We start from the raw sequence: 72,089 nt of genomic DNA on the forward strand, positions 1-72,089 counted from the left end.
CTCCCTGAGACGGCGGGACGCGGCGAGGCTGTGAGTCGGTGTGTGAGCACACACACAAACTCCCAGCCAGGCTGCGGGTGTGTGTGTGTGTGTGTTCGGGCTGGGTTTCGCTGTGTTTTGCTGTCTCGCAGACGGCCACTGGGTTCACAGGGAGGGAGGGGGGGGGCAGGAGCTCCAACAAGCCGTTTAGGACAGAGAGTGAATACACATACTAGACAGAGATTCTGTGAGAAACCAATGTGAGTTTGGAACATTGAACAATGTAAATATATTCTAGTAGACCTCAACAATGGAATTATGATCAGTAGAAATGGCCATGACATGGGACCTTGAATTCAAACCCCAATGAGTCAGACCAACATTTGAACACTTACATCGTTATAATCGTTAAATTCCAAGAGAGATTAATATCTTCTCCCAAAAAAACACCATCGGCCAATGACAACATGATTATGCTTCATGGGTGTACTTTTATGCAGATGGAGATCCATTTGCAGACTGAAGAAATGAAGGTACAATAGGTGCAATATATTCAAACTTTCTACATATAAATCAATGAAACCGAGATATTGTGCATTTCAATTTACTTGATTTTGTAAAATGCAGTTCCCCTCAGTGCCCAAGATGCCTCTAATTTCTGTGGATGCAGCTACGCCATTAAAAAAAAGCAATTCATCAGCGAGTATTTCCTCCACTTCTCACCAAAATCGTGATTATCTTTGAATCCACTGTTAATCACACTAACTATACATCCCTTTCTCTCCTCTGCCTTTAGAAATCCCACCCAAAAAACACTCCTGGTGCTGTGCCATCTCTGCAATAAAAGGAAACACTTAAGCTGCCTACGTTTCCCACAGTCCTCAGCTGCTGGCAGGCAGAGAAGACTGTAATTTGCCTGTCTAATTACCAAGCTATTTAAAGTGGCGTGTGTGTGTGTGTGTGTGTGTGTGTGTGTGTGTGTGTGTGTGTGTGTGTGTGTGTGTGAGTGTAGATGTGGGGGTGGACACAAGGCACCACTGCCCGTGTACAATATGCACACACACTGAAAACGCCTTGAGCTTCACATGAGAGACACACACACACACACACACACACGATGAGGAGCTACAATAAAGCTGTCAGAGTCGGTAGCAGCTCGGGGGAAAAGAGAGCAGAAAAAGAGAGGATTGAGAGATAAATGAAGAGCAGACAAAAGGAGAGTTGAATAATTCATGGATGTTTCTTTTTCTGCAGAGCTTTTCTTTGTCATCTCTCTCTCTCTCTCTCTCTCTCTCTCTCTCTCTCTCTCTCTCTCTCTCTCTCTCACAACACTTTGTATTGACTTAACACGGTGTGAAAAGGCTGTTTCTGCTGCATGTTCTGCAAGATGCATCGTGCTTTTAATTATCAAAGGTCATAGTCAGAAACAACAGGAACATTAATGGGATGATTCTCTATTTGTTCTCTTGTGTTAATACATGGAAGGTTATTCATTCACAGTCAATCAACTGCGCCACAATAAGATTTGATTTGCCGTCATTTTAAGATTGTTGAACCCAAGATCACGTTAACTTAACACGTGTTCAAGAAGGCAGCTATAGTTCGAATACTGTAGGTGGAAAACCATGACATTTGGTACAGGATCAATTTGAATAACTAAAAACGGTGGTTAAATATATGTTTGCAAATTGACTGTGAATAATATATGGAGTATATCCTTACTTAGTACTCTGCACAATAAAATAACTACATTATTTCTGTGGTTTCACTTCTTTTGCAAAGACAATTTATAGACGCGTTACAGTAATGCCAATGCATTGCTCACATACTCTTTAAACTTGCATATTTATTTGTAATCGTTGAACTAAATGTTTAAATGTTTTCAAACTGTTTTTAAGCTATAATTGTTATCTTGCTTTAAGCTGCGCATAATCTTAACCCCCAAACATGAGACAGGAGATACGGAGAAATAAAGCTTTCATAATTCTCTCTTTTTGTTTGGCTTTTCAATGACCCTAAAGAAACATTCAGTACAAGCAGTTTTTAATCAAATCACAACAGATTTGATATTGTATACTTATACCTATAAATAGTTATAAAAAGGTATTCCTATTATTCTTGCCGGGGCGTAAGTAGAGTATTTCCTTCAATATTAAAACTTCTGATCCTCTCACTGGTTTTGAGGTGTGTGTGTGTGTGTGTGTGTGTGTGTGTGTGTGTGTGTGTGTATATATGCGTGTATATGTACGTGTGTGTGTATGTGTCACTCAGCTAAATAAAGCCGTGGAGTGTCAGGCTCAGCATCTCTGCCTGTTCATTGTGCTGCAGGGAGAACAACAGTATAGCAACCTACTGGTGATGCACCGTGTCAGCAAACACATAACAATAGATTGTCTGGTGTCACTCACTCACACAGACACACACAAACACACACACTCACACACACACACACCATGTAAACATCACTTCACGGGACATTACATTGACTTACATGCATTTCCTGGAGACACATGCCTAACCCTTAACCTTACCCTAACCAAGTCTTCACCCTCATCCCCTCATGGGTACTCCAATGTGTCCCCATAAGGGAGGCGAGTCCCCACACGTGACTGTGTAAACAGATTTAGGTCCCCACAAGTATAGTAATGCTAGACCAAACACACACGCACACACACACACACACACACACACACACACGACACACAGTCACAATGGATGTTTTGGGAGAGACACTGCCTCAGTGTAAAACACTAAGCCTGTATGCATCATGTAGACTGGTACAAGAAATGCTGCCAGAGATTTAAAAACCAAACAAATATTAAGAAATCCTTTTGAAGAAGAAGATTTTAAATACTTTTTCTGGAGTACAACTCTAGTGAAAGTAACCCTACATGTGAAAGGCAATACTTCTGTCAAAGCTGAAGTGATCCTAAACTACAAAAACCTGATGAGCAACAATATAAAGTGTTTCCTCCACATACTTGACATATACTGAGACATATACTGAGACATATACTGAGACATTTCTGAGTGCTGGAGAGGAGGAAAGCAGCAGAAGATGAGCTCATCTCTGGTTAAGCTGCAGAAAACTCTGAGACCGCTAATGGAGGATCAGAGGAGTCACAGAGACTGACACCTAAACACAAAGTGAAGGAGCCACAGATAGCAGCTGCTAAAAGCAAAACGCTGCTGCGGTCATCACGCATCAGCGGCTGAAATGTGGTCTCCTGCAGTCATGATATTTCTAAAAAGGGTTATTGTTTATGCCACGACTCAGTTTCTTGAAAAAAGTGTCTATTTTTATTTTGTAAAATCGATGTTTGGTATTGAAAATGACTGCAAACCTTTCAAACAATCCTTCAGGATCTTACATACACCTATGGTAAAGCTGTAACTCTTAATAAAATACGATTTAAAGATTCCCTATTATGATTTTTGGGGGTCTTCCCTTTCCTGTAGTGGGTTATGTAGATTTGTGTGCATGTAAATGGTCTGCAAAGGCTAAAATCCCTATATTCGCCGGCCAGCTAAGTATGTCAATGTTTATTTAAATAATTGATTTATATTTTGTATTAGCTATTAAACTTGTATTTTGAAAGTTAGTATTAACTTAAAGGGGGGTCAAACTAAAATACACAGTGGGCCAACATTTTAAAATGGGTACTAGTGGAGGGCCGGACTGGTTCAATGTTTATTGCAGAACTTATTGAAATGAACTTATTGCACATATTAAACCTGGAACTAACAAAGCTTAAATGATTGCCTATAAAAACAACATTAACCATTAAATAATCAGCTGCATTAATTTCTTATGGCTCTATCTGCAGCTTCTCCAGAGTCATTTCTTATGACATTTTTCCACAGGCCAACAACAGCTTCAACAAAACTATTTCCCTCAAAGAGAAACCCAAACATGCCCTGTTGTCCTGAGAGAAAGTGCAGAAGGAAACATCCATTAAACTCAGTGTGCTGCTCTGTGATGCTAGTTCAAGCAGATACTTGGCATCTCATCTCGGGTGCAAGGTCATCAATGTTTGGGCTCAGGCTCTGAGCGGAGGAGACCCTCAGGATGGAGTGAAGGTGTGCGTGCAATATACCGGCGGGCCAGATCTAATAGGAATTAGAAATTATCCTGCGGGCCGAAATTAAATCCACCAAGGGCCTGATTTGGCCCCCGGGCCTCGAGTTTGACACATGTGATTTACAGATAAATATAGTGGAAAAAAAGTATATTATTGGCTTCTAAAATATATAAGGGTACACATATATTTAATCACTTTATCACTTTATTTAAAAAACATTTTGTATAATTATTTTCATTTTTTATTCTATTTCGTCTATTTTTACTTTGTGTGAATCCTGTTTTTAACTCTGACCCTGTTGCTGCTATAAACGCCTGAATTTCCCCAAGTAGATAAATAAAGTTCCATCAAGCTTTAAATTAAAATGCTCAGGTACAAAACAAGTGACTGTTCCTTACTTCTTACTTGCTACCCTTTTCCCTCAACCTATCCTAAGGGAGTGCATGTACGTAGACACGTTAGTTTCGCTGCTATAGGCTTAGACGGGGGGGGACCTTACTTCTTCCTTCTGTCTGTACCTGTGTACTCTCATGTTCCGATTAACCCAGCTTTCTCTTTTTGGTGTCTATATCTACGCCGGGATCCTGAGTCGAGGCTGATCCTGTTGCTGTGGTCGTGTGTCCTGGATCCTCTATCCTGAGCACTGGATCTGAGTCCTGGACTTCGAGTCGTGGCTGAACCTGTCTCTGCGGTCCTGCCTGACTCTCATCATACTACTTCCCTGATGGCTCCCACAGGATTGTTGACATCCTCGTGGATTCATCTTCTTATTATACACACATGCATTTCCAAATGTTTGGTCTACCTACGCTGTAAAATGTATTATCTCTCGATGTACACACGGCATCTATTGCACGTCTGTCCGTCCTGGGAGAGTGATCCTTCCTCTGTTGCTCTCCCTGAGGTTTCTCCCATGTTCCCTTTAAACTGTGGGTTTTCTCTGGAAGTTTTTCCTTGTACGATGTGAGGGTCTAAGGACAGAGGGTCTAAGGACAGAGGCAGGGCCGCCTTAATGCACGGGCTGACCTGGGCTGAAGCCCAGGGGCCTACGGAGATCAGGGGCCTATCATGAGCCAATACAAAAAAATAAAAAAATTTTTTTTATTTCAGATGTTTTAAAAAAGAAATGAAATAAACAAAGTCTTGGCTTTCAGAATATGAAACTTTTAATTACAAAATCACACGATAAATACATTTTTGAAGCTTGTAAAGGGAAGAAGACAGCTCTCCCTCGCCACTCTGCTGTTCCCCTCCCTCCGGCTGACATTATGAATGCAAGGCGTATAGTAATCATAGATAACACGGCAGGGTCCGTTACAGTTTGTTTTCATCTGATCTCAAATAAACAAAGTCTTGGCTTTCAGAATATTAAACTTGCTTCAGCAAATTGAGATGATAAATACAACTTTGAAGCTTCGGCATAATTACAAGCAGAGAACGGAGTAATTTGACGTCACAGCAGGCATAACAACAGCCGGTGTTTCTCGTGAGTGTTTTCCCCGGGAAACTAACACAATACACACAAACGCAAAAGTATACACACGTATACACACACACACACACACACACACTCGTGAGCTTCCCCCAGACCAGTAATCCAAACGAAAATATCTTCCCTCCGTAGTATTTTGATCATTTGCTCCGCTAATCAATCAGATCGATGGATTCCAGAGATGACTCCGAAACAGTCAGTGGGCACCACCTAACAGCCAATCAGAATGAGATTATGTTTCACATGTGACGTATTCAAATTGCGAGTGATTGAGTGACAGATGAAGGTTGTTTAGGAGAAAATGTCGGAGAAGAAAAAGTTTGAGAGTGGCGCTCGGAAAAGGAAATTGTTGAGGGAAAAGGAGTTTCGAGACAAGCAGCTATTACAAAAAATGCCGAAGTTTACAGGTTATTTTAAACCTGTCGGCCAGGATGAGGAGGAAGGACAGATGAGTTCTGTACCGAGCGGTAGCGGTGCCGGCCGCGGGGCCTCAGAGCCAAGGCCGTCTGGTTCTGATAGCGATGGAGTAGCGGGAGAGGAAAAACAGACAGGAGGGATGTTGGAGGAGATGGAGAGGACGACAAGGACTTGCTACGTAGAGGGGAGCCGACGGCAACCGGACAAATACATGAGGGATGCCCGATACGTCACTCATCTGGAGGAGAGGACCAGGCGCGCGTAGAGCAGAGTGGAGAAGTGCGATCACAGAGCCTGCCGAGGAAATGACTTTGATTTGTTGTTTAAATAGGGGGCCTACAAAAGCCCCAGGGCCTGATGGCAGGTTAAGGCGGGCTTGGACAGAGGGTGTCGTATTGTCATACTGATATTCTGTACAAACTGTGAAGTCCAATGAGACAAATGTAACATTTGTGATATTGGGCTGTATAAATAAACATTGCTTGATTTAAGTACTGCACTTCAGTTAATGTACTTAGTTATATTCCACCACTGATAATTCAGAGAGGAAACTAGATACTTAAATGTATTTGTCAAAACCATTTTTCAGATTGTTCAGATTTAAAGGCCCGTCGGCATCTTCAATCCGAGGGATCAGTATCGCCCTCCGTCTTTAAAATCAAATATGAGTCAGAGCGCAGACTGGTTCACACACAGGTCTGAGATTCCTGGAGGGATTTAGGGTGAGAGAGCCGGAGGATTGGGTGAGAAAAAGAAGTTTGAAGGGAGGAAGAAAGTGAGTGCGTGTGAGCGGGTTCTTTCCCATGAAAAACAGGTAGGGGTCTGGGATTAGAGAGGGTGACCCCGCTCAATCTGAACGAATGAATTCCTCCTTCACAGCTCTCACCAGAGACATCAAAAGAAACAACAAAACCTCTTCTCCTTATTCTGCCATTTTCATGCCATGTTTTAAGTCGTAATCCGCATCTTTATTATATAGATAAATATATGTTATGATATCTTGATCCCCAAGCTTTGACAGAGGAGGGATTCCACATATATCAAGTGTTTTTATTGTGTATCTTTATCACATTTCAAGTTGAAGAGCTGTCATGAGAGCCACCTGAACATCTGGTTATTAACTATTAAATCTGGCTTGGTGAAACAAAAAAGCCAATACAACAACGTGTGCACTAATTTATTTAAATAGTGGATCGTTTCCCTTATTTAAACAAACTATCTACACCAACTAACTAAAGGCAGACTATTGTGTCGGCTTAACTAGTTCAACCACTTTTTTAAGACAAATAAAAGCTTTGAAATTCTCAAGAAACAGTTTTCATGCTCTTAACCCTTAGATGCCCTTAGAGGCGGACAGTGCGGCATGCGAGTGCGGTGACCCTGAGCAGACCGCTGTCCATACAATCACCATCTGCCCCTTATATAGACCACCCTCGGAAGCCGGCCTCTTCGACCTAGGATCAGAGATGCGGGTATGGCTACACGACACCGAGTTGGACCTCTAACGTTACACGAAAGAAGAAGAAGATGCCCTTAGAGTGACTGGACCCCACACTCGTCCACAAGTGGGTCAAAAAGGACCCGTATTAGAATAATATGTGTTTTTATGCCATTTTTGTCATTTTGGTGAAGAAAAATCACACACACACACACACACACACACACACACACACACACACACACACACACACACACACACACACACACACACACACACACACACACACACACACACACACACACACACACACACACCACACACACACACACACACACACACACACACACACACACCACACACCACACACACACACACACACACACACACACACACACACACACACACCCACACACACACACACACACACACACACACACACACACACACACACACACACACACAGTGTGTGTTATTAAAGTTCCCTAAGCCGCTCGGCTTGCAGCTCATATATGAAGCCGAGCGGACATACCTGTCTGTCTGCCTCTCTAATACCTGTAATTCTCTACCCCAGGGTCTGTGTGTGTGTATGTGTGTGTGTGTGTGTGTGTGTGTGTGTGTGTTGTGTGTGGTGTGTGTGTGTGTGTGTGTGTGTGTGTGTGTGTGTGTGTATGTCTGTGTGTGTGTGTGTGTATGTGTGTGTGTGTTTGCGTATGTGCGTGTGTGCGTATGTGTGTGTGTGTGCTCTTGATAAACAAACATTCTCCTACTCCCATCTCATACTCCCCATTGGTCCTTTTTTTTTTTTTAAACCAATAAACCAGCCACTGTAGTTCAAATCAAACCGACCAATCAGACGTCTGCGTTGCTGTGTTCACCTGCAGTCAGCTCTCTGTTGTTGTGTCAGCATTATTTGGTATTTCCGTCATCTAAGAGGAATGTTAAACGTTAAAAACAGTACGTCATGTCTCGGAAACGTGTTTACTCTCTATGTCACTATGAGGCCATGCAGTTTCATCTTCTAAATCCTTTTAATAACAAACGTTTGTGTCTTGATCTGTCACTGATTACATCTTTGTTTATCTGTGTTTTTACAAAGCCGGCAGCTAAACAGGAGTTCCAACTACAGCAAGACAGGACATGAAACATAAAAAGTTAAAAGACAGACAGAGAGATGAGAGAGTCAGCAGTGAGGAGTAGAATAAGAGGGTTAGCTGGGAAGAGATAAAACCCTTCAAATAATATCTAATATTTCTTCACAAAGGACATCATATGAATCCTTAAAGGTGATCTAAAGAGAATTACATCAACTGTTCTGTTGTCCTTTTGATTCATCTGGTTTTAAGTTGTCATTTCATGGCTGTTATTCACATTATTTTACAGTCGGAGTCTCACATCCTTTTCGAGTAAAAGAAGCAATGGAGTCAAAACTGCTAATATTTGCCGCTCAAAAGTAGAAGGGATAACATTCAAAGTAAAGAAATACTTGTGTTTAGATTTAGACTGAATATGACTTCAGTTGATTAGGGAAACTTGTCGGTATTTGAGTTTCTTTGTGTGGACTCTGACTCCCTCTGCTGGTCAAATGAGTACCAGTAGGCTGAGTAAAATATATATTTAGATCCAATACATGCCTTTGGCTCATTTACTCAACTTATTTGATATTGTGCCAACAAAACAGCATTTCTAATGTTATTGCCAAACATCCCCAGAGACAGTCTGATGTCTCCTCTCCCAGTGGGGGAAAGTTACAAAATACATTCTGTAGTAGTTAATATTTGATAAATTATTTATAACTGTATTGCACTGTAGGTGTACTGAGTTTTAAAGAGTCCTCTCCTGCTGATGTTCAGGTGTATATCAGTATGTAGTGTCTCTACTTTAAAGAGTCCTCTCCTGCTGGTGTTCAGGTGTATATCAGTATGTAGTGTCTCTACTTTAAAGAGTCCTCTCCTGCTGATGTTCAGGTGTATATCAGTATGTAGTGTCTCTACTTTAAAGAGTCCTCTCCTGCTGATGTTCAGGTGTATATCAGTATGTAGTGTCTCTACTTTAAAGAGTCTTCTCCTGCTGATGTTCAGGTGTATATCAGTATGTAGTGGCCTCTACTTTAAAGAGTCCTCTCCTGCTGATGTTCAGGTGTATATCAGTATGTAGTGTCTCTACTTTAAAGAGTCCTCTCCTGCTGGTGTTCAGGTGTATATCAGTATGTAGTGTCTCTACTTTAAAGAGTCCTCTCCTGCTGATGTTCAGGTGTATATCAGTATGTAGTGTCTCTACTTTAAAGAGTCCTCTCCTGCTGATGTTCAGGTGTATATCAGTATGTAGTGTCTCTACTTTAAAGAGTCCTCTCCTGCTGATGTTCAGGTGTATATCAGTATGTAGTGCCTCTACTTTAAAGAGTCCTCTCCTGCTGATGTTCAGGTGTATATCAGTATGTAGTGTCTCTACTTTAAAGAGTCCTCTCCTGCTGATGTTCAGGTGTATATAGTGTCTCTACTTTAAAGAGTCCTCTCCTGCTGATATTCAGGTGTATATCAGTATGTAGTGTCTCTACTTTAAAGAGTCCTCTCCTGCTGATGTTCAGGTGTATATCAGTATGTAGTGTCTCTACTTTAAAGAGTAATCTCCTGCTGATGTTCAGGTGTATATCAGTATGTAGTGTCTCTACTTTAAAGAGTCCTCTCCTGCTGATGTTCAGGTGTATATCAGTATGTAGTGTCTCTACTTTAAAGAGTCCTCTCCTGATGATGTTCAGGTGTATATCAGTATGTAGTGTCTCTACTTTAAAGAGTACTCTCCTGCTGATGTGCAGGTGTATATCAGTATGTAGTGTCTCTACTTTAAAGAGTCCTCTCCTGCTGATGTTCAGGTGTATATCAGTATGTAGTGTCTCTACTTTAAAGAGTCCTCTCCTGCTGATGTTCAGGTGTATATCAGTATGTAGTGTCTCTACTTTAAAGAGTCCTCTCCTGATGATGTTCAGGTGTATATCAGTATGTAGTGTCTCTACTTTAAAGAGTCCTCTCCTGCTGATGTTCAGGTGTATATCAGTATGTAGTGTCTCTACTTTAAAGAGTCCTCTCCTGCTGATGTTCAGGTGTATATCAGTATGTAGTGTCTCTACTTTAAAGAGTCCTCTCCTGCTGATGTTCAGGTGTATATCAGTATGTAGTGTCTCTACTTTAAAGAGTCCTCTCCTGCTGATGTTCAGGTGTATATCAGTATGTAGTGTCTCTACATGTCTCCATGCTATAATGTTCAAAAAGCTCTTTATTGTTCTCATACTGCCTGTGCTGCAGCACCTCTTTTCACCCTCTGTCTGAAACCAGAGCCCAGTCTGCTCTGATTTCTCGCATTAGTGTTGCATTACAGTCACTTTATGAAACACAGAGATGACTTAGTGTAAATCTAAATGCGTCAAGGTTGCTTTTATCACAGCAGAAAGGAATAAAGGGATGACATCAGCTGATTACATGAGAACATGGATAATTAAATGGAGCAGCCACACCAAAGTGTGTCCTAACAACAGGGTGGAGAAGTTCATAAAAGTATATAAAAAATAAAACTCTGATAAAACCACGTCCTGTGCTGGAATCGCTCCGAACATCAGTTAGAAGGGCGACTCACTTTTTAATTAAAGTACGAACACAGTACATCTTCCTATTACATAAGGGATAGTGGTGGTCTAATGGATAGTGAGGTGGGGTGAAGATCGGACGGTCGTGAGTTCAAATCCCGCCAGGAACACCACCACTAGTGCGCCCTTGAGTAAGGCACTTAGCCCTTAGTTACTCCAGGGAGAATGTCCCTGTAATCGGTAATTGTAAGTAGTTTTGGATAAAAGCGTCAGCTAAATGTAATAACAATATATAAACAGTCAGCTTCATTTTCAGTGCAAAACGCTCCAAAGACAAGATTTTAATTGTGAAACACGTCATTGTCATAGCTACTATCGGTTTACGACATTAACAGATGATGACTCAATGACAACCAAGCACTCTCTATAAATTACTGAGCTGCTATCTTGGATTACTCAAAGTCTAACAACACTTAACTGACTCTTTAAGTAGGTGACTGGTATTTAAAACATCCACTTCCTGTAAAATCCATTTTAGTAGTTAACCTCGAAATAAAATGTTCAATTTAACTGCTTTTTTAGTAGTTTAACTGGTATTAAAACTCAATGTTAACCTTACCAGATACATATACTAATGTTCAAAACCAAAACTCAACTTCCTTTTAAGTAGTTTATCTGCTAGTTAAACTAATATCTAGAACTTCCACTTAAATATCATTTTTAAAGTCTCTCTTGTACTTTAAACCTCTCCTGTACGTGCTGTAAACACACATTTAAGCGAGGTTAAAAGCCTTAATTGGTATCATCCATAACGCAAGAAAAGATACAGAAAAATCCGATCTTGCTCCACTCAACATAGCCTACACTAGACTATGCAGATTTGTTCTTGGTTGTCCTTTTCGTACACATCACTGCACAATGTATAACCAGCTTAAATGGCCTTCATTAAATGTAAGAAGACACATACATTGGCTTCAGCTGATATTTAAATGCATTTATCTTAACTATCCCCCTTATTTAAAGCAGTATGTCGTACCCAACTCGCCAAATCCTCAAGTTAGACACTGTCCAGATTTATTTCTCTGTCAAAAAAATCGATTGGCAGAAGAGCGTTCATTTTCAAAGCCCCAACGGACTGGAATACTTGACCTGCTGCTATTAGATCTCTTGCATCATTGGGTTTGTTTAAACATGCATTGTTATCTCACTTTCAACTGGTCTGCACTTGTTATTGATGAAACTGATTTGCTCGACTGTCTCAAATTGTAATGATTGTAATGATTGTATGCATTACTTGAATTGTACTAAACAGACTGTACGTGGTTTGTCTTGTGTGTCATGTTTTACTTTTTATTTATGTATGTCTGTAAGTTGTTGCTATTGTCGGGACCCCTTGAAAACGAGATGATGCATCTCAAGGGGTTTATCCCAATAAATAAAATGTCTATATGTAAGACATTCAATTTTCCTTGAATCTTAATAATATAAAAGGTAAACCCAGGCCTGAAGCTGTTTGTTTCACTTTGAGTAAGATGACAAACGGCAGTGTTTTTGTCACATAACAACAAGCCATACAGTATGTTGTAAAAGATGAGGCGGTGCCATCGTAAACAAAATAAAAATAAAGTTCAATAAACCTTTGCTCTGTGTGCCTGTTTTTGGCTCACCATCTGACTCCCATCAAGTCCCCATTGGCATCCATACAGATGAAATCAAGCAGGGAGTTTCATACAAATACTTGGGTGTAATGATTGACCGTCTGCTGTCATGGAAGGACCACATTGAATATCTGTGCAAAACAAAGAATGTATTTTCTCCGCCGTCTTAGGTCTTTTACATCTGTGATCCTGTCCATTCTACAGTACTGCAATACTACCTGGTACAAGTGTTTGACAGCAGCTTTCAAATCAAAACTGCTCCACCTGCTGTCCAACAACATCATCTCTGACCCAAACCATGTTCTGAACAGTGAATATGAACTGCTACCATCTAATGGGAGATGCAGGGTCCCACCATTCGATAAAGTCAGACTGAAGCACTCCTTTGTGCATCAGTCAATCCTCACAGTAAATACAGAGCTACATCCTAAGCTACAATGGGAGGTGTGTGGCGCAGTGGGTTGTGCGTTGGTGTTGGGGTTAGGGGGTCACAGGTTCAAACCACACTGCAGTCAGCATGTCGTTGTGTCCCTGAAGACACCTCACCCCAAATTGCTCCTGTGTCTAACAAGTGACATGTGATGTAATGTACTTTTAACTTTTGGTAAAGAGTATTTTGTTGGCACTACTTTATGCATTCCACTTGAATTGAGTTTGCAGTGTGGTGGTGATGCAACCTCTACTGAACACAACTAGAGATAACAGCAGAACGTGTAAATAAAAAGTAGGAGTGTGTGTGTGTGTGTGTGTGTGTGTGTGTGTGTGTAGGGGTGTGTGTTGAACTTTGTGCTCGGTTATTACCAGTTAGAGTTAATCCAGGAGGATCTTTCAGCAGAGCGATTCCTCTGACTTTACTCTGAGCAGCTGCTGTATGAAGCCAGTCATCTGAAACAAACGGAGCTTAAGTTTGACTTTTTATTTACATTTTTATTAGTGGTTTTTCAGTTTCTGAGAGGCAGCCATGATTAGCCGTAACTTTAAGAACGTGCTGGTGGTCTCTGTCGGGTTCCTCTCACTTTTCACGGCTTATGGAGGCCTGCAGAGTTTACAGGTAAGTGGAAAAGTGTATTATTTATTAAACAGAGTTGTGATATTGTCCATTATCCGTTCTGGATTAGTTGAAGTTGTTTAAGCGATTTTTTTACTGAGACCAGTAAATACACTGTTAATGTTACGGTGTGTGTAGGAAGCAGGACCCAAATGCAGATTAAAGTGACAAAAAACTCCTTTATTTCAAGGCCATACTATAACATAAAGACTAAACCGAACACTCACCGAGGAACAAGCCATATCACAAGACGAACCGACAAAGACAGACAGAAAAACCAGAACTTAAATACACACAAGACTAATTATACAAACAAGACACAGGTGAGGAGGGAGGAGAAAACACAGGGACACCAGGTGCACACAATCGGGTAATAAGACACACCAGGGAAACTAACGACAGGGAACCACAGACAGATCTAAAGACAAAACACAACGCAGACAGAAAACCAAAGACAGATCTAGACAAGACACAACGCAGACAGATCTTGACTGTTACAGTAATGAAGCTGCTAAAACAAATGCATGAACTCGTTTTTCAAGGTCTTGTTGAGACATGAATGTTCTAAGTCTGGCTATGTTTTTCAGGTGATAGTATGCTGATTTAGTAATTGTGTTAATATGGGATTTGAAATTGAGGTCGGGGTCCAGAACTACGCCTAGATGACTCACCTTTTCCGATGTATTTAGCAGTAGGGCTTCCAGTTTAGCGCTTACTCCAGCCCATTCCTCCCAAAGATAATTGTCTGTTCTTTTTGTTTAATTGTAGGAAAGTGTTGCTCATCCAGCTGCTGATTTGTTCCATGCTGTTGGTGAGGGGTTGTAATGGTCCGTAGTCAACAGGCTTTATTGTGATGTATAACTGAGTGTCATCCGCATAATTGTGGTACGACATTTTGTTTACTTTTAGGATCTGGCCTAGTGGAAGCATGTGGAATATGTTGAATAGAATTGGACCAAGAATCGACACACATGTCATGGCTGTTTGTACCAACAGACAGAAAAAAGTCCTTGTCCTGCAGACACGATATGAACCAATTAAGTGCTTTGCCAGATAAACCAACACAAGTCTGTCTAGTAATATTTTGTCCACTGTATAAGGCGGCACTGCTTAAAGTTTATTTGACAGCAAAACTGATGTTAACGGTTCTGTTGTGTTTATTTTTCGTCTATACTTGAATACAGTTTGCAGTGGCAGGAACAGAAACTGTGAGACTGTGAGGATACACTGTACACTAGAATGACTATACTACAGAGTTTTAAAATATCCTGTGCCCTTACATTTGTATTTAGCATTATACCCTTACGGTAAGTCCAGAAAAGCATTCAACAACCTGCAATTATATAGTGCACACGTACTGATTATCAAAACATGTATTTTAATAATTGACAGTAAAGTGATTGCCTGGATTGATTGTTTGTCGTTTTAGGTTTTATAATCCCCTAATGGAAGAAAGAAATAGACCTATAGTTAGGATGCAACTTCTGGCAGCATTTCTGAACAAGAAAAGTCAAAGAGTTTCAGAAAAAAATGAAAACAAAGTGTTTTTGCACGAGGCCATTTCTCCATAGCTGTTCTGAATCCGGGGAGCGACCCCAGAGGAGAGAATACGTCTCACGGGTCGCCAGATGGTTGTGGAGAAAAATAAAACACAACAAATAAAATAACAATATTTTAAAAAGGGAAATGGGACCTACAGTTATCATGTGCCAAAATGTTTAGAGAATAACAAATATTTGACAACTTCCCATAATGCAGTGCTCTCCAGACACATTAAAGAGGCCCTATTATAATTTTTGGGTTTTCCCTTTCCTGTAGTATATAGGTTTTAGTGCATGTAAATGGTCTGCAGAGGCTAACATCCCTGTGTTCCCTCCAGAAACGCCTCCATTGGACTCCTTTGTTTACTCCCGGAACATAGTGACATCACTACGTAACACTCACGCTCCTATTGGCTAACGCTCCAACACATTGTACCTGATAGGCTAAGGGGCGGGACATCTTTAAGCAGGTTGACCAATCACAACACTGCCGGGCAGCTGACCAATCAGAGCAGACTGGGCTCTGGTTTCAGGCGGAGGGTGAAAAGAGGTGCTGCAGCACAGACAGTATGAGAACAATAAAGAGCTTTTTGAACATTAAAGCATGGAGACATGTAGAGACACTACATACTGATATACACCTGAACATCAGCAGGAGAGGACTCTTTAAAGTAGAGGACACTTACATCACTGATATACACCTGAACATCAGCAGGAGAGGACTTCTTTAAAGTCGAGGACACTACATTTCCGTGTTGATATACACCTGAACATCAGGCAGGAGAGGACTCTTTAAAGTAAGAGACACTACATACTGATATACCACCTGAACATTCAGCAGGAGTATTTGGACTCTTTAAAGTTAGAGACACCTACCATACTGATATACACCTGAACATCAGCAGGAGAGGACTCTTTAAAGTAGACGACATACTGATATACACCTGAACATCAGCAGGAGAGGACTCTTTAAAGTAGAGACACTAAATACTGATATATGAACCTGAAAATTAGTATCATGTGTCCTCTTTAAGAGCGATCAATGTGTTGCAGCTGTATTTTCTTCAAGTCACTTTTCATATAACAAAGTGATAGATATATGTGTACAAAGGGCAACAATTTGTATGTAAACACTCTCAGAATATAATGAGACTGTAATGTCTTTAAACATCTCTACTTTCTTATAAAGGAATGCAATCGCCAAAAGAAGGACTCAAAATATAACACGTTTCATTTGAACCTGAAAATGAGCATCATGTGTTCCCTTTAAGAGCCATCAATGTGTTAAGAGCTGTATTTTCTTGGCGGTCGTGCCTCTGAAGTGTTGAAGTGCTGCTCTAACAGAGGTTTGTGTGTCTGTGTGTGCAGAGCAGTCTGAATGCAGAGCAGGGGATGGGCGTGGCGTCTCTGAGCGTCATCTACGCCTCCATCATCGTCTCCTCCATGTTCCTGCCTCACATCATGATCAAAAACCTGGGCTGTAAATGGACCGTCGTGGCGGGCATGGCCTGCTACGTCTCCTACTCCTTCGGAAACCTCTACCCCGGATGGTAATCAATAATACTACACACACTAATAAAATACACAAAAGCGGTGTTGATACCTGGCCGATTCTTTCTATCAAAAACTGTTAATAACGCATTTGTTTGGATGCACTTTGATTATCCCAGCAATGTAAAAAACACCACGCTCAAATAAATAACCGTAGAGCTGCAACTAAGGAATTGCAATTTTAAAAAAATTGTACTGATCCAATTAATAGTTTACAACTAATCAACTGCTCAATTCATTCTTGCAGCTTATCCAAAACTACAACTTTTAGAAGCATTTTTTAATTGGTCAGCACCATTCAAACATTTGAAGTTAAATTCAAAGGTGCATCGTTTGCGCAAAAGTTACATTCTGGGAGTATTCACTTAGAAATATGTATATAATTTAAGTTTAAAATACAATATAGCCTATACTTTGATGACAATTGTTGACAGATAAGGCTTAAGGCAAGATCGAATGATAATGGCCGTTATCGAACCCTACTATTATTATTATTTATTACATTTTAATTATTATTTTCATGTGGTTTTATTATCTATTTATCACTTAATACATTTTGTTCAAATATTCTTTTTATTATTTATATTATGTGTTTTTTTCTTATTTAATTAAAGATATTTTTGGGGGATTTAATGCAAAAGAAAATACCTGTTTCTTTGTTTTGTTGAACTTATGCTGCCTGTAAAGAAACTAGTCTGTAGTCTGAGCAAAGAACATGTATGGAGCTACCAAAAGGAAAAAAACAACTCTACATTTTCTTATGATTAATAATAATACAGGGTGTCCGCGGGGTCTTCAAAAGTATTAAACGGCATTTTCCAAAGTATTACATTGTGTAGCTCAGGGGCGTCGCCTGGGGTAGGCATCCGGTGCTTTAGCCCCGGATGTTTTTTCTTTAGCCCCGGACAACTTCTCCCTCAATAATATAATACATTAACCTACTTTACCTATAGGACAGACGGCAGGAATGTAATTTCACATGTTCAGTGAATGCAACACAGAGGCAACCTCTGTGACAATGTTTAAACTTTAAACTGTCAGCCCCGGACGCGGAGATTCTGAAGATGGACATTAGACATTTCTTTAATAAAAAAGACGGCAATTCTCAAGTGGTGGCTCACACAACAACCCCAGAGCCACCACCTGAGCCAGATGAACAAGGTATGTACCTGTCAGTAAACTTACAAGTTATGCGAACATGTAAGCAAAGCATAAATTATAACTACGTTGACGTTACTTTGAATCGCGCGGGTAAGCTAAACCGTTAGCAAGTAGCTATAGCTAGCCAGATATATTAAATAAACACTTTGTCATACAATCTAAATGTTGTGTTTTTTAGCGTTTCTTGGTGATTTCAATAGAAAGCTCTCTGGGAAATGTTGACTTACTGTCTGTGTTCGACATGAAGCTAGAAGCTACCTTACAGTAGTACACAGTTGATCCTGATTCCTGAGTCCTGTCAGTTAAAGTGTTTCATAGTTAGCTTAGCTAAGCATCAACCTAGCACTGAAATATATATGGATGTTATGTAACAGTATTTCTGAGAAAAAGTCATCTGAAATGGTGGCATAGTTGTCACTGCTTTACGTGTCGACAGCATGTTTGAACGTATTTGCAGCAGTACATGTGGCTGTCTGGCCACTGACGTTGCCATAACAACACCTGCATTTAAATGTGCAACCTCTTTTTGTGACAGATTTTGCATGAAAATATAATTCTTCTGATTGATATTTCCTATTGACAGCTAGTTTCTATGTGAACATTATGAGATGGACAGCCAGCTAACAAGCTTTTTATACAAATATTTCAGATCAAAGCCAATCCAGTGAAAGGGAGCAAGGGACACTATGCTCCCAAATATTAAGCCTTGACCCCCATCTTAAAGTTGATATGATCAAAAAATGATCTGCATTGTCGGAGGCCTTTTTTCCTCATTATCATGTCAAATTGTAGAGCTTTCCTAAGTGTTGAATGCAGAAAGATGACTATATTAGAGTATTAAATGAAAATGACTATATTAAAGTTTTAAGTAAATGTATTAAGTGAATTACTCAAACTGCATTTGTATAGGAATGATTCTGTCCTATTGGCAGATAACTACTCTTAACAGTGATATCTACAAGAGGTTTCCAATGTAAATTTAACTATTTTCAATTGGTTAGTATTACATTTTGTGACAGTGTGGTGACACTCATTTTAATGAAGACAAATGTGTGTATCTTGACATTCATTTATTTGACAGAGCTGGAAACTGATTGACTTACATACTTGTTTGTGTTTACCTACACAGTCATCACAGATGAGCCAAACAGAGTAGAGGATGAAGAAAGGAGAACAGGAGAAAGGGACACACAAGAAGGAGAAACAACAGACAAGAACAACAATGGAGACAACAATGAACAGGAACACCAGAACAGACAAGAGTCAATGAGTAACATGACTGATTTAGGGACTGCAGATACAAGTCAAGGCAAGTGAGACATCACTGCTTTCCATTTGGCCAGCAAAAGAGATCATTTCAACCGCAAACAGCAAGAGATGAGGGATTATTATTTCCTCCTTCCATCCCTTTTTTCTGTTTAATCTGATTACTAGCAACTTCTAATAATTTGACATAGTTTATGATTTAATTGGAAAATGAAGTGTTTTTAAATAATAAACCCGTTTCTGATTCTTTGATTTATTTTTGACATATGGGTGTTGAGAGATGTATCCATATATCTTAATGTTGCTCTCAAAGTGCACAAGATTGATGCTTTTAACTTCAGTATTTAAAAAAAATCTTCTTGGGGGACCCCAGAGGAGGTGAGTTCCCCCCAAAATAGCACTTTACCTCTGCTTATGTAACTCCGGTGTAGTGTCCCCTCGTCAACAGATCACTCAGAGCTGGTGATTACTTTCCTGCATTTCAATGGACAGCATATAAAAAGGACACGTGAGCTGCATTGCTTAAGAGATCCTCTCATGCTATCTCTTTTACAAAATAAGTGTCCAGTCAACAACAACACATCAGTGATCGTACAGTAATAGTGGTAGTATATTTTTCACAAGCAATGTGAAACATTAAACTTATACAAACTGGTGTACAAAACTCACATACCTGCGTTGATCTCCTGTCTCTACTCTTTCTTCTCCACATCTCTTGTCCACCATCAGAGATTGCAAACATTTCAGAAACAGCTAGAGGTAGGGGACAAACAACTTGTTCGCTGGGCATGTCAAAAACCTCCCTGCTTTGATCAAGACTTTAGGGAGCCTTTCAGCCCCTCTAGCAAAAGGACTGGAAAGCAAGCTTTGAAAATTCAGTACCATCTGCATGCTGTCATGTTCCAGACACTGCTCTCAACCACTCAGGGCCTGCACAAATACCTGCAGAAAGAAACAATTGACTTGGTGCAGGCAGTAGATTACAAGACAGCAGTTGAGAACACACTGAAAAGTTACCGAAGTAACGAGAAAGCACATGAGGTCTATGACAAGACCAAGGCCCTGTGCAATGATCTTGATATTCCCGAAACTGTGACACAGAGGAAGAAGCGTAGAAACATGGAAGACTTTGTAGTCAAGGCATCATGTGGAGCAATGTGAAACATTAAACATAAATAAACTGGTGTACAAAACTCACATACCTGCATTTCAATGGACAGCATAAAAGGACACGTGAGCTGGGTTCTGGTGCTCAGATTAGCTATTGATGATCACGTTGATAAATCATATAAAACAAATAGCCAATCACACAAAAAACATGTTGCTGTGACTGCGTGAGCATTAAACAATTAACATTAAACTAAACAAACACAACAGTACGTTATTGTCCTTATAAAATAAAAACATACATTTTGTCCACCGAGATAATACAGGCACCTTACGGCCCGTCCACACAGCAGCTTTTGGCGATTTGTCCACCGCTTCCAGCGCGTCTCCGCCCATTGACTTTGAATGGGGATGACGTCACTTTCCCTCGCTTGTCGCCGAACTGCATTGTGGGGGGGCGAGGCGAAGATTTCCAGGATTTCCAGGATGTTCAGGATTCCAAAGTTGTACATTGTTCAACTTTTGAGGCTGAGCCTGAAGCGACAGCCAATCAGATCCGTTTATGCAAATCTGACAGTTCAAGCGCTAGCCAATCAAACCGCGTGCAAGCTGGGAGAACGAGACCCGCAGTTCATTTCTATATTCCACAAAAATGGAGGAGAACTTAGTTATTGCGGTAGCAAATCACCCGGTTCTTTATGACCAGTCCCTATTTACTTACCGGGATACAAACCGGAGGAACCAGGCATGGGGGGGAAACTGGTAGGTTTTCGCTCGTTTGGGGATTTTATATCCAGTTTACTTCGTTGCTAGTTTACTTTGTTGCTAGCAAGCATAGACAGTATCATTAGCCAGCATGGAATGTAGCATAAAATAGCACCATAAACATTAATCTCATAAATGTTCAAAATGTTAAAAAAATAAATGTTCATCATAGCCCTTCCTATTTGACAATAGTGTAGAAGAACCGGGTTTTTTTGCTTTGTATGTCGGGGGCGGGATATTCATGTGATATTCATGTGATTGGTTGTTGGTCGCGAAATCCCCAAGCTGTCAGACACGCCCAGCTCCAGGATTTTCAAGATTTGGTCAAAGCTGCTGTGTGGACACCGTTACCCTCAAGAGATCCTCACGTGCTATGAGAATCTCCCACAATCCATTGCCGTAAAAAAAGCTAATGCAGGCACACGTTTGTGACACCAGATGGCGCAATTGTGTATGTGCGTGTGGGGAGTCTTGCAGTAGAAAATGTGACTGTAGCGCCGCCACTGTGGGCTGAGCCCCGAATGTTTCCAGGTCCAGGCGACGCCCCTGGTGTAGCTTGTTTTCAATAAGTATATACATGGTCCAAAGAGGTTGTATTCTACAGTCTGCCTGAATGTAATCATGGCGTAGGTGTGTAGTGTGATTCTGTGTAGTTTATTTATGGCATCCCGTTGGGTTTGACGTCATCTGAACAGGACATCGCACGCTCACTGCTTGATAGCGCGCCAAGGTCCGTTTACGCCGGTTGTTAAACAACATCGTTATGGGGAAATGCAAGTCTGCGTCCAAATGGTTGGAAGATAAGGAGGAAGGACAATCAATACTGTATATAGTCAATGTGAGGTCAAGTGTGTCGCCAAGGTAACCGGTTAAAACTCAAAGTGGCGATGAGGTCTTAAAATGTACGGAAAGGGTCTTAAAAAAGGTCTTTAAAGGAATTACATCTGACTTCAGGATTCCTGTAATAATAATGATATTTTCTTTGATTAAGTATTTCTGCTCTCTCTCTCAGGTACACCCTCATCCCCACCTCAGCAGTTCTGGGTTTGGGGGGGGCTCCTTTATGGTCGGCTAAATGCACGTACCTGACCATCGCCGGGAACGCTCAGGCGGCTAAAGACGGGAAGAAAGGATCCGACGTCATCAACCAGTACTTCGGCATCTTCTTCTTCATCTTCCAGTCGTCAGCGGTGTGGGGGAACCTCATGTCGTCACTCATCTTCGGACAGGACGGCAACATCGGTAGGAGAAGCCCTGGAAGGGAATAACATACAGGAGATATTAGGGATAGATGTAGGGGAAAAGTAGTAATATTCTATTGTTTTATATGGAAGTCATTTTTGTATTATTATTTTATCATGTTTTCTTTTTATAATTGAGTTAATTATTATAATTTGCTCTTCTTTATCGTGCAGTGCCTCATGATATCATATTTTCTAAAAAAGCTATACTTTTGTTTTTGATACTTCAAGTATATTTTACTGATAACACTTCAGTTTAACATCACTTTGTAACACTTGCGCTTCTATTGGCTAGCGCTCCAACACATTGTAGGCTACGTGAACAAAATGTGTATACTTTAAAGAGTCCTCTCCTGCTGATGTTCAGGTATATATCAGTATGTAGTGTCTCTACTTTAAAGAGTCCTCTCCTGCTGATGTTCAGGTGTATATCAGTATGTAGTGTCTCTACTTTAAAGAGTCCTCTCCTGCTGATGTTCAGGTGTATATCAGTATGTAGTGTCTCTACTTTAAAGAGTCCTCTCCTGCTGATGTTCAGGTGTATATCAGTATGTAGTGTCTCTACTTTAAAGAGTCCTCTCCTGCTGATGTTCAGGTGTATATCAGTATGTAGTGTCTCTACTTTAAAGAGTCCTCTCCTGCTGATGTTCAGGTGTATATCAGTATGTAGTGTCTCTACTTTAAAGAGTCCTCTCCTGCTGATGTTCAGGTGTATATCAGTATGTAGTGTCTCTACTTTAAAGAGTCCTCTCCTGCAGATGTTCAGGTGTATATCAGTATGTAGTGTCTCTACTTTACAAAAACCTAGATAACACATTACAGGAAAGGAAAACCCCCAAAAGGAATAATAGGGCCCCTTTAATTACAGTACAAGAGTAAATGCACCTACTTCCTGTGTTTAGCTGATGATGCACAAACTGGGCAAAGTCTAAGTGCTGACTGACCACTTTTTTTTTATGGCTTTAATTTATAGAGACTAGTTGTGTGTGAGCTCTGAGTGGATGATGTTACCTTCATCCGTTTATCATTTTATTGCTGTTAATGCTTCCCAGTTTATCAGCTCACATGATGTCAGGGGCATTTCTCAGAAGAACACCACAAAGATTTTTAATTATTATTCTATTTCCGGTGCTCAATTTGTTCTATAGGCTATAGATTATCTTGTTGACAACTAGCTTACATATAACATACATTTATACTGAAGCCCTGAGAGAACAGCAAGAACAATAAATCCTTATTTCTAAGACTGTGTTTATTTTTACTCAATATAATAGATGTCTTATTTATTTTATAATCAGTGTTTCCGCTTTGAAAGTTGCATTTTATAACAAAGAAACATGCGATAATATTTATTTATAATAATTAACAATACACTGTTAACTGAACTAGATAACTGATGAGTATATATACAAACATGTCTCTTAAGATATTCATATTTTTAAGTATTCTTTTTGTGTAATGAAATGGATGTATATCATTGTCTTTAAAAGGGTCTGCATACATTTTTATTTTCTCATTTAAACTCATATTGTTGGTTCTATGACTTATTGAAAACAATTTGTCCTAGAAGTTACACACTTAAAAGTAAAAATACACCCACTAGTTGGCTTCGGCTTCTTTCTTTGTTCGTGTTCTTGGTGAAGAGCGCTCTGAATGTAAATGTGTGTGTGTTTCCTGTCAGCGATCATCCCGGAGGAGCAGCTGCTGGCGTGCGGAGCGGCAGACTGCAGCCTGAACCTGAACATGAACAGCACCTCCACCCGGCCCGCGCAGGAGCTGGTGTGGACGCTCGTCGGATGCTACATCGGTAACTTCTACTATCAGGGGCTATATATTATTTGAAGGCATGTTTGGGCACTGGGTGTAATTGTATATATATATTGGAGACTATGGCAAGCCGATTTAGCTTTTATTCATTTCTGGAGGATATTAAAAAACAATTCTTACTAGTAACAATGTTTATTTCTGATATCAAAAATTCTATTTTAACTAGTTAGAATGCAAATTCTTGATATCAGAAATTCAATTGTAACTAGTTGTTCAATTGTAACTAGTTGTAATGTGTATTCTTGATATCAGACATTCAATTGTAACTAGTTGTAATGTGTATTCTTGATATCAGACATTCAATTGTAACTAGTTGTAATGTGTATTCTTGATATCAGACATTCAATTGTAACTAGCTGTAATGTGTATTCTTGATATCAGACATTCAATTGTAACTAGTTGTAATGTGTATTTCTGATCAGAAATGCGATTTAAACTAGTGAGAATTGCATCGTTTTTCTCATTCATTTCAATGGGTGTTGGCATTTGAACTGATGCCAATTTGCCAATTTCTGATATCAGTAATGAAATTGTTACTAGTTACAATTGCATTTGAACTAGTAAAAATACCAATTTCTGATATCAAGAATTCAATTTCAACTAGTCGAAATGCCAATTGTTGATATCAGAAATACAATTTCAACTAGTTATAAATAAAAATTGAATTATTGATTCAATTTTTTATATCAGAAATAAACATTATTACGAGTCAGAATAGATTTTTTGATATCCTCCAGAAATGAATAAAAGCTAAATCGGCTTGCCATAGAAGACAGGTGGAGATGGGAGTAGAGCACTAGTAGGCACATGGTTTTTTACCAAGGTGGTTCAAGCAGGAAAGAAAGAAAGCCATAGTAAAGGCTCAAGGAAAGTAAACCTGTTCATTGTACCTTTGTGATAGGAATAAAATGCACAGAACTAGCGATCTTGTCTGGACTTGGATCATTCCCTGCAATTTGCTATCTGGCGCCTCAGCGACAATCATACTTTTAAACTATGATGTTGGCCGCTACAGGTGTTGTGTAAGTGCCGGAGAGCACCTATGACTCGCGCATATGGACATAGTTTACGATATAAAAAGTGTGCAAATGTATTTAGTATTCTATCCAAATGGATTACCAGATTTCGTTTTGTTTCACTTGCCTCTCACGACTTCCGTAGTTTGGAAATTGTGTTGCAATTTCTTATTATTAATTGGGTATATTTGTGCTGGATGGTCTTATAGCAGTGAAACCAAAAAGTAACATTTGACAAAGTTCCCATAATCCTTATATTTTTGCTTTTATACCAGAAAAAAATAACCCTAAAAATCTTGTTTGATTGAAGTAGTACGCTGCTGGACAGTCTTGCACTAATGTACATTCTCAAAGATATTGAAATGCCAGTTATTTTGTATATATTGATTGTTGTGCTTTTATTTAGGTCTTAATGTGTGCATATAAATGGGTCTTTTGATTGTTTATATACATATTGTTATATTTTTTTTTATTCGGGATTGTGGGAAACGGTATGTCGATCTCTCTGTCTGTACACACAAACTGAAAGATGGACAATAAAGTTGACTAGTAAATTCACATTAAGTTTCTCTTTACCAAACCTTCATTGTCTTGCTGTATTTTAGGCGTGGGGGTGCTGGCCATGATCATCGTGGCCGTGTTTCTGGACAACATTGACCGGGAGCAGTCGAGTCACTTCAGGGAGAACCGAGAGCCGTTCTCCAAGACGTTCCTCGCCACGTTTCGGCTGCTGAAGGACTGGAGGCTGCTGACCCTCATCCCGCTCACCATGTACAGCGGCTTCGAGCAGAGCTTCCTGTCCGGGGAGTACACCAAGGTGAGGAGGCCAAATTCATTTTATATGCTACACAAATATGGCCAGGATCCTTTAAATTTTCGGATTATTGGGTTGCAGATTAGAATGTTCCAAAGGGGGGATTGTTGAGCATGAAACACTTGACATAACTAAAGGATACGTTAAAAAAGAAAGTAGAAAGAAAGTGAGGTCAAAGAAAACTATTGCTGCTAAAAAGTTAGCAACGATCGAGTCAGAGCTAAACATTTCAGATGTGTGTATCTCACACTGCACTGTCACTTTTATTCATGTACCTTTGTTATTCATGTTTTATTATCTGTACTTTGTCTTCTCTGTATCTGTGACACTATACTTGTATGCACTTGTCTTGTTACATTACATTACATTGCCTTTAGCTGACGCTTCTATCCAAAGCGACTTACAATAAGTACATTCGACCAGGAAGACACAACCTTGAAGAAAACAGAATCATATAAGTACATCATGCAGGTTTCATAGAGCCAAACATTTCAAGTGCTACTCAACTGGCTTTAGATAAGCCAGCCCTTTATTAGTATAAAAGTGCTTCGTTTATAATTCTATCGCTCGAAGTGGAGTCGAAAGAGATGAGTTTTCAGTTTGCGCCGGAAGATGTGCAAGCTATCTGCCGTCCTGATGTCAATGGGGAGCTCATTCCACCATCTTGGAGCCAGGATAGCAAACCCACGTGTTTTCGCCGATGGGAACTTGGGTCCCCTTCGCAGCGAGGGCGCAACGAGTCGTTTGGCTGATGCAGAGCGTAGTGCACGCGCTGGGGTGTACGGTTTAACCATGTCCTGGATGTATGAAGGGCCAGATCCATTCGCAGCATGGTACGCAAGTACCAGTGTCTTGAAGTGGATTCTAGCAGTTACCGGAAGCCAGTGAAGGGAGCGGAGGAGCGGAGTGGTGTGGGAACATTTAGGAAGGTTGAAGACCAGACGAGCCGCTGCATTCTGGATGAGCTGCAGAGGTCGGATAGCACATGCAGGTAGACCAGCCAGGAGGGAGTTGCAGTAGTCTAGGCGTGAGATGACGAGAGCCTGGACCAGAACCTGAGTCGCTTTCTGTGTCAGCTGGGGACGTATCTTCCTGATGTTGTAAAGCGTGTATCTGCAGCAACGGGTTGTAGCAGCGATGTTTGCAGTGAAGGACAGGTTGTTATCTAGGGTCACACCCAGATTCCTTGTAACTCCTCTATCACTAAATACAAATAACCTGCTTTCTAAATCCATGTTTTGTGTTTCTCTGCAGAACTACGTGACGTGTGCGTTGGGCATCCATTACGTTGGATATGTGATGATGTGCTTCGGAGCCACTAATTCCGTTTGCTCATTTGTATTTGGGAGACTCGCCCGGTACACAGGGAGAGCCGCTCTCCTCTTCTTTGGTAAATCCTCATATTTCAATGTTTGTTTCCTAGATTTCTCAGGAAAAAAATTGCCTTTTTAGCATTTTCCAGCTAAATCAAGAGGGTATTTTTATTGTTGATTTCGCTTAAATTGTGGGAGATTTTTGTCAATAATACAATAATAAGGAACACTTCATCTTATAGTTTGTTAGTTTGAGATACATACTTTTCAATGGACAGGCAGGAGTTAAGAACTGTTCATACATTTGTAAAGTAGAAGTATACATAAGCAACTTGTTCCTCACATTTTTATTAAAGTATACTAACGTTATTCATCTGGATTTGTATCTTCATGGTTGATTGCAGCTTTTATAAGTCATTTAGGATAATAGTGTCAGCTAAAGCAAATGTGGTGTTACACTACAGCTCACATGCATATAATGATACAGAACAATGAGACTTAAAATGTGAACATTGACTGAATAAACCTCTGATTTGTGTCTGTCTTCAGCTGCTTTGGCGAACTTCTCCTGTATCATCGCTCTGTTGTTCTGGAGGCCTCACCCCGACCAGCTGCCCGTCTTCTTCGTGTTTCCCGCTCTGTGGGGGATGGCCGACGCTATCTGGCAAACTCAGACCAACGGTAAGAAACTCCTGTCAGTTTTATATAATAATAATATTGAAAAGGGTCCGAAGATAAGCTTCCCTTTAGTCTTACCTGTCAGAAATAGTAGAGCAGGTGGACTCTTTTTCTTCTTCTATTGTTTTATGGCGGTTGGCAAACAGCTTTTAGGTGCATTTACCGCCACCTTCTGAAATTGAGTGTGGATCAGCACGGGGTTAATCTAAATTCTTAATGTAATTCCTGTCCTTTTTAAAAACCTAAATACTGCCCTGCATGCTACATCCCCTGAACTCCTTCTTAAAGTCTCTGCTATATTTAATTCTGTTTGATTTCTGATCAGTGCTTCCTTTAGTAATATACGTTCTTGATGGTATTTGGGACATTGCAAAACCAGGTGGACTCAAAGGCAACAGGAGCTTTTACAGAAACAACTTAACGTCACAAGACTTAAATACAAATTGATCTGATGAGGAGATGATAAACAAGTGGTTGCAGGTTCAGGTGAAACTAATACATAAGTGAAGGGTACGCTATCAAAAAAGGTGGGAAAAAGACAAAGGCAGGAAGTGAAAGGCAGACATGACACAAGGAGAGTTTACTTTCAAAATAAAAAAGGAAAGGGAGCCAGGATTCTGACACAGCACTTCTTTAACATTATATAATTGAACCTTTCTGCATTAATAAGTTCACGTTAAATGACTAAACCTATGTTATATATTTTGTTGTGTTACATTCACATCAACATTTTCAAAACTAGAGAAATGTTACGCTGTGTTTAAAATCTGGTCATCTGTAACTGTGTTGTGTTCAAAACCCCTTTGATCAAGCAGTTCAAATCAAAACTGCTAGAAAAATATGTTGTATCCAGTTTAAAGCCAGATTTGTGTCGCTATACTTAGACCGGATGAAGATTTTAGTCCTCAGACGCCTACATCTTAAAGTGCACCTATCATGTTATTTTTAGGCAATAGCATAGGTCTCAGATATATGAAAATATATTAAAAACATGTCTATGAAGTGTTTTGCTCAAAATACCAAACAGATCACCCGTTCTAGCCATGCCTCATATCCCTCTGTTTCACTTCCTGTTTCAAAAGTGCTGATTTGGGTATAAAGCTTTAAAAAAGCAGTGATGAAACACCATATCATGGATTATCAAGGATTCTCTCTGAAACAGTTTGGAGCTCAAAGGCTTTCTCTCTTGCCGGTTATACCACAAGGTGAGTTCCTTTTTATTTCCTGCTTCTTCACACACATGCTCTCCAGTACAGGTTAGCTCTGAGTGTTAGCGATGCTAATGTAAACACCGACCATATTACGTCCAAAACAGTCGGCCATTGTTTCTGATAGCAACGTTTCTGATTGGGCCGTGGATCCACATTTCAGATATTACGTCATATCGGACGCAAAACTGGATCAGCTCCGTTGTTCCCCCGTTTTTAGAGATTTGGGTACGGAGGAAAAGAGAGAGGGTTTTATTTTCTGACGCTGCGTGAGTTCCCCGACATACAGAGGACACATATTTATGTATAAAAGACATCAAAAAGTGCATTTTGCATTTAAGTTATAAGAGATACACCCTGAATAAAAGCTGGCAGTAGCCCACTGTCCACCAAAACTGCTTTGAGTGTTTTGCTTGGACTTTATTACCAGGTCCATTTGTTTTCAAGAGAAGACATGTGTGTTTAATTCCTCTCGCATTGAAATCCTCCCAAATGTTGAAGAAAATCAAAAAATTCCCACAAAGATGCCACACTATTGAATTGTCATCAATCTCTGCTTTTGTTCAGTTTGAGAGCCCCCTAGTGGCAGAAAATATACATGTTGTTTCTTTAAATGTCTTCCTTATATGTCTATATGTAAATGAGTTGTTTTAAAGGTCTCCTATTATACTGTTTTTCATCAATATATTACATGTCTCAGATATATACAGAACATGTCTCTGAAGTGTTTGTCTCCAAACGCCAAACAGATCATTGCAGCATTACCCATAATCCCCTCTGTTTCAGCCCTGTTTCCAAAGTGCTGATTCTCTGTCTGTTACTTTAGATGAAAATAAGGAGCCCCTCCCCACGCCCCTCTGAGAGACATTTGGTTAAAAAGAACTCAATGGTGCTCTAGGAGGAGATTCAGGTGATAAGGTGGGGGGGGGGTTACCTTGGTTGCTGATTGGCTAATGGTTACACAAGACAACACATCGTAATGACATCATAAAGTGGCCAAAATCTGATCAGCTCATTTTCAGACAGGTTTTTATAGAAATGGATCAAAAAGAGAGAGAATCTTTGTTCCTGAAACTTTCAGAGTCTCTCTCCACAGAGGGGACACATGTTGATGTAGAAGAGACATGAAGAAGAGGGGACACATGTTGATGTAGAAGAGACATGAAGAAGAGGGGACACATGTTGATGTAGAAGAGACATGAAGAAGAAGGGACACATGTTGATGTAGAAGAGACGTGAAGAAGAGGGGACACATGTTGATGTAGAAGAGACATGAAGAAGAGGGGACACATGTTGATGTTGAAGAGACATGAAGAAGAGGGGACACATGTTGATGCAGAAGAGACATGAAGAAGAGGGGACACATGTTGATGCAGAAGAGACATGAAGAAGAGGGGACACATGTTGATGTAGAAGAGATGTGAAGAAGAGGGGACACATGTTGATGTAGAAGAGACATGAAGAAGAGGGGACACATGTTGATGTAGAAGAGATGTGAAGAAGAGGGGACACATGTTGATGTAGAAGAGACATGAAGAAGAGGGGACACATGTTGATGTAGAAGAGGGGACACATGTTGATGTAGAAGAGATGTGAAGAAGAGGGGACACATGTTGATGTAGAAGAGACATGAAGAAGAGGGGACACATGTTGATGTAGAAGAGACATGAAGAAGAGGGGACACATGTTGATGTAGAAGAGACATGAAGAAGAGGGGACACATGTTGATGTAGAAGAGACATGAAGAAGAGGGGACACATGTTGATGTAGAAGAGACATGAAGAAGAGGGGACACATGTTGATGTAGAAGAGACATGAAGAAGAGGGGACACATGTTGATGTACAAAAAAACATGAACGTGTGGATTTTGCACAATAGGTGACCTTTTAGTTACATTTCTCTGCTTTCTGTCCCGCAGCTCTTTACGGGATCCTCTTTTCTCGGCACAAAGAGGCTGCGTTCGCTAACTACCGGATGTGGGAGTCCCTGGGTTTCGTTATCGCCTTCGCCTACAGCACCTTCCTGTGTCTGGAGACCAAACTGTACATCCTGCTGTCTTTCCTGGTGCTCACCGTCATCACGTACCCCATCGTGGAGTATCACGAACGCAAACACCCAACACCGTCTATACAGGAGGCCGGGCACCCGACCCACAACAAGGACGGCTTCCACAAAGACCAGGGAAAAATCGTCGCCCAGACACAATTGTAGAGACAGATTTACAGGAGTTTTTGTTTGTTTTTTTGCACCCTGTTCTGGACATTAAGATGGAAATTAAGGGCCTCACATTGATGCCAAAAATGTTTCGAATTACCCTGAAGAGAATTATGGAGGTTCAATCAGACACTGCATCCTGATTTTTACTGGTTCAGCCACCCTCCCTAAAAAAAACTCCTTTCCCCTTGTAGAACAATTACAATACATTTCAGAAAAAGTAAAAAAACAAAACATAAATATCTATTCTTGTATATTTGACTCAATGAGTTAGTAAAATATATTTTGTTTTGTGTCTCATTTACCCGTGTTAAAACGCAGATTATGTACATACATGGTAAATGCAGGTAAAATAGAGGTTATATTAGTGGATCTTATTGCCTTTTTTAAAGTGTTAAAGGGTTGTTTTACATGATCAGGATTTGTGCCATTATGAAACCAACACATTTTCTACTAAGCAGTATTGTTTCACATCTTTTTTTTAATGTTACTGAACTGTAACTGAAAAGCATAAACTGTAAATGTTGTTGATAAATGTTGAATAAATGTTTAACTATTTGTGTCAAAAGCAGTGGCGGCGCCAGAGATTTTATTTTGGGGGTGCTGTGGGGTAGCGTGACGTTTCATAGAGGGTACTCAAACATTTAGGGTTTCCCATTAAGGTACCGGGCTCTACAGTGGAATGTTCTACTGCAACACTCCCCGCACGCACACATACGGGCCGTGTCTCAATTCAGGGGTTGCATCCTTCGAAGGGTGCATTCGTAGACCGCATACGTCACTTCCGCCGAAAGAAGGCTATCCCAATTTTAAAAAAGACGAGACTCCTCCGAATGCGGCTGTCACTACCCGATCTGCAGCTCTGCCCGATCTGCAGTGCGCATGTGCGAGATGGTCCGCCATATTGGACAACTCCGGACGGCAACCCAAGTAGGACAACATTGACACAGTGGCTTTTGGCAAAGCTCAAAAATAAAACGAGAGATGAGTTATTGTTATTACAACGTGACTTCACTATTATTTAACAACTCTTTTTATTGGGTTCTTTTATTTGGGGTTAAGTTCATTGTCAGAATAAGTGAGCAATGGATTTAACTTCTGTTAGACAGCTATCATACTGAATAAATATTTACTGTGAATGTGTGCAAAAATGTATGGTATATGGCTGTCTAACAGAAGTTAAATCCATTTCTCATTTATTCTGACAATGTACTTAACCCCAAATAAAAGAACCCAATAAAAAGAGTTGTTAAATAATAGTGAAGTCACGTTGTAATAACAATAACTCATCTCTCTCTCGTTTTCCTTTTGAGTCACTGTGTCAATGTTGTCCTACCTGGGTTGCCGTCCGGAGTTGTCCAATATGGCGGACCATCTGGCACATGCGCACTGCAGATCGGGCAGAGCTGCAGATCGGGTAGTGACAGCGGCCCACGAATGCGGCCTACTTTTTATGGGATTAGTTTTGTATCATAAAGATAAAGCAACACTTTCTCGGAATAAAGCAAAACTATGAGTTTAAAAGAAAAAAAAACTGAGTCAAGCAAAATAAAATAAATTCCAAAAATAAAACTATAAGTTGCAAACAAATCATTTGTGTAATCATGTAAACTATAAGTCTTTTTTCTTTGTTTTAACATAGGTTTGTGTTGTATGGGATTAGTTTTGTATCATAAAAAAAAACTAATCCCATAACTTTTCCCCAATTTGAAGGATACATCTGATGTACACTCCGCGGCCTACCATATCCCAGGGTGCAATGCGCGCAGGGAAGAGGGAGTTTTTTTCAAATTAAATGGCTTCCGGTCTCCCCAGCAGAGTGGATTTAAAAGCAGCAGCTAGCGGAGGAATCACTAATAAATGTGAGTATTGGGTACAGAAAAATTAAGACTTATTTTAAATATATGAAATAATATGATTAAATTACATCAGCTATATATCATTTACTTGTTAACTTACTAATGTAACATTACTGGGGGCTAAAGGAACAGCTTCATCTTATTTACCTGGACATGGTTCTCTTTATTTAATCTCCGACGGTGATCTCCAAAAAATTTTAAAGTAAAGTTTCTGGATCCTTTTCAGCTAATTTGCTAGCAGGCTGCTGGAGCAACGCAACCGAACAGCGCGTATCACGTGACGTATATACGAAGCGCTCCGTAGGCTAGACCGTCTCATTTCGTAGGCCGCTCGGTCCAGCCAGCCTACCCGGTCTACGTGGGCTGGGTACTCCGTGGACCGCGTAGGCTGCGTCAGCGCCATGCTGCATACTCCGAAGGATGCAGCCCCTGAATTGACACACGGCCACAGTGTACCGACTGTTACTATGAAGGCTCGATAATCAGCTCACGGCATATAGGTGTAAGCAGGGGTAAAGTACTATTTTTATTGCAAGTTGGGTGTGGACATAACATCCTCTAGGGGGGTCCGGGGGCATTTAATATTGAACTAAATGCATCATTCTGGTGCAATTTGAGAGCAAAATGAAGAGATCTATGGATACATCTCTCAACACCCATTTGAAACAGAACTGTAAACAGCTTTTCTATTTCTTTATGGATATTTTATAAATCACTCCCCTTTCAAACTTTATTCTTGTGTTACTGTCATAGTATTTAATAACTGTTTTTCATTTATGCTCTTATTTTTTTATACTGATCATAAACGTGTGCCTCAGAAATACTTATTAATCGTGACCAAACCGTTTTGTGACCCACTGAGATAACTTAGACCAGTGGTTCTCAACTGGTGGGTCGCGAACTCGCGACCCAAAAGCGGGTCGCGGACCCGTTTCGAGTGGGTCGGATGTGTGAGTGAAGAAAAAAAAATTCAATTTTTTTTTTAAACTTCTTTCTTTTTTTTTTGTTGGGGAAAATCAAACTTTTATTTTGAAGGCCCGATTTTCTAACGCTGTACATCAGGGGTGGGGAACCTTTTTCCTCTCAAGGGCCATTTCAATTTTATCAACATCCTCCGAGGGCCGTACAAATGATTGACCTCTGCTTAAAAATACTAAAATCACCGCCCATTCATTTCGCCTTTCTTTCATGCTGCGCAAAGAAAAAGCAACCTCTTAATCCAGATATCTTACCATGACTCGCGCATGCATGCACGTGCACGGTTGTGGCATGACCACTAAAACAGAAAGATATGGACAAAAGATGTGTGCAAATGTATTTAGTTTCCTATCCATGTGGACATGATTTAGGTGGGGGGGTGGACCTAACCTCCTCTAGGGGGGTCCGGGGGGCTATGCTCTCCCAGGAAGATTTGTTTTTTAAATGTTGAAGTTAAAAGCATCAATCTGGTGCACTTTGAGAGCAACATTAGGAGATCTATGGATACATCTCTCAACACCCATATGAAACAGAACTGTATGCAGATTTAATTTTCTTTATGGATATTTTACAAATCACTCTCCTTTCAAACTGTATTCTTGTTTAATAATAACAACCTTTTTTACTGTCATATAGTATTTTATACCTGTTTACTTTATTCTCTAATTTTTTATAACTATAATGATCATATAAATATGTGCCTTTACCTCACTGGTTGGAGAAAAAGCTTCTTATATTCGTTAGCATAGCTAGCTAACCAGATGCTAATAACAACAAAGTTATTGACTGTATGACAGGTGAACAGATCGCCACTGGGCTTTCAACTAAAGACACAGCCATGCAAAAACTGCGGCATGTGTACGGCTCCTTATGGGTACTGCTTGGAAGTTCCGGAGCGACGTTCTGGTACTCTCCGTCAGAACTGCACCCCTGTCAGACGAGATATGTACCACGTGATGACACATTAGGCTCGTGTTGTGTTCATGGACCCTGACCTTGGCCAGGAAAAACAGGCACTCGCTTTGTTTAATTTGTTTGCGGTCTAGATTTCTTTAATTTTTTTCTTTTTTGCGTGTGTTTATAAATTACCTCGAGGGCCGTACCAAATGGTCTCGCGGGCCGTATACGGCCCGGGGGCTAGAGGTTCCCCACCCCTGCTGTACATGCAGGGGCGGATCTACGGGGGACAACTGCCCCCCACTGTAGAGCCTTGCCCCCCCAGCTGCCCCCCTAACTTTTGTTTCCCTAAAACTGTACTAAAACAAACCTACACTATTTCCACAAGCTTCTCTAGCAACGAAACAAGCATTACATTAGTTAAAAGTGAATCATTTTAAATATCATTTTAGGCCCGTTAAAAACGCAGCTACGGCCCTGCATTAAACTGCGGAGCGGCGTTCACACAGACCGCGGCTCATAGAGCTGCAGAGAGGGAGCGAGCTGTCCCAGCGCCGATGGGTCAGCTTCCCCTGGGAGCATTTCCCTTTCCACTAGTTTTGTTTTTACTAAAGACGAGAGCTTGAAACTAAATATTAATAAAACGCTACCGTTTGAATCGATAGCGTTTAACAGACGGGCGCTGTTTGGGGCGTTACGTTACAAAATACTACGCAGACAGCGTTAGCTGGGAGATCGATCACTTCGCTAAACTACACGGTAGCCTACTATTAAATCCACGTAAACTACACATCACAGCCATGAGGCCAGATCAATGAAACCAGGATACATCCTTTACCGTAAAAACTGGATCCAAACACAGCTGCCTGTGTGCGCTTGATAAATACTTTCTGATGATATGCTACATATTAGCTAGGCTACATGGCCCTAACGTGTAAAGTTATACAAGCATTTGTACCAGTGCTTTTCACAAGTAGACTCTTGCAGGCCAGAGTATAGGAGTGATTCAACAACAACACAAAGACATATGAGAAGTGATCAGGACGAACAGAAAGAGAGAGATGAAGAGAGCAGGAGGGTCAGAGCAGGAGGAAGAGGAGGAGATAAATACATTAGTGAAGAAGAAGAAGACATGTATGTGAGGAAGATGAAGAATCAGAAATAGGGGATCAGGAAGCAGATGAAAATGAAGCTCTTAGTATTGACAAATATTGATTGAAATGTGTTGCTGCACAGGTTACCTGTAGCTCTCTGAAGAGATGGGTGATGTCATTTGTGTACTTAATTATAATTAAGTACTTACAGTATGCAGAATTCTGAGTATTCTCTGAATCGGGTGCCTTTTGGGTCTTTATATCTTTGAAAAATGAAACCAAAATGTTTGGTCATAACATCTGGTAGTGGACTACTTACATTTTCCCACCTCAGGCACAACATATAAATAATTACTAGGAATTTCCTTGTGACGGGGTTGAAGTTTTTGACAAAAAGTAGCCATGAGACCTTGTTTAGCTAAGATATGGCACCACATGGAAGTCAAGGACATTACAAAATTGTAATATTTTGCAAAACTATTGTTTATTTTGTAATAAACAATTATTTACTATTATTAATTCATATAACAGAGTTGAAATGTTCAGCTTGTCAATCTTAATCTGAAAATACAAAAACTGAAATATAGGTAAGAGAAGAAACTGACACTTTTGTGATGTCATTCCCTCAATGCAGATCACACATGGACTGATCCACACATGGACTGATCCATTATTTTAATAGGAGGGTAAATGGTATGGCGTGACGGGGTTGAAACAAACTGAGGGACGTGTGTAATTCAAGTATTTTTTCAGAATTGATTTTTGATCAGTTAAAGTTGACAAGCATATGATTATATTAGCAGCAACATTTTGGGATAATTGGCCATTTTGATTTGTTTGATATTAAATTAATATGTAATAATGCTTAGTGAGGACATACAAATATGTCTGTCTAATACTAAGACAACACATTTTTAAATAACAAAATATATATTTAATTTTACATTGTAATGCAAAACAACCTGTTCCATTAATTCATTGCTTTAAAATACATGTTGTAGTTTCCTTTCATTTAAAATGGTTGAGGTAAGCTTGGGGGACTCAAAGGGCACCCGATTGTTTGTCTGAACACCTTGTTTCTCTTGTGCATTAAGAACACTTGTGTTAGGGCATGAATTAACAATAAATAGGTTATATACAGTATAAAATACCACGTACTGTCCGCCCTCCCATGCCACCCTGACATGACCTCTTGCCCCCCCTTTGCCCCCCCATGTCAAATGTTCTAGAACCGCCACTGTGTACATGCAGGCTGCAGCAGGCGTTGGACTGGAAGTACCGGAGACCATAAACGGTACTTCCAGTCCCTGAAATGACAGCCGTCAGAGGGGGGAGAGTAGATTTAAAAGGGTTAGCGGAGTGCTATGATAGGCTTGTGAGAATAGAGCGAAGTGATTGGTTAAGCTGGAGAGTGACGCCTCCGATCACTTATTGAGAGGAGAGAGAGTAGTGACATAGAAATAGTAAATGAATGAGTAAAGACGGTCTTCCTGGTTGAACTTGAACTTCATTTAGTCTCAGATCACTTCCACATGTTCTCCATCAGCTTCGTAGCACCTTGGACACAAGAAGAACATCCTTTTTTTGTTTTTGAAAGACAAACCTTTATTAATGATAATAAAACAAAACATTTCATTTGATCACACATCCCATCAGTAAAGTCTGTTCAATGATTTCATGATCAGTTTCACTTTCTCCACATGAATGTGTTTCATCTCAGCTGTTTCAAACAGAACCAGACATGATTTCCTTATTGATTATTATCATGATAAGTTATGTTCTATAAAACATCAGAGTACCCACTTTCTATTTGGACAACAACAACAATTAGTCTGCAAAACAATAACAATGTATTTCCCAAGCAAAGACTCTAAGCTATTTACAGGAGAATAATAAATGATGTCCTTATTGATTATGATCATGACAGGAAGTAATATCATTTTAAATGAAATAAGTGTTATAATCATCTGGGAACTCATGTGTAGTTAATTTGGGCAATAACATTTAATCTGTCAAAAGAATACATGTGATTATAAATGTCTCTGTTGTTTTAGAACCAGAATAAAATGTGTAGAATAAAAGAAGCTCTGCTGCTTTCTCTCTGAAGACTTGTACAAGAGAAACAACAACATGAATCAAAAGAAATATCCAACACATATTTAGAGCAAAGTTTACATATCAGTTCAGGTGAACAAGGATCCTCCTGAGCAGTGACAGCCTCCATGGCTACACAGGAAGGAGCCGGAAGAAAGTCCAACATTTACAGAACAACTCATGAGGAGATGTTCAAGCCCCGCCCATCATGTTTGATTGACAGCTGATCTCTGCAGTGAAGACATGGACAATCAGCTCTGATGGACACACGGTGAGTTTAAGAAGTAGAAGAGTTCCTCCAAGGACTTCAGGCTATTTGAGTTTACAAAACTCAGCAGTGGCTCCATAATCATAAGGCCAAACTCCAGCATGTAGCGGCTGAGTGAACGTGGTCTGCACTCTGTGGAGGAGAGTCATGGTTTCAGAGACGCTGTAGAAGGACAGAACACCTGCTCTGTGATCCAGGTACACTCCTACTCTGGAGGACAGAGGACCTGAGACGGAAGTGCTGATACTGTTGTAACGAAAATAACTGTTTTGGTTACAATCTAAGGACCAAGATTTGTCATTGAATCCAAATAAACTTTCCCCCCCTGCTCTGATGATATTCTTGTATGTGACTGCTACATAAACTCCTCTCCCTCTCCGCTCCACCTCCCAGTAACAACGTCCAGTCAGACTCTCTCTACTCAGGACCTGAGGATAATCAGTGAACCTGTCTGGGTGACGAGAATAAGACTGTTGTTGTTTCATGACTGTTGCTTTTCTGCTCCCCTCAGATAATACCAGCCTCTTGTGTGCTGTGTTTGGATCCAGAGTGATCTCCTGTGAATATGTTAAGAACCCAGCTCTGGTGGTGGGCTCTGCTGCTGACGGTAAAACCTCCACTTCAATCGATGAGACGTTTGTCCATTCCTCTCTCAGGACGTCCTGTAGTTTGTCTCTGACTGCTGACAGGGCCGCCGTCACGTCCTCAAAGTAGCTCAGAGGACGGATGTTGATGCTGGAGGAGTGAGTAGCTTCACTGAGGGCTGGCAGTGAGGGGTAGCTGAGCAGAAACTGGTTGTGATCCTCTGTGTGAGACAGCAGCTTCAGCTCAGCGTCTCTCCTCTTCAGCTCAGAGATCTCCTGCTCCAGCTTCTCCTGGAGCTCTTTGACTCGACTCACTTCACTCTTCTGCTGGGATCTGAGCTGCTGCGTCACATCTGAGCTTCTCTTCTCCATGAGACGGATCAGCTCAGTGAACATCTTCTCACTGTCCTCCACTGCTTTATCAGCAGAGCCAATGACGGCCTCCACCTCCTGCTGAAGCAGCTTCACCTCCTTCTCTCCGTCCTGGATCCTCTGCTGGATGTTGAGTCGACTCCCCTCCAGCTCTCTCTGCCTCTCAGTCCTCTCTGCTGCAGCAGACACCGTGACGTGGCCTTTGTGTTCGTCCACAGAGCAGAGAGAACAGATACTCTGCTGATCAGTGCGGCAGAACAGCTTCATCACCTCGTCGTGACGAGAGCAGATGTTCTCCTGGAGCTTCTTGGAGGGCTCCACCAGCTTGTGTTTTTTAAAGACAGGCAATTCATAATGAGGCTGGAGGTGTTTGTCACAGTAAGAGGCCAGACACTGCAGGCAGGACTTACATGCTCTCAGTTTTCTCCCAGTGCAGACATCACAGGCCACATCTCCAGCTCCAGCATAGCAGAGATCAGCAGGAGCAGGTGGGGGTCCAGTCTTCTTCAGCTCCTCCACTAAAGCTGCTAACATGGTGTTTTTCAGCAGGACAGGCCTCGGTGTGAAGCTCTGCCTGCACTGAGGGCAGCTGTGGATCTTCTTCTCATCCTCTTTATCCCAGTGGGCTTTAATACACTTCATGCAGTAGCTGTGTCCACAGGTAGTCGTCACCGGATCCTTCAGTAGATCCAGACAGATCGAACAAGATAACATTTCCCGGTCCAGCTGAACTCCTTTCTGCGCCATTTCACCTCTCAGTAGCAGTGTGTGAGTTTCACTTCCTGAGAGCTGAAACTAGTGTGACAGGTTATCTGAACAGCATGTGTGTGGGCGGTGAATGTGGCCTATCAGCTCTCGTACTTTACCCACATGTTGGTTAACCCCTCCTCAGTGTGGATCTGAAGGGGAGGAACCAGGAAATACTGAGTGGAGCTGGCTGTGGCCGTTTCTCAATCTCGAGGACACTGGCTTGGTAGTCGCGTACTTCCAAGTCACTTCCTTCAGAAACAAAGTCAGTATGCTTCCATGCCACGGCTTCGGAAAACAAAGAAGAATGGAACAGGCTAACAAGTGTGCCACTCTCTCTAATGGTTTCAACATAAACTGTACCGAAAATAAATACCTCACGATGTCTATCTAATTATGAACTTGCTTTACTTTCACGGAACACATTTTTGGTGATAACAAATGAATGTAACAAAGTCACATATTTACCAACACATGTTCTACGCCACTACATACTTACATTTAAGTGTGTGCTGCGTCGGTTCAGCCATTCTCCGCAAGGGTTTTTGAAATTGGTCCGTGCGCAAAGCATTGTGGGGATTTTAAGGACGCAAAGTCCATGTGCAGCCTCGAAATTTCCCCCAAACCAAGGACGCGGCCTCGGTGGAATTCCAAGTATGCTGGACATTGAACTTGCTGCGCCACTTCATGACGTAGCATCCTTGAAATATTGGCTTGGAAGTCAGTATCCTCGAGATTGAGAAACGGCCACTGTCTGAGAGCAGGAAGAAGAGGGAGGGCTTATCAAACTCTGATTCATTCCAGGAAGAGGAGCAGCGCTCAGACTCTGACCAACACAGAGCCTCGGTTACAACCTCCTCCTCATTTGAAAAGAGCTTTTAGTTGTAAAATAAGTTGGTAAACTTACAACATCTGAAGGGGGTTAAATACGTGTTTCCTCCACTGTAAATGTATAGTTGAATGTACAGTCAGTCGTTTTTTACTGTAAGTACTAATAGTAGCAGTAGTAGTATTGTGTGTGTGTGTGTGTGTGTGTGGGGGGGGGGGGCTTTTATATAGGAACAACTCCTTATCCTGTGCATTCACACTATATGAGAGCAAAGCAGAGGGGCTAGTACACCCTCCTGAGGGTCCGATTGTGGATGTCATGCGAGCATAACATGGTGAAAACAATCAGTCTAAATTAACAATCGGGACGGAAATGTTCGGATTTCCAAAGAGAGGTTCTGTGAATAAATAAAAAATCAAGAACCGAAATAATTTAACTATTCATATCTTAGACTGCACTGTAACTTTTATCTTTTAATGTTTATTTTATTAGCTTTTCTTTTTAATGACTGATTTTAAATGCCTTTGTCTGAATGTCTTTCATTTTTGTAAAGCACCTTGAATTGCCTGGTGCTGAAAGGTGCTATATAAATAAACTTGCCTTATATATGAACCTGAAAACTATAAGTCCTCTTTCATTGACACCAAAATGATGATTTGTGGTTGAAATCTACTTTTAAATCTTTTATTTTTACCCTCCTATAGATGTGTCTCAATGGAGAAGAAGAAACCTCAGATTCCATCGAGGTGAGTTCCTCCGAGGAGACGTCCCCCGCTGTGTCCCCCTTCACAGGACCCCATCACAGAGACCCCTTCCTATAACGTGATCCAGGAAACCTCACTTCCTTCCTCACTCCCTTCCCTCCTCTCCTATCAGAGGACCCTCAGACCTCCACAGACCCCCTCCCTCTCTTCCCTGAAGACCCAGCAAACATAGCTCTGTTTGTGGACGTTTCTCCGAGCGCTGACCTCCTGAAATTCTTCCACATGTGGACGCCTCTGCCTCCCTCTCTCCAGAGTTTCCTCACCCTTTCTCCACGGCAGCCCCCACCCTTAAGATCCCTCTAACCACCGCCCTCGCCGGGGTCCTTGTTTGCGTCACGTTCCAGTTCTACACCCCAGAACCAGAACCCAGAGGAGACAGCAAGTGATCCAAAGAGACTAAGTGAAGTGTTTTGGCCGTGCTGCTTTCTGACAGAGGATCTGTGAGGGTCTGAACGTAATCTGATTTGAAATGAAATACATCATTGCGGTCTGGTTATTATGTACTTTATAACTCTATCATCTTTAGTTTCCATTTCATTGTATTTTTGAATGACTTTTTTTTATTGTTTTAATTATTTTATTTTCACATTTGTATCAATTGCTTGTCAAACCCTTTGAAGTGTATCAGAGGAGCTCTAAAAAGGTGCTATATAATTGTTTTAAATTTGATAATTGATGATAATTGTATCGTTATTTTTACTTTACTTCCTTTATTCTACCTCATTTATTTAATCATAATTTTGTATTCACTGTATTTTCACTTAAATGTTGTTTATGACTTTTATTTTCAAAATGTTACCACTTTTTAACATCCTCATGTTTGTCAATTGGTCTTCAAACACAGATTAATAAAGTTTTTTTGTTATATCATCAGTTTTATTTTCTATTTCCCTATAATTGTCGTTGATCATTATCCAATCCAATCCACTTTATGTCTATAGTGTAGTGATCACTGATTTACATAATTCACTCATGGAACTACAGGTTGGGGGTATTGTTCCGCACGGACACATATGTTGACTGTACCTACTGTGTGCCCTCCTTTCTCTTCTTCCCTTCTCTGCCCGGACTTCACGCCGGCAACATGTGCTTTTCTGCTGCTCAATAAAGCCAACTTTGTACCGATGCACCGCCTCCGACTCCCTTCTCTCGGCACTACAATAGCACATTTAAAAACAACAGAGTTGAACAAAGTGCTGTACCTCAACAACTCTATAAAAACATAGCATAAATACTAGGGCTGTCAGTCGATTAAAATAGTTAATCGCGATTAATCGCACATTTTTGATCTGTTCTAAATGTTCCTTAGAGGAATATTTTTCAAGTTTTCAATACTCTTATCAACATATGAGTGGACAAATATGCTTTATGCTAATGTTTATTATCATTTGAACAATGACAAATATTCTCATGAATATTAAACACAACAACCTCTGAACATTACAAATATTCGCCTCAATTCAACCTGGAACTACTCTCATACAATAATACAATACAAATGGTGTGTGTGTGTGTGTGTGTGTGTGTGTGTGATGGATCGTTGGCGCTATGGGCAACTCAAGGCATATGCTCGAACGGGAGCTGACTGGACGCTGCAATCATGTTGCGCACTATCCGTGCTGAGTGTGCTGACTTTTCGTACAATGTCCCACTGTCTGGCTTCCTGCATAAAGTCAAGTGCTCGGCGCAGTTGTGGCGAAATGTCGCTCCTCTGTTTTCATTTAAACAGCTCCGTATATCCGTTAGCGCAGCTAGCTAGCACCAGATGCTAACAACAACAATGCACGTAAGGTCTCTCTCTCGCTCGCTCGGGCCACACATACACACACCCTCCCGGTCCTCCCAACAGCCAGTCGGTGCCTGCCGGTGAGCGTGGAAGTGTGGTCTGCCACAAGCGGGCGGCAGGAGCGGGGCTGTCAGCATCAGCTTGTAGATGGTATTTTAAACTCGATGCGCTCTGAAACTACGGGGCGGCCGAGGACAAAAAATACACATGTGTTAATCGCGTTAAAATAATTAGTGGCGTTACTTCTTTTTTTTTTGCGTTAACGCGTTATTAACGCGTCAACTTGACAGCCCTAATAAATACATAAAAAACAGACAGGACATGAAACAAATGTAAAACACGATGAAACCAGATCAGAAGCCACAGACTGAGAAACTCTCCTACATGACGTAAAAACAATATAAAACACTAGCAAGATAAAAACCCAAATGTAAAAGCACAAGTGTCACCTGGTCTGTAAATGCCAGGGAGAATAAGTGGGTTTTTAGAGTTGGAGTAAGTCTAACCTGGAGGGGCAATTCCTTCCATACTTTTGGAGCTGCAACAGCAAAGGCTCTGTCTCCTCGCTGCTCTAACCTCGATTTAGGGACGACCAGGGCCCTTTCTCATTTCTCTAACTCCACTCCTCGACTCCTATCCTCGATACTTAGTCCCGCCCACAGGAGTTCTTTATGCTACTTTATCATTCGAATTCGTAACATTTTGGAGGCCGATATTGTACTTTTTACTTGCTAACATAATTTACTAAGGTAATTTGATTTTACTTCCCATTTATTTGCAGAATTTAAAGTGGACAATTAATACTGCTTTTCGGGGGGGAGTGTGTGGGAGAGAAACTTTAGATTGTAGCCTTTGCAGACCATTGACATGCACTAAAACCTATATAACACACTACAGGAAAGGGAAAACCCCACAAAACTAAATAAAGCCTCTTAAATGTTTGGAAAATTAGGTAGTTTTTTGCATCAGTCCAAAATAAACACCCTCACCGACCGTCAAAGATACCTTTTAAAAACACAGATTTTCCAGCAGATTGAAGAACATACGGGGACAAACGGCTGCATTTCAAATGGTGCTTTTATTGCAATGTGTTGCATTCCCACATTCATGGATGTTATAGATTTGTTAGTCAAAGCATCATTTCCTCAAGGTTGGCATCCTCACCTTGGAAAAAAAAAGAAAAAAAAAGAAAGCAGAGGGATCAAATGCATGAGGTGTTTGTGTTTTGAGTGTAGTAGAGAAGTGTGTGTGTAAACTTGAGCAGCTACGAACATATGGATAAACAAAACCTCCCAATTTTATTAGACTTCCAGTCGATGCAAATAATAAAAAGTGTTTTTGTTTGTGTGTCCGCCCGCAGGACTCTCACTGCCCGCAGGACTGGACCCGGCCTGAGACTGATTGTCTACAACATTCAAAAAGAAAAAGGTAGATGTCTTTATATTCACGTTACACACCTGAACAGAGGGGTCGGGGGGGAGTAAAAGAGACAGAGAGAGAGAAAGTGAAAATATAACATGCATAAGATTCTCCCAGATGAACATTGTCACTCATATTGTCTTGTAATAGCTGCTCCGATGCCTCTTTTGAAAACAAACTTTACATGAGTGTAATATACAAACAAACGGACGGAAATGAGTAAAATGTATAATATATATTTATATTAATTTGTACAAGGGAGAAAGTGGAACCTTGGTCATTTTCCTCGCAAATTATCCAGAGGATGCATCACCTACTGTAACCCCCAGAAATGAACACAACTTGGTGAGTTAATAATAAAGTCTTACAATACTAACTTGATGCTGTTCACACAGAGAAGAGAGTAGCTTTGTAACACCTGCACCAGGAATGAGTGGGAGTTAAAGGACTACAGAGAGAGGTGCACAAATACCAGTTTGGACCACTCACAGGAGAGGATTTCTTCAGATTTTCAGGAAAAGTATTCTACGTTTCGCTTGGTTATCATATTTTTTTAGCAAATATCTCAATAAAGACAATATGACGGGTTAACTATGGGTGCTTTTACAATGACTTAACCAATGACTTTTGATAAATAATCATCAGAAAGTGGATTTATTGAGTAGATGGGAAAAGGCGAAATATTTTAAAACTAGAACCATGTTTTAAATTCAGAATGTGTTCGATGAAAACTAGCCTTTTGGCTAATTCGAGTACTTTTACATGTTTTTAATATGTTGATTAATACACACTGTTCCTTGTTTTAAATAAATCAATTCAATTTGCAAGGAAAATCCATGAATTTTGCCATATTACAATATCCAAAACTTGATCTAATCTTGCCAAGAATTAACCCCTTTATTTTTGGAATCTATATTATCAAACTTCTTTGTTTTTTAGCTATGATATTCGGCAATAATAATAATTTTTGACAAACACCTCAATACAACTACTGTGATGATATTCTAGGGTTAAATATGCCTTCAGAGGATGATTACATAATGAAGATTTTTGATAAGTGATCATCAGTAATGCGAACATCTCATGCGTCAAATGTCCTAGAAGCTTTCAACTTCACAAATCCTGCAGAATGCATTGGTCACATTCTGGTATGTTCTGCACATAGAGAACCAGAGGATACAAGCAACACAAACATGTCAGTGCACAGCTGTAGCTAAGTCTCACACAACCAGGATACAAAAAATTAAAAAGTGTCCACCTTGGTTTAAGGAAAAACACGTTTGAAGCCGAGTGAAAGTCGAGCGGCGGCTAACGAGCTAACTGTTGCTAAAAACAGGAATGTTCTGAGAGTTCAAGCGGGAGTTCTTTTTTTATAGTTTGCAGAGGAAGAGGAGAAAAGAGGGAGTCACCTGAAGAAGATTGGCATAGTATTTATACTGAGGATCGGTTGGTAGACAGAGACAAAGAGGCGTTAGGAAGAAGGTGTACCATTTTGAAGCCGTTCGGAAAATGGGTATCCGTACGGTCGAGTTCTTCGTGAAGAACCTGAGCTACTCGTTTAATTTTTACATTCAGGGGACTTTTTATTTCTATCTCTGATTGCATGATGGCCTTTTCACTTCCAAGTAAATCTGATATATATATAAAGTGCAAAATTAGATTGTATTTGCAAATATTTCCTGGAATAATTTGATTAATCTACGTGTGTAAAAAAAGTCAGTTTATTATACAGTTTATTTTTTTTACAAAGGTGAAAAAAGGTTTTAAAAAAAACACTGGTTAACAAGGTTACTATTGTTAAACAGCAAAGGAGAAATCTCCACTGCAGAAAGTATATACACGAGGCACCTTAGTTTGGTATAAAGGATTCAGGACATGGAGAAAAGAGTCAACGAAAGACGGGGGCTTTTTATCATGAATCTCTACAAATACTCTGCCTATGAAATCAATGATTTAGTGTTGCTCCAGTGTTACATCTACATCGTTAGGAAATGCTTGTTTCAGTAAGGTGCATAGCAATTCAATTCCTGTAAACGGAAATAACACTTCAGGCACAAAAAAGACCTCATTGGCGGGAAAAAGGAGGCGTCTCCAAAGCGACTTCAGAGATGAGAATAAGCGAGGAACATGCAGCCGTGTGTGGGAGAAAGAGAAAGGAAAAAAGCCGCTACATAACGTCCAGTGATGGCGAGGTTTGCATATGATATCCATCAAAACATCTCGAAGCTTTGGTCGTTTACTAATGCGAAGAAAGGCTTCGAGAAATGACGAGAAACACCCACTGTTTTTACACGACAACCAGGCAATGCTTCTCCATGAAACCAAGGCTCCACTCTCCCAGATCGGCTAAAACCTTTGACAGAGAACATTAAATATGGCCTTTTTTTGTTTTTTTAAATTAACCCGGAAGAAAGAAAAAGCCAGTCCGCACTGCTTCTCTCTCTCTCAGTAACATCACATTCAGCAGTCGCTAGAAACCATTCTCTGGCAAACGTGTTGTGTTGTTTTAAAATCTGAACCCCCCGCTGTGCAGGGTCTAAAGAGGAGAACGAAGAAAATAATCAAACCAGGACATCTTCCACTTTTCCATCTTAGAGAACACCAGATATACAGTTTGAATCACTTACACTCACTGATAGTCATATAACATACACACATCATCAGAAAATAAAAAAAGTAGAAAACATAAAATCATGACGGAGGCGAGTCGTTTTTTTTCTCTTACCACAAACTCGGAGCAATACGTATTCACATTTCTCTGTTATATACATTATGTTAACATCTTGAAAGTTATAAAATAGCCTTGTACCTGTTGTTGTAGTGAGAAAACAAAAATTGAGGGACTGCCGTTTTCTTTTCCATACAACATTACATTGGTTGTATTTGGCATGTTTTTCATAAGCTGCTGTTTGAAGAGGAATGCCTATTCCACGCAGGAGTGACAGGAAGGATGGAGGTTATCAATACTGTGTGTGAAACAAGAGGAGGCAGAAACTGGCAGAATCCTTCCCATACAAAACAATCAAATACATTCTTCCACTTTGTGCAGCTTCTGTCTCTTCTGAGTATTTGTACATCGACCAAACAGGACTGTCCGACCGCTGAGTTCACACTGTGAGAGGCGTAAAAAAAAAACTCCAAATCTACAGATTTTTGTTTGAAAAAAATACAGGATTTAACATTTTTGCCCCCCACCCTAAAATGTTACATTGCTTTTAAAATAAACAAGGAGAGGTACAAGTGTATGGAGGACGGAACATGACTTAAGTATAAATAAATAAATGTATGAAGAAATACAGGAATAAATAAATAAATACGTAAATAAATAAATAAATACAGGAATAAATAAATACAGGAATAAATAAATGACGAAATAAATACAGAAATAAATAAATGTTGAAATGAATACACAAATAAATAAATAAAAGAATAAATGCATAAATAAATGCATAAATAAATATGGAAATAAATACATCAATGTATAAATAAATAAATAAAAGTCGAAAATAAAACAGAACACACGTTATTATATATCTTTCATTTATTTCTACATTTACGCAACATACATTTATTTATTTATGTATTTATGTGTCCGTATGCTAATGAGGTGGGCGGTCCTAACCTCAGTCTGAAGCAGGATTGGTTACAGGAGTGTGTGATCATTTCTGGCAGAGGGCTCTACTACTAACGCCTGGATAACCGCGCTGATTCGAATGCAGGAGCTTTACTGTTTAGCCCTTATCTTTATACATCCATGGTTTATCCACAGTTGTAAGGTTTATTTATGGATATTGATTTAAGAGCCATTGGAGATCATTTACGATCATTAGCGGACCATTTAGAGAACGGAGAACCAAAAGACTATGTCCAGTTTCGTGTGGAACGATGTATAGAGGACTTGGCTCAGCTCGACATGATGTGACTTGCCACAAATCTATTGCTTCTGCCTGGCTCCAACAATTGGCGAATCCTGCTTCAGACTGAGGTTAGGACCGCCCACCTCATTAGCATACGGACACATAAATACATAAATAAATAAATGTATGTCGCGTAAATGTAGAAATAAATGAAAGATATATAATAATAACGTGTGTTCTGTTTTATTTTCGACATTTATTTATTTATACATTGATGTATTTATTTCCATATTTATTTATGCATTTATTCTTTTATTTATTTATTTGTGTATTCATTTCAACATTTATTTATTTCTGTATTTATTTCGTCATTTATTTATTCCTGTATTTATTTATTTATTTACGTATTTATTTATTTATTCCTGTATTTATGTACGTAATTTATTTATTCCTGTATTTCTTCATACATTTATTTATTTATACTTAAGTCATGTTCCGTCCTCCATACAAGTGGGGCGGTTTTTGGCGCAGTGGTCATTAGATCAAGGGGCGTTGGTGAACTCCAGTTCGAATCCCGCCTCGGCCGCCACTGCGTCAGGCCGTTGTGTCCTTGGGCAAGACACTTTACCCGCATTTGCTCCTGTGGGTAATGTCCGCAGTAATGACTCTTACATGTCTAATATGTGTAATGTGTACTTGTAAAGCGCTTTGAGCACCTGTAAAAGCGCTCTAATAAAAAATGTAATGCATTATTATTATTATAAGTGCATATCATCAGAGAACGAATTAAACTGGAGGGCTATTTTTTAAACTGCAGGTCGATCTTGATAAAACCTTTTTTGACATTATCTGCTGATGCTAATCTCAGGTGAGCTGTATCTAAGTTTTCTACATGTATTTTAAGTTTTATTGTTGCTCTTAAAGCAGAAAATGGCATCATCTACTGTTTCCAGAATTTCCTGCATTCCTAATGCTTTCCTCTTTTAATTGAAGAGTTCAAATTGAATATGTTTCTGGTCGATTGAAAGTGTGTAGGTGGACTTAGACAAGCAACGTCTCAGTTTGGAGGCAGATGGACAGTTTTATCTGAGACGTATTTACATTAAACTGCAGGTCGATCCGGATGAAACACGTTTTAAAAAGTATGACCTAATGGTAATCTCATGAGAGCTGGAAATCACGCTTTATTTTGTGTTTTTTTTATCATGCAAAAATGACCAATATCTGTTGTTTCCAGATTTTCCTGTGAGGATTTGATGCTTGACCTCTTCTATATAAGATTTTAAATTGAATATGTTTTAGATATGGTCGAACAAAAGTGTGTACCCGGGGAACTGTGATGGACCGTTTCTCGTCATTTTACAGACCTAACAGTTAATCAAATGAATTGTTATTGGCACCCTAAACCTCAGAATACATATTTGTCCTCATTAGAAGTGCTTGGTAGCCAGCCTTGTTGAATAAGTATGCAACATTGCCAAAAAGTAAAGCAGAAACATCTGATCAAACAAACCTCACAGTGTGAACTCACGGCAAAAAGGAAAGAATATCAGACTCTCTGATAAAAAAAAAACAATAATAATGAGGTAATAAAAAGGTGCACTACTGATGGTTTCTAATAAATATACACACAGAAAAATAAAATCTCAGAAAGTCTCTTGTGTAAAAAGTGTTTCTGCAGACTTGTTAGAGAAACACTTTAAAAGGTGTGAGCCCTCTGTTGGGACACACAGCTGAGCACAAAGTGGTTTTCTCACATCGTACGACATCGGAGGAGTGTGTGTGGAATGTCGACCTTTTGCATATCCCTCTTTTATCTGTTGCATACGTTGAAGTATCTCAGTACACAGTGCCCTATTCCACTGAAGGGAGCATCAGGCTGCAATGAGAGTGAAGAGTTAGGTAGTTGCATTTTCTCTTTTTACAGAAACGTCCCAAAATCTTGAATGTGAGGTCTGCGCTGTGTGCAAAAGAAAAAAAACCCTCTCCACAGAATCCACTACTGTCTCTAGGGAACAGACAAACCAAGACATGGGATGTTGTGGCATTTTTGACCGAAAAAGGGCTTTTGTGGTTGTTTTAAATCACTAAATCTCCTAATTCAAATGATGGTGTGTTAAAACTACTTGAAAAAAAGATTTAGGTTTTTAAGAATCGTACACTTCTAATATTTTGTCTTAAAGAGGACATATGCTTATTTTCAGGTTCATATTTTGTGTCTCTACTCTGACATGTCAACCGCTAAGAGATGTCCCGCCCCTTCAAGTACAATGTGTTTGAGCGCCAGCCAATGGGAGCGCGAGTGTTCAATAGTGATGTCACAATGTTCCTGAAGTAAACTGGAAGGGAACACATTGACACAGGGATTTTAGCCTTTGCAGACCATTTACATGCACTAAAACTACAGGATAGGGAATGCCACAAAGTTCATAATAGGGCCCCTTTAATATGTCAGACTTTTCTTATTTCTAATATCCAGATCATTCAAAATCATGTAATAATTTAAAGGCAACATCTCTGTAAGGTTTGTCCTTTTTCTTCTCAACTTCCTGTCAGTGTGCATTATAATACGCACATCTTTTCCGATGTTTTCTTTGTCAACAGAAGTCGGTTATCGCTGAAAGAGACAGTGGCCCGATCCCAAACCACGCCCTACACCTCCATTTGCACGTTCACGCGGAGGGTCCGCCACATTAAGTGCTGTTCCAAACCAACGAGTGTGGAGGGGGATATCAAGCCCTCAAACAGCGAGTCTGCGTCGGTGCTGACTTCACGCGCTGCCCTACCTGACCGTTGTGTATATTTACAGACTGTTGCAAAAAACTAAGAAGCTTATAAACATCAGGTTTAAAACTAAAACAGCTTTACAAAAAAACACAATTAAAGATGTTTGGAGTTTTATTTGAGTTATTAATTTGTATTTGTTGTCTAAGAGACGCTGATTTGAAACCGTTGTTACATACAGTTACGGCATTTCCTGTTTCTGCCGGAGAGAGGGGAGTTTGCGAGTGTCACTCGGAGGGGTAGTGTGTAGGGGTAGGGTGTAGGGCGTGGTTTGGGATTGGGCCAGTGTCTGACTGAGCAACAGTAGTCAACAGAAAACTGTGTGTGTTTAGCCAGTGGAGTGAAGTCTTCATCAGGGAACCAGAGGTGGAGGGAGAAGAGGGTTGAATCCCAAAAAAACAACAAAACAGGAGAAAATAAAACGTGTTTTTTTGGCGACTCAACCCATCCTGTTTCGATTCGATTTCATGACAGCTTTTAAATGATCCATCACATCTTTGTTAGGAACTTCTATTACTAACGCCTCTACTTAAATGTCATTATATAGGAACAATATCCAAAATGGTTTTAGCTGTGATTACATGTGGCTGCGGCTAGGTACCGTTAGCATCACCAGCAAAAAAACGCATTTTAAGATATTATTATTTCTTTTATACAATGGTTACAAACACATGTACTGTCTGACAAGTTCTCTTGAAAGTATTGTACATACATAAGAATACAAAAAGAGGAGAAAGCAAGAGAAGATGGCCGTCTACTAGCTCCCTGTTTATCACGAGAGAAAGCAAGAGAAGATGGCCGTCTAGCTCCCTGTTTACCACGAGAGAAAGCAAGAGAAGATGGCCGTCTACTAGCTCCCTGTTTATCACGAGAGAACGCAAGAGAAGATGGCCGTCTACTAGCTCCCTGTTTACCACGAGAGAAAGCAAGAGAAGATGGCCGTCTACTAGCTCCCTGTTTATCACGAGAGAACGCAAGAGAAGATGGCCGTCTACTAGCTCCCTGTTTATCACGAGAGAAAGCAAGAGAAGATGGCCGTCTACTAGCTCCCTGTTTATCACGAGAGAAAGCAAGAGAAGATGGCCGTCTACTAGCTCCCTGTTTACCACGAGAGAAAGCAAGAGAAGATGGCCGTCTACTAGCTCCCTGTTTATCACGAGAGAAAGCAAGAGAAGATGGCCGTCTAGCTCCCCGTTTACCACGAGAGAAAGCAAGAGAAGATGGCCGTCTAGCTCCCTGTTTACCACGAGAGAAAGCAAGAGAAGATGACTGTCTAGCTCCCTGTTTACCACGAGAGAAAGCAAGAGAAGATGGCCGTCTAGCTCCCTGTTTATCACGAGAGAAAGCAAGAGAAGATGGCCGTCTAGCTCCCTGTTTACCACGAGAGAAAGCAAGAGAAGATGGCCGTCTAGCTCCCTGTTTATCACGAGAGAAAGCAAGAGAAGATGGCCGTCTAGCTCCCTGTTTACCACGAGAGAAAGCAAGAGAAGATGGCCGTCTACTAGCTCCCTGTTTATCACGAGAGAAAGCAAGAGAAGATGGCCGTCTAGCTCCCTGTTTATCACGAGAGAAAGCAAGAAAAGATGGCCGTCTAGCTCCCTGTTTACCACGAGAGAAAGCAAGAGAAGATGGCCGTCTAGCTCCCTGTTTACCACGAGAGAAAGCAAGAGAAGATGGCCGTCTAGCTCCGTTTACCACGAGAGAAAGCAAGAGAAGATGGCCGTCTACTAGCTCCCTGTTTACCACGAGAGAAAGCAAGAGAAGATGGCCGTCTACTAGCTCCCTGTTTATCACGAGAGAAAGCAAGAGAAGATGGCCGTCTAGCTCCCTGTTTATCACGAGAGAAAGCAAGAAAAGATGGCCGTCTAGCTCCCTGTTTACCACGAGAGAAAGCAAGAGAAGATGGCCGTCTAGCTCCCTGTTTACCACGAGAGAAAGCAAGAGAAGATGGCCGTCTAGCTCCCTGTTTACCACGAGAGAAAGCAAGAGAAGATGGCCGTCTACTAGCTCCCTGTTTACCACGAGAGAAAGCAAGAGAAGATGGCCGTCTAGCTCCCTGTTTACCACGAGAGAAAGCAAAGCAATCAAACCTTCTTTTTTTTGTACTGTGGCGTCTTGTGTAGCGCTGAATGTGATGCAGAAGGGAGCTATATATATATATATATATATCTTATAATAAATTGCTTTCAATATTTCTTTTTTCAGAAGATGGAATAACCTCCACTGTAGCGGTGTTACAATATCATGGTGCCAGAAATAAACCATTAGAATTAAACAAAAGAAAACCCTAGATCCAAACGTTGTACATACTTTTCTGAGTAATTCATTACATTAGGCGCTTTCACACCGGAGTACTTTTCCCTTTTGGTTCCGATAGTTCCTGGGATTTTGCGTTCACACCAAAAAGAGAACTTAGTTCATGAGAACTTTTACCCCCAGAAAAAGCAGGGACTGAAAAGGGGGGAAAAGTTCCAATTTCTATTGGCTGGGCGGATTGCAAACCACGCCCCGTAAAACTCGGAAAAGTTTTGTGAAGCCGCCATTGTATTTGCTGGCATTAGCATTATTAGCATTAGCATTAGCCGCGCGCACCAACGGAGAGAGAATAACTTATGGCAACACAAAAAAAAACATGGGAGATGAGGAGGTGTCGGCTTTCTGGCGATTTACTCGGAAGGCTTCAGTAGAAGCTGCTGGGAGTCCCAGCAGCTTCTACTGAAGCCAGTCCCCAACTCCGGGGACTTCGGGTGGCAGTATACGCCGTCAAGTTGTTTGCGGCCTGCCAGTAAACCCAAAGCAGAAGAAGAAGAAGAAGAAGTGACGTCAGCGGCTTCATTTGCGTAATCTTCCCTCAGGGATTTATTCCGGTGTGAACGCGATCGGCTCTTTAGTTCCATGGGGGAACTACGTGCTGGGAACTAAGTACGACAAAGTACTTGGTGTGAAAGCGGCTATTATCTTCTTTTTTTTTAAAGAAATATGCAGTTACAAGAGACGCTCATCCCCAAGTCTTTGTCCTTCTGTACTGTACAATACAACCCAAACACTGATAGGCTGAGAGATAGCATGAAGATACACAGAGAAAAAGAGAGAGAACCCAACAGGGCTCCGTATTCACAGCTGAGGGGTAAAATGTGACGGACAGACAGTTAAATAATAATAACAGTCTCTTTTCTTATACTTTGAAAAAATAAAAATAAAACCTCCCCTCCCTTGGTTAGGAGGGGGAGAAAGACACGTAAAAACTGAGCAGCATCCCATCTGTCTCCCATCCATCAAATCCATCCGTCCAATCCACGCTGGCTGTTGTCAAAGCTTGTTCTGAAGTGATGATGAAAATGATGATGACGGTGAGAGCAGAATTTCATTTAACAATAAAAACAGAAGACGTATTTAGAATAATATGTAGTAGAAGGCACTGTAGCTGATAGAGAGAGACAGTCACAGAACCAGCTGATACTGAGCTTCTATCCCACAATGCAACAGAGGTCTGAAACATTAACATTCCCACATCGCTGAGAGACAGGTAGAGTGAACAAAACACAAAGAATACAAATGAAAAGCCAGAGGGGCTGCCGTGTGGGATACTTTAACCCCGACACTTTAAAAATGATGAGCTCAGCTGTATGCTGCAACTCAAAGCTCCCAAGATGCACTGCTGCTGCTGCGACAGAGACAAAATAAACGGAGCCCGGCCCTGATTTGACAGTGACGACAACTTGGCAAATCTACAATAATGTTGCAGTTGTTTTTTTTCTCGGGTTAAGGAAGCAGGAAGTAGGTCATCAAGGAATGAGCAGCAAGACAACACTGCCTTTTGATAGGCTGAGGCAGACAGACAGGTTGTCAGACAGATTAGACAGGCAGGTTTAAATACACTGCTGCTCCTTCTGACTTTTCTCTCAAAAGAAGTACCAAGATCCAGAAGTGGAGAGGCTAAGTGAATCCAAACCTCCACTGATTTGGGCGTCAAAGCATCCCAAAATAATCCATCGTTCCATCCGAGCGGTGAGACAGAGACGGCTAATGGTGCTCCGACCTTCGAGGTGTACATGTGAGACAGAGGAGAGTAGAAGAGGGGCCGAGGAGGAGTCGTTGAGGCGTCGTCACTCGGTGAGCAGCTGCTGGAGGAGGCTCTTCTGATTGGCTGCTGGGCTCTGGGACCCCTGAGGACCCTTCTGGGGGGTCGGCGCTCCGATGGGACCCGCGTTCAGGTAGGAGGAGTCGCTGCCAACCAGGTTCACGGTGCACTGGACGTCTGCAAACACCTGGACCTGCTGCACCTGCAGGGGCAGAGAAAGAACGATGATACAGGGACCAGTAGTTTGTCTTTTTACATTGGCTTTTGTTTCTACTTGAGATGTGTGTGATGTGTTGTGTTCTTTTGTTTGTTCCTTTCGGGACTCCACGTGGTCGATGTTTTGTTTTTATGTTAATTTTGGGGCTGATCGCCAGAATCAGTATCGGCCGATACCGATCGCCGATCCGATCGATTGGGTGGGGCCTATGGGGATCTTCCATTTAAAGTGATGTTTAAAACTCAGTTAATGGGGCTCATTCACTGACGCTTCCACAAACAACAACCAACATAATTATTACATTAAAATGAAGTACACTATTCAAGTTTACATTAACTTTGGATAATAACACGGGAGAAATGAGCGGAAGTTTTCTCTCTCTCTCTCTCTCTCTCTCCCTCTCTCTCTCTCTCTCTCTCTCTCTCCCTCTCTCTCTCCCTCTCTCTCTCTCTCCTCCTCTCTCTCTCTCCTGACAGCCCGTCAGTATCTCACGCAGCTCACTGATCCAGTAATGAGTGACCCGACAGTGAAGAATAAACCATTTATAACTAGTTTAGTTCCAGAGGTAGATAAAATAGCTAAGTGTGTTACGGTGTGTCCACACAGCAGCTTTGACCAAATCTTGAAAATCCTGGAGCTGGGCGTGTCTGACAGCTTGGGGATTTCGCGACCAACAACCAATCACATGAATATCACATGAATATCCCGCCCCCGACATACAAAGCAAAAAAAAACGGTTCTTCTACACTATTGTCAAATAGGAAGGGCTATGATGAACATTTATTTTTTAACATTTTGAACATTTATGAGATTAATGTTTATGGTGCTATTTTATGCTACATTCCATGCTGGCTAATGATACTGTCTAGCAACGAAGTAAACTAGCAACGAAGTAAACTGGATATAAAATCCCCAAACAAGCGAAAACCTACCAGTTTCACCCACTGCCTCTGCCACCTCCCTCCATGCCTGGTTCCTCCGGTTTGTATCCCGGTAGGTAAATAGGGACTGGTCATAAAGAACCGGGTGATTTGCTACCGCAATAACTAACTTCTCCTCCATTTTTGTGGAATATAGAAATGAACTGCGGGTCTGGTTCTCCCAGCTTGCACGCGGTTTGATTGGCTAGCGCTTGAACTGTCAGATTTGCATAAACGGATCTGATTGGCTGTCGCTTCCAGCTCAGCCTCAAAAGTTGAACATTGTTCAACTTTGGAATCCTGAACATCCTGAAAATCCTGGAAATCTTCGCCTCGCCCCCCCACAATGCAGTTCGGCGACAAGCGAGGGAAAGTGACGTCATCCCCATTCAAAGTCAATGGGCGGAGACGCGCTGGAAGCGGTGGACAAATCGCCAAAAGCTGCTGTGTGTACGGGCCGTAAGGTCTAACTCTTAGTGTGTGTGTTGCTCCGCTCACCGGTCCGTCACAGCGGGTGGAGCTGCAGGTTTTCTGCTTCACACACGTTGCACCTGACACCTTAAAATACTGCCAGACTGGTGAAGCCATTTTGGCGAGCTTGTTTTGCCGCGCACAGAGAAAAGTGTCATGTATTTTACGTCATTTACGTCGGCCTTTATAGAGAGCACCAATCAATCGGCAGAGTGAATATCGATCGGAGCATCCCTAATGTTAACCTTACTTTCTGCCTCCATGTATTTTTTCTTTTAATGTTTATTTTATTAGCTTTTCTTTTTAATGACTGATTTTAAATGCCATTTTCTTAATGTCTTTCATTTTTTGTAAAGCACTTTGAATTGCCTTGGGTTGAAAAGTGCTATATAAATAAACTTGCCTTGCCTTGCCTCATGTTGTTATTGTATTCATGTTTCTGTGGGTCTTAATTTGAACCTTTGTTCTTTCTCGTGAAGCCCTTTTTGGAATTCTATTTCTGTGAAAGGGGCTATATTAAATAAACCTATTATTTAATTAGACAGGGCCGGGACATAGTTATACTACTGCATCAGAAGTATTGTAGGTCCATTTAAGCTAAAGTAAATCACTTACACTTATCTTAACCCTTGTTCTTTGACGCTGAAGAACAAACCGGTCAACTATGGGGGTTATTCCCTATCTTTATTCAAGAGCGTGATATTTAAATTTGAGAGCATACTTTATGTATTTATTTCCCTCAAACCCTGTCCTCGCACTCAAATAGTGCCTGCTTGCACTTAGATTTGCTCTGCTTGTGCTCAAACTGTACGCTTGCACTCAGATATATTGCTGCTTACAGATTTTTTTCTGCTCTCAGATTTATTCTGTGCGCGCTCGAACCTTTTGTGCAACAATCCTGTCAAAATCCCTCAACCAATAGGAGGCCAGGTGTCCTTGCGGGTGCGTTCGCTTTACTTATTACAGCGTCCCGTAAGGGCGGTTACTCTTTGGTTTATAAACTCCCGCCCTCCACGGCTTTATAACATAGCATGTACTGCACTTGTTTGATTTACAACTTTTTTTGGGGGGGGGTAAGCACACTTAGTATATGTTTATAAAACGGACAAGTTAAATCAAGCAATCTGATGTTTCTTAGCCGTGATATGGTATATCCAGGGAATAGTTGTTTTTACTTTTCACAAATCAGTATCCCTCCGCGTCTGAGAACCGTTACAACTGTTACATTACGTCCGTCATGAAACTAACTAACTAACTAACTAACTAACTAACTAACTAACTAACTAACTAACTAACTAACTAACTAACTAACTAACTAACTAACTAACTAACTAACTAACTAACTAACAAACAAAGCTTAAGATGGAAACATTTAAAGTTAACTTCGACCTCCGGGGTGGCCTTACTATGGAGGAGTGGATTGAGAAGTGCCTATCTCCAGAGAAAAAAAAGCACCTAAACGACGACATTCGCTATCTGTTATTGTTGTTGCATAGCAACCACCTCGCACTATGTTCTGTGCAGAAAGCAACGGAGGGACGATTTTATTTTATTCCCGGGCTGATTTTTAGTCCCAGTCCGCCACTGAACGTAGCTATTATGTAAGGTAGTTGTAAATCAAACAAGTGAAGAACATGCTATGTTATAAAGCCGTGGAGGGCGGGAGTTTATAAACCAAAGAGTAACCGCCCTTACGGGACGCTGCAATAAGTAAAGCGAACACACCCGCAAGGACACCTGGCCTCCTATTGGTTGAGGGATTTTGACAGGATTGTTGCACAAAAGGTTCGAGCGCGCACAGAATAAATCTGAGAGCAGAAAAAATCTGTAAACAGCAATATATCTGAGTGCAAGCGTACAGTTTGAGCACAAGCAGAGCACATCTAAGTGCAAGCAGGCACTATTTGAGTGCGAGGACAGGGTTTGAGGGAAATAAATACATAAAGTATGCTCTCAAATTTAAATACCACGCTCTTGAATAAAGATAGGGAATAACCCCCATAGTCAACGTGCATGTATTATATGTGTGGCATTACAGTAGCTGTGTGCGAACTGTAAATAATTCATGAGGCACGTGTGAACATTGTATCATGTATATATCCTTGAAGTAAACCATCAATCTAAAGGAAATCTGGTAAATCCCTCCTGATAATCCCATGAGGTTATGACACTATGGACAGAAACGTTTTAGTGGCGTAATATCCAATATATGCAAACTGTTTTCAAAATACAATCGCGTATTGACAGAAAGAATACAATAAGTAAATTGTACTACCTATTTAAGCATATAAGCCAAGATACTGCATGTTTTCTTTCCTTGGAGCTAAAAAAAAATAAAAGTCCCACGAGCATTAGATGCACAGGGGTGCCCAACCTTTTTTGAACCGAGAGCTACTTTTAAAGTTGCCAGTCTGTCGAGATCTACCAGTCCAAATAGAGAGGCGTAGCCATTACTGACAGCCTACTACCAGGTAAATACACACTTCTACTTGTATAAAACTGACCTTTGTACGATTAATACTTAATAAAATACTGCAGATCCTTTATCTTACCTCTTTCTAATCTACACACATACAAGTATTTAACTGAAGTCACACAACAGTGTTTTTGATACAGAGTTTATTCACACGTCACTACAGTGGGTAATGTTTTCAAGAAACATTGAACAGTGCTGCCACATATGACACAGGAAAAAAAGAAAAGACTCTGAACCCTTTCTTTGCCATTATATAAAAATAGTGTTGCTACAAAAGTATAAATTAGGCTCACTAATAAGACAACTCAGATCTGAAGCTACTCAGGAATCTGCTGCCAAAGTGCAATAAAAAAGACAACATTAATAGAATCAAACCCTTTTTTTGTTGCATTTTATTAGAGTATAAAAAGAAATGCCTTTAAAATAGGATGCAAGCAACACTAGCTTCTTAACCTGAATTGATAATAGACTATAATCAATTTAAGTTTGCATTCTTATACCATTTTGTACAATAATTATAATGAATAAGTTCAAACTTACAGCTGATTTATAACAGTATCTAACTTGAGTTTTTATTATATCAAAAACCTGTTGAAATGCTACTGTTATTTTTTACTGTCCCCTAAAAGCGCGTCGGCAGCCTCCAGGAATGCTTCTTTCACAACTTCGCCGTCTTTGAAAGACTTCATGTGTTTCGCAAGAACGTGACACACACGATAAGATGCTCTGGTAGTCTTGCTCTTGTTGTTGGGCCTGGTGAAAATGGACTGCCGTGCATTTAGCTGTCCTCTCAGGCCCCTCCCCTTTTGGAGCGTAGGGCAGAATTAGGAGGGAATTCCGTCTCGTAGCGTTTGTGCACTGTTTTGAAATGCCGCTCCTAAATGACCTTTCTTCGATAAAGCCACGCTCGCATTGCAGATGAGACAGATGGACTTTGAATTGGAATAGATACAAAAATAATCTCCCTCCCACTCGGAGTGAAAATTATATATTTTGGGCTTTTTTTACTTCTGCCGTAATTGCGGTCTTGTGTGTGTGCGGACTGTCACTCCTGTTGACACGGACAACGTCAGCGAAATAGTGCCCACCAGCCACGCCCCGACACATGGGGTCACGCCGGCCAATCACAAAGCTTTGATGCGTTCAAGTGCATGATTCTGGCACAGGAAGATTATGTTACAGGAGATTAACGATAAAACAGAATGTTGTTGTTCTATTTTTAGACACATCTCGGGATCGACTGGGAATCTCCCCGCGATCGACCGGTCAATGACGTCATGTCCAACTACATTTCGAGGAAAGGTCTCCAAAGACACGTGGTATAATAATAATACATGACACTTATATAGCGCTTTTCTAAAAACTCAAAGACTCTTTGGCAGAGAATAAAACAAAAAACGAAGAAAATAAAAATACATAAAGAGACAAATAAAAACAGAAAAGGGGGGGGGGGGATGGTCAGAGGTTGAATGCAGTGTTGAACAGGTGGGTTTTGAGTGATTTTTTGGATGCGGTGCGGGAGGAAGAGCCTCTGATGGGTGACAAATGGACTGACAGATCCCTATCGTGACATTAAACTCCATTGAGCTTCGTATCCACTGACCTGCTGGTCGCTGCACACTGAGCCCACGTTGCTGAGGTTACTGTTGCTGAGGCCCACCGGCTGCCCCATGGCAGGTAGAGATCCGACCCCTGACCCCCGGGCGCCATGGAGACGGTGATGCTCATGTTGTTGTAAACCCCCTGCTGGCCAAACGCCTGCCCTGCACTCTGTCCTGACGAACCGAACAGGCTGCAGCACACAGACAATCAGAGCATTACAAATGTGTCAATGTGTAAATTATAATCATGTAACAAACAGGGGATTTTTTTACCACATTTAAAGGTCACCTATTATGCAAAATACAGTTCTTCATGTCTCTTCTTCATCAACATGTGTCCCCTCTTCTTCATGTCTCTTCTACATCAACATGTGTCCCCTCTTCTTCATGTCTCTTCTACATCAACATGTGTCCCCTCTTCTTCATGTCTCTTCTTCATCAACATGTGTCCCCTCTTCTTCATGTCTCTTCTACATCAACATGTGTCCCCTCTTCTTCATGTCTCTTCTACATCAATCATGTGTCCCCTCTCTTCATGTCTCTTCTACATCAACATGTGTCCCCTCTTCTTCATGTCTCTACATCAACATGTGTCCCCTCTTCTTCATGTCTCTTCTACATCAACATGTGTCCCCTCTTCTTCATGTCTCTTCTACATCAACATGTGTCCTCTCTTCTTCATGTCTCTTCTACATCAACATGTGTCCCCTCTTCTTCATGTCTCTTCTACATCAACATGTGTCCCCTCTTCTTCATGTCTCTTCTACATCAACATGTGTCCCCTCTTCTTCATGTCTCTTCTACATCAACATGTGTCCCCTCTTCTTCACGTCTCTTCTACATCAACATGTGTCCCCTCTTCTTCATGTCTCTCTACATCAACATGTGTCCCCTCTTCTTCATGTCTCTTCTACATCAACATGTGTCCCCTCTTCTTCATGTCTCTTCTACATCAACATGTGTCCCCTCTGTGGAAAGAGACTCTGAAAGTTTCAGGAACAAAGATTCTCTCTCTTTTTGATCCATTTCTATAAAAACCTGTCTGAAAATGAGCTGATCAGATTTTGGCCACTTTATGATGTCATAACAATGTGTTGTCTTGAGTAACCATTAGCCAATCACCAACCAAGGTAACCCCCCCCCCTTATCACCTGAATCTCCTCCTAGAGCACCATTGAGTTCTTTGTAACCAAATCTCTATCAGAGGGGCGTGGGGAGGGGCTCCTTATTTTCATCTAAAGTAACAGACAGAGAATCAGCTCTTTGGAAACAGGGCTGAAACAGAGGGGATTATGGGTAATGCTGCAATGATCTGTTTGGTGTTTGGAGCCAAACCCTTCAGAGACATGTTCTGTATATATCTGAGAGCTGTGATATATTGATGAAAAACAGTATGATAGGGGACCTTTAATGTTTGCACAACAACTGTTCCTTACCTGTTGCTGCTCATGCCGGTCTGTTGCCAGCTCTTCATTTCTGGTGACTGGTAGCCAGGGGGCGGGGGTTGCTGCAGCAAAGGACTCTGGGAGGTTGAGTTTTGAGGCGACAACAACGGGCTGGTCGGGCTCATCTCCGGAGGGAAAGATGGGTCTGCCTGGGCGATTACTTTAAAAGAGGAAAATGCATTTCTTAAATTCACAAAAAAGTAATAACTATTTAATTCCACTATTTTATTTCTTCATTCTCTGCAAGTCTTAAATATATTAAGAGGAGGAGGAGCCTGGGGATTCAGATGTTCACTAACAAGGGTGTCATGAGACACTGTGTTGAAGTTATGAGGTTCCTAAGACTGGCATGATGACACAGCCCCTAGAGCAGTGGTTCTCAAACTTTTTCTGTCAGGCCCCCCCTTTGGAAAAAATAAAAGTCGGGCCCCCCCAACACAAATAGTCAGGCTCAGTGGCGGCACCAGAGATTTCTTTTGGGGGTGCTGTGGGGTAGCTTGACGTTTCATAGAGGGTGCTCAAACATTTAGGGTTTCCCATTAATGTACCGGGCGCTACAGTGGAATGTTCTACTGCAACACTCCCCACGCAAATACACAACGTACCCGCGACTGTTACAATGAAGGCTCGATAATCAGCTCACGGCTGCATATAGGTGTAAGCAGGGGTAAAGTGCTATTTTTATAGGTGGTGTGTGGACCTCACATAAGGGGGTCCGGGGGCAAGCTCTCCCGGGAAGATTTATTTTTAAATATTGAAGTTAAAACCATCAATCTGGTGCACTTTGAGAGCAACATGAAGAGATCTATGGATACCTCTCTCAACACCCATTTGAAACAGAACTGGAAACAGATTTACTTTATGGATATTTTACAAATCACCCTTTTTTACTTGTTAGACGCTTTTATCCAAAGCGACTTACATACTCAATACTGTGGGCAATCCCCAAAGGAGCAATTTGGGGTGAAGTGTCTCAGGGACACAACGACATGCTGACTGCAGTGGGGTTTGAACCTGTGACCCCCTGATCCCAACACCAAGGCTCTATCCACTGCGCCACACGCCTCCCGCCTTTTAAACTTTATTCTTGTTTTACTGTCATATAGTATTTCATAGCTGTTTTTCATTTATTCTCTTATTTTTTTATAACTATAATGATCATATAAACTTGTGCCTCGGAAATAATTGTTTACATTAATGGTGACCAAAACGTTTGAGACCCACTGAGATAACACTGAGAGTCCTTTAGCTCACTGAGTCTCTCAGTCTGACAGGAGAGGACTCTCCTCCACTTTGTTGTTGAAAAAAACTCTTTATATCCGTTAGCGTAGCTCGCTAGCACCAGAAGCTAACAACAACGATCTCCGGTACCGGTGCGCTCTCTCTCTCTCTCGCTCGCACACACAAAATGGCTCGTTCCACACACACGCATGCACGCACGCACGCACGCACGCAGCCCTGTGTGTGATGACTACTTCCATTCTTGCAAGGATAATAAATACATGTATCCTGATATTGAAGACCAAGCCGGTGACGAGTGAGATTTTTCTAACAAATACTCACTAGTATGGCTTGAAAACACATGATTATATAAAACAGATTCTACAAACTCACCGGCCCCTCCGAACTGCTGGAACAGTCCCTGCTGCAGCGAGGCGTTGACGGAGCTGCTGAACTGGCCCTGAACGCCACTCATCAGCGTGGGGTTGCTCACAGGGACTCTGCCGGGCAGCTTGTTGTCCAGAGGAGCCCCGGGGGACAGGGGGCTGAAGGGACTCGGTGAGGGTAGGGGGTTTTCCCGTCATTGGGCTGTTTGTACCCTGGTGGGAAGGTGAACTGCTGCTGCTGCTGCTGCGGTTGAGGCGTTGTTGGAGGGCCTTTAGTCGGAGCAACGGCCCAGGTTCTGTCTCATCAGCAGGACTTTCTGCTGGAACATCTGCCTCTGGCGGTGCTGGATGCTGTAGAGCTCCCTCTGACGCTGGGCCAGCATCTGGGCGTTCAGGGGAGGCTGCTGAGAGACACCGTGGAAAAGAGCATGTTACAACTATGAACAGATGTAGGTCATTCATGTAAAGATGCAATGTACAATATGCTGTGACAACGTTTGCCAATAAAAAGTAAATTACAAAAAAAAATGCAATGTAATGTTACAGAGAAAGAATTATTGACTTTTCTTCAAAGTAATGTACAATACACTTTGGGAGAGCTGCGGGCAATTGTAAAAAGACTGGACATTAGAGTGATCATTCGTGAAGATAATATCTCCATTAACATTGAAAATATATAATAATAATAATAGATTACAATTGTATAGCGCCTTTCAAGGGACCCAAGGCCGCAGGTAGGAGTGGAAGCTGTGATGGGTTAGGGGTCAAAGGCCATGGTGACCAGGTGAGTTTTTAATGAAGACTTGAATATTATATTATATTAAAATAATCATGGTGTGATCTGTTCCAGGCTTTCTTATCGATAAAGAGTAGGGCTGAACGATGAATCGATATTAAATCGAAATTTGAAATGATTGCAATTATCAAATCGCAAAGCTTGCGATTTTTTTTTTTCTTGTGTGTCAGTCATCCACACCAATCAGAAGTGCTCCACATGCACCAGCCATTGTTAACCAATCAGAAGTGGCCCATGATAGAAGGTGATAGACAGATTGATCCAATCACCTGCCAAGTGCTTTTAAAAGTGCCTGCCCTTTCCAAATGGCTTCCAATGGAGCTTTAGATGGTTTGGTGAACCATCTGAGTCAGGTCAGCAATGCTCCATCACATGTTTCTATTACAGGGTGAATCTTAAACTGAAGCTTGACTTTAAAGCACCCAACAGAAGTTTCATGTAAGTTTAGTTCTTTCACTCGTAGCTCGGGCTGCGGGGGTGCTCGAGACGGGAGCACGTTGATGCGACCTTCCTAGCCGGAGATATGGCCGCATTTTACAATAAACTTCCGTTAAAAACAAATATCGCAAATCGAATCGCAATATCTGTCCGAAAAAACGCAATTAGATTATTTCCCCAAATCGTGCAGCCCTAGTCTATAGAATACTGTTTTTAGGCCGGGACTTCTTTGCGGGACTTCTTTGCAGCCCCTCAATACTTTGTTCAGAAATGTTCACGTGTGCATAGTAAATATTGACTCTCTTTGCTCTGCTTCTAGTCTCTACAGATCGGGGGTAGAAATACCTGTTTAGCGACTAAATGCTCCACTTTGTTTACAAGCTTACTTAGCAAGTCACTTACTTATTTGTTCTGCTCCTGCTGGAAATGATGCAAGTTACCAGAACAACAACCCCACAGATAATCAAACGCTCCATCAAGCTCAATACAAGCAACCCTGCATATCGTTATTTGATTAACTGTGCAAAGGAAATGATTGATTACAGCAGCTCAAAGCTATATTTCCTGTGTTCGAATCGATGTAAACTAAATTATGTTGGTTGTGTTTCCGGCTAAACAGCAGTGTGTGTGTGTGTGTCTGTGTGTGTGTGTCTGTGCGTGCGTTAAAGCACCCAGATATTGTTCTAAAAACTGTATTAAAGTAAACAGGTATTATCTTGAACTGTATTGAAGTGAACATGTATTATTTGGGACTGTTTAAAGTAATCCTATATATCTAAACCTTCTTACTTACACTCCATGACCCAGAGACCCTGACACACACACATACACCTCCTTAACCCAGATATCAGCAACACACACACACACACATACGCCTCTGCTTATCAGCATGCACACACACACACACATACACTTTCCCTCACTAACACACACACATGTTCTTTTTCATGGTCCTTGCTGGGAATAATCCGAAGCACCAATATCTGTGTACAATGTTGATTGTTTTTAAAGAATAGTTTGTGTGAAACCTTCCCTGGGAAATTAAAGGAGTTGGGTCCGGTGGAAGATAAGAAGTGGCTCTCCACCTCAAAATATATCCATATATACTGTTGTGTAGTCATGCAAAATGCCCCCTGTTTCTGACTGGCTGGTCCCGATACCTGCATCGCACAGCAGTAGAACTGGGAGTCCGGGAGTACTCTGTAAACTTGTATGGTGTTTTTTTACCATTAAATCAGATTATTGTTATAACTTTATGCCGGTGTGTTGAACTCCCTCTTTTATCAATCTGACCAGGCTCATCTAAAGGACGGCGCGGAGCAGAGGTGGGCTTTAAGCCAACACTATTGGTGGTTTGCTCCTACAGCGTCTGTCTGTCTGTCTGTGTGTGTCTGTCTGTGTGTGTCTGTCTGTCTGTCTGTGTGTGTCTGTCTGTCTGTCTGTCTGTCTGTGTCTGTCTGTCTGTGTGTGTCTGTCCGTCTGTGTCTGTCTGTGTCCGTCCGTCCGTCTGTCTGTCTGTCTGTGTGTGTCTGTGTGTGTCTGTCTGTGTGTCTGTGCGTGTGTCTGTGCGTGCGTCTGTCTCTCTGTCTGTATTTGTGTCTGTCTGTCTGTCTGTCTGTCTGTGTGTGTCTGTGTGTGTGTCTGTGCGTGCGTGCGTGCGTGCGTCTGTCTGTCTGTGTGTGTCTGTCTGTGTGTGTCTGTCTGTCTGTCTGTCTGTGTCCGTCTGTCCGTCCGTCTGTCTGTCTGTGTGTATTTGTGTCTGTCTGTCTGTCTGTCTGTGTCCGTCCGTCCGTCCGTGTGTGTGTGTGTGTGTGTGTGTGACCCACCTGCGAGGGCATCTGCGGCTGTTGGACCCCCGGACGAATCCCTATGTTCACATGTGGGGGGGTTCCTGCAGGAAACGCAGTCATTCCTGACATCCTGTTCTGCAGCTGAGGAAAAGAAAGAGAGAAGAAGAAGGGAGATGATGATAGTGGAGTAAACAACAAATCAATCAGATCATCGACAGAGGCAGAAGAAACACATTATTGGAGACAGAAAAGAAGACAGATGGGAGGCGAGATGTATTAGTGATAATGGAGGATAGGGGAGTTCTTTAAAGAGCTTTTTAATCAATACTTACACATTTAAATAAGAGCTATTGTAGGATTTAGACTAAAAGAGAAAGCTTTGAGTCAATACGTTGTGCTTCATTACACCTCTCAGCATTTGAAAAGTATGTGAAAGCACTTATGGCGCGTTTCCACTGCAGCGGGTAGCCCCGTTTAAGCGTCTTTAATCGTCCTCAAGCGGCCAGGCCAGTTTTTTCCACTGCAGCGCGTAGCACGGTTTAAGCGTGCCGTGCCAAACCCGGCCTGTTTTTTGTTGCTTTTCCACAAGGCGTAGTTCCGGCTCAGGGCTACCTTTTCACCTGTTTTCTGGCCCTCCAAAATCGAGGTTCTTACCGGGCCAACAACCGGGCTGCGACGTCAACACTCTCGACTGCTGAATGGTCAGAGAGAATCGCTGGCAAGGGGGCTACAACTACAACAAGATGAACATATTTGACCGTGATTTAATTGTAATACACGTTTCAAAATGCCGAAGTAACAACATACTGATACCGGTTAGTAAAAACCATGAATTAATGCTTTGACAAGTCTGCAGACAGACGGCAGGGCGAAAAAACTTTTAAAATGCGTGTTTTCTGAATGGAGATCGGCTAAGCTAACGTTGTATATGCTCTGACCGTCCACACTCACAACAACGGCCTACAGACATAAATAAACCAGCGACTGCACTCGCCATGACACAGGCAGTCTGTGGTTTGTACTTGTTTAACTTTTGTCTAGTTTCTGAACAGATATGCTAACAGTTAACGTGCTAACAGTTAACGACATTGAAGATGACGTCACGGCTCCGCCTACACTGCGTTACTATAGTTACTACCCCAGTTCCTAAACTGTAATGGAAACGCAGCATAAAGTGAGCAAGGCCTAACTATATCGCACTAAGCCGTGCGAGGCCCTGCAGTGGAAATGTGCCATAACTCTCGTTGCACAGGTTTGACTGAACATAGTCGCAACAACCCCTTGTGTTGGAGGATATATTGTTCCAGAATTCATTGAGATTATCGATTTAATGGCCATTAAAAGACAATGTTATGCTGTTACAGTTAAAATATAAAAGCATAATACTACAACATTTAGATCGACATAAATAATCAAAGTCATGTCCATACATCGTAGCTGATGAAGTCATTATTGGGACAGACCTTAATCATTCAAATACTCAACATTTGACTGTGATATCTTGTTTCAACTGTTACTTTATTTTTTTGTATTATTTCTTTATTCTATTTTTACTTTGTGTGAATCCTGTTTTTAACTCTGACCCTGTTGCTGCTATAAACGCCTGCATTTCCACAAGGGGATAAATAAAGTTCCATTATCTTATCTTAATGTTCATATGGGCCATAGAAGAAACTGTTTAACTTTATGACATTTAACTGAACTAATCTGTTTATAGCAGGGGTGTCAAACTCAAGGCCCCGCAAGAGCTTGCAAAGAATATAATACGTTTGTTATACGGTTACATGCCGCTTTACAGAAGCACGTTGCCCATAAACTACATGTCCCACAATGCATTTCATTTTGTGACATGTGCACTGAAGAGACTTGCAATTATTTGCCGTAGACTTCAGCTTTCAGACGTAGTTAATAATGAAGTTATTACCCTATCCGATGATCCAATGTAGAGGCAATAATGTAATATAATACATTATTTTATATATATTTAAATATGTATATTTAGGTAGTCTTAAAGTTACAACCGGCCCTTTGAGTGCAACGATTAATGCTGATGTGGACCGCGATTAAATTGAGTTTGACACCCCTGTTTTATAGCATCCTCCATCCCAATTTGAATATAGTTGTTATAAAAAACAAAATAAAGCCACCCCTCCTACCTGCTGTGGTCCTTGCAGTCTCTGTTGCAGCTGCAGACGCAGAGTGTTGGGGGGCAGTCTGAGCGCCGGGACCCCCCCCTGAGGACGAGTCATGCCCGGTCTGATCCCGATGCCCGTCGTTCCCCCAGGAAAAGCCCCTCGAGGAGCTCCAAACCCCAGACCCTGGGGCCCCGCAGCCACCAGCTCTGGAGGAAACTGAGCCTGTGGAGCTGCGGTGAACTGGGACGGGTAGGAAGGGAGTTTAGGGTCCATCGAACCGGGGGAGGCAGGGGGTTGCTGGGTGCTGAAGGTCGGAGGGTTAGGGTCAAAACAGCCACCCTGGGAAGAGAGACAACATAAAACAAAGGGATATTAATGGTCTGTTTCTTTTGTAGAAATTAAAATGCAATTTCAACAATAAACAACATTTTGCTATGCTGTTGATTTATTACGTACAGTATATTACGTATATTATTATATTATAATAACATATATACACATGTTGATGTAGAAAAGACATGGACAAGTTGATTTTGCATAATAGTGACCTTTAATTATCTGTTTATTAATTATTAATGAAAATGTATTTAGCCTTTCCTAACTGCACTTACAATCCCTAGTGTTACTATCTTTCAATCAGACACTGACCTGCACCAGTTTGTCGATACCCAGAGCTTTATCCAGCTCAGCCAGCTCGCTCTCGTCGGTGCCGCTGAGGAAGGAGACAGCTGCTCCAACAGAGCTTTCTCAATCGTTACGGCCCTCAGGTGTGGTGGGGGGTCGAGCACTTCATCCAGAGTACAGGGCACACACTGCCTGCTCACACACACACACACACCACGACAGCGACACACACACACACACACACACACACACACACACACATCCCACACACTACACACACACACACATAGCACACACCCACACACACACACACCACTACCCACCCACCACCACACACCACACACACACACAACACACCCACACACACACACACACACACACACACACACACACACACACACCACACACACAACACACACACACACACACACACACACACACACACACACTGTACATTACTACACTGTATTGTTGTAACTTATTTTATTTAAGGCAGTAAAATCATTTGTTTATTAACTTCTTGACAGAAGTTAAGGGTAAAATGTTTCACAGGAAATGCTTTTATTTGAAGTGCAAGTATGTGTCCTGCTCTTACTTCTTCCTGTTATAGATTTGGAAACGAATACGAGTATGTTGAGTGCATTTTCCCGTTTTCTACCGTTCTTGTTGAAAAACTGTGACATTAATCAAAAGTACACGTTCAGTTTGGACAAGATTCGCTTGGATGTTCATTCGAAGCTTCTATAGAGAGGCGAAGTCCTGCCCATCTACTTCCGACCCAGGGACCTTATTTCGGAAAAAGTATGCATTGAAGTCAATGGTAACGTATCTTTCGATCCCGTTTGAAATTGTGCCACGAATTACACATATGATGTTTGTCAATTTAAAAAAAAAAAAAGTCACAGTTTGTCGTAAAACTGTTGAAATATAAGACTATGAAAAATACGCAACTAGAAAGACTACAAATCCCAGAATCCGGTCCCGCATGCTGGCTCTTAGGAACCGACTAACTCCCCTTGTGTGTATGCACAGCTCTCAACGTGCCCAGACTTGGAGTGATTTTCACCTCTTTAATACTTTCCGCCTCATTCTGAAAGAAAGAAGTGAAATGTTTCAACGTGACGGCCGTCTTGGTGTGTGGTGCGAGACGGGAGATGTAGTTCATTGAGCGGTTTCACACAAAGAAAGTGTTACTTCACAGTTTTACTTTTTTGACTTCCAAAATTATCTTTTAAATTGACAAACATCATGTGTGTAATTCGTGGCTCAATTCAAACGGGATGGAGAGATAATCTTTCTCTCTCCATCGACTTCAATACATACTTTTTCAGAAATAAGGTCCCATGGAGGAAAGGGAGGGACTTCGCCTCTCTATTACACAACAGTATTATCATCGGGTTAAATCAACTTTTTATTTTAAACCCAGTAGAAAGTAAAATACAATTTTTCCAGTTTTAATTTGTGTGTCACTGTGTTAATTGTTAATCTATCTCAGTAATTGGCCATTATATTTCAAATAAATCGTATTTTTATATCAAAATACCTATAAAATCTCTGTCTTTTTACTTCCTGTGAAACTGAAATGTTTGATGACTCGCTCTGCACTTTTTACAAAGGTTCATACACTTATATGAGACTTAAGGAGGTTAGCTAGCAACCATAAAAACCCAATTTTGAGTTGTAGTAGTTAAGACAAGTAAAGGAGAATGTGTGTTTTGGACATAGGGCAATACTTTTGTTTTCATTCATCATTAGTTATA

At 41.1% G+C, this 72,089-nt stretch overlaps 4 protein-coding genes across 4 annotated transcripts in view; 1 reads left to right on the forward strand and 3 right to left on the reverse strand.

Moving 5' to 3' along the window:
• Positions 1-13,486: 13,486 nt before the first annotated feature.
• unc93a (unc-93 homolog A) lies at positions 13,487-31,967 on the forward strand. Its single transcript, XM_034221824.1, has 8 exons — positions 13,487-13,697; positions 16,604-16,785; positions 22,098-22,327; positions 24,008-24,133; positions 25,775-25,986; positions 27,238-27,373; positions 27,846-27,977; positions 31,101-31,967. The coding sequence occupies exons 1-8, from the start codon at positions 13,608-13,610 to the stop codon at positions 31,391-31,393; spliced, it is 1,401 nt and encodes a 466-aa protein (XP_034077715.1). The 5' UTR covers positions 13,487-13,607; the 3' UTR covers positions 31,394-31,967.
• Positions 31,968-37,855: 5,888 nt separating this feature from the next.
• On the reverse strand, positions 37,856-40,488 carry LOC117549753 (tripartite motif-containing protein 16-like). The gene has a single exon (XM_034221821.1). It carries the CDS (start codon positions 40,287-40,289, stop codon positions 38,631-38,633), a length of 1,659 nt encoding a protein of 552 aa, XP_034077712.1. The 5' UTR covers positions 40,290-40,488; the 3' UTR covers positions 37,856-38,630.
• A 9,650-nt stretch (positions 40,489-50,138) lies between these two features.
• Positions 50,139-54,292, reverse strand: LOC117549755 (fibril-forming collagen alpha chain-like). Its single transcript, XM_034221823.1, has 2 exons — positions 53,748-54,292; positions 50,139-53,699 (listed from the first exon to the last, which is right to left on the reverse strand). The coding sequence occupies exons 1-2, from the start codon at positions 53,991-53,993 to the stop codon at positions 52,359-52,361; spliced, it is 1,587 nt and encodes a 528-aa protein (XP_034077714.1). The 5' UTR covers positions 53,994-54,292; the 3' UTR covers positions 50,139-52,358.
• A 1,061-nt stretch (positions 54,293-55,353) lies between these two features.
• ncoa1 (nuclear receptor coactivator 1) overlaps positions 55,354-72,089 on the reverse strand; it is a 70,362-nt gene continuing 53,626 nt past the window's right edge. Inside the window, 11 exon segments of the mRNA XM_034221822.1 lie at positions 55,354-56,011; positions 61,497-61,591; positions 61,594-61,685; positions 62,931-63,099; positions 64,554-64,725; positions 64,728-64,835; positions 64,837-64,950; positions 67,607-67,711; positions 69,727-70,044; positions 70,354-70,487; positions 70,490-70,521. Of these exon segments, the coding sequence (XP_034077713.1) occupies positions 55,835-56,011; positions 61,497-61,591; positions 61,594-61,685; positions 62,931-63,099; positions 64,554-64,725; positions 64,728-64,835; positions 64,837-64,950; positions 67,607-67,711; positions 69,727-70,044; positions 70,354-70,487; positions 70,490-70,521 (1,516 nt within the window). The 3' untranslated portion in view covers positions 55,354-55,834.

The sequence above is a fragment of the Gymnodraco acuticeps genome, unplaced genomic scaffold (genome assembly GCF_902827175.1).
Source record: "Gymnodraco acuticeps unplaced genomic scaffold, fGymAcu1.1, whole genome shotgun sequence".
Taxonomy (NCBI): domain Eukaryota; kingdom Metazoa; phylum Chordata; class Actinopteri; order Perciformes; family Bathydraconidae; genus Gymnodraco; species Gymnodraco acuticeps.

Excerpts from the sequence above, each read along its gene's own strand:
- unc93a (XM_034221824.1), top strand. The coding sequence starts at position 13,608 with ATGATTAGCCGTAACTTTAAGAACGTGCTGGTGGTCTCTGTCGGGTTC. Across the intron at positions 27,374-27,845 it reads AGCCGCTCTCCTCTTCTTTG|CTGCTTTGGCGAACTTCTCC; the intron begins GTAAATCCTCAT and ends GTCTGTCTTCAG. Across the intron at positions 27,978-31,100 it reads CTGGCAAACTCAGACCAACG|CTCTTTACGGGATCCTCTTT; the intron begins GTAAGAAACTCC and ends TCTGTCCCGCAG.
- LOC117549753 (XM_034221821.1), bottom strand. The coding sequence starts at position 40,289 with ATGGCGCAGAAAGGAGTTCAGCTGGACCGGGAAATGTTATCTTGTTCG.
- LOC117549755 (XM_034221823.1), bottom strand. The coding sequence starts at position 53,993 with ATGGTTTATTTCTGGCACCATGATATTGTAACACCGCTACAGTGGAGG. Across the intron at positions 53,700-53,747 it reads TTCTCTTGCTTTCTCTCGTG|GTAAACAGGGAGCTAGACGG; the intron begins GTAAACAGGGAG and ends CTTTCTCTCGTG.